The sequence below is a fragment of the Triticum aestivum genome, chromosome 6A (assembly GCF_018294505.1).
Source record: "Triticum aestivum cultivar Chinese Spring chromosome 6A, IWGSC CS RefSeq v2.1, whole genome shotgun sequence".
In the NCBI taxonomy this organism is placed as follows: domain Eukaryota; kingdom Viridiplantae; phylum Streptophyta; class Magnoliopsida; order Poales; family Poaceae; genus Triticum; species Triticum aestivum.
This window is the reverse complement of record NC_057809.1, coordinates 50,596,214-50,668,302: the sequence shown is the minus strand read 5'-3', so window position 1 is coordinate 50,668,302 and position 72,089 is coordinate 50,596,214. Positions and strand designations below refer to the sequence as shown.

At 45.4% G+C, this 72,089-nt stretch overlaps 2 protein-coding genes and 1 pseudogene across 2 annotated transcripts; 2 read left to right on the top strand and 1 right to left on the bottom strand.

The window, feature by feature from the left end:
* Positions 1–30,268: 30,268 nt before the first annotated feature.
* Positions 30,269–33,569, bottom strand: LOC123129420 (putative F-box/LRR-repeat protein At5g02700). Its single transcript, XM_044549595.1, has 2 exons — positions 32,715–33,569; positions 30,269–30,340 (listed from the first exon to the last, which is right to left on the bottom strand). Exons 1-2 carry the CDS (start codon positions 33,567–33,569, stop codon positions 30,269–30,271), a joined length of 927 nt encoding a protein of 308 aa, XP_044405530.1.
* Positions 33,570–37,928: 4,359 nt separating this feature from the next.
* Positions 37,929–39,310, top strand: LOC123131943 (uncharacterized protein At4g14100). The gene is made up of 2 exons (XM_044551672.1): positions 37,929–38,541; positions 38,944–39,310. Exons 1-2 carry the CDS (start codon positions 38,031–38,033, stop codon positions 39,123–39,125), a joined length of 693 nt encoding a protein of 230 aa, XP_044407607.1. The 5' UTR covers positions 37,929–38,030; the 3' UTR covers positions 39,126–39,310.
* A 10,180-nt stretch (positions 39,311–49,490) lies between these two features.
* LOC123129419 (uncharacterized) lies at positions 49,491–57,820 on the top strand (annotated as a pseudogene).
* The last annotated feature ends 14,269 nt before the right edge of the window (positions 57,821–72,089 follow it).

Sequence of the window (72,089 nt, the reverse complement as noted above, 5' to 3'; positions counted from 1 at the left end):
ACCTGCCATACCTCCGCATCCGTAGCTCCGATTTGGACATATAGTATATCAAAATGTTCGCCTCGACGAGTACATCATTTAATTCCATTGCATCATTTTCATTTGAGTTCATCTTGATGCCCGAAATGCTGCTAGAAGGAGGCTTCGTGAGTTAATTGTTAGATCTGCTAGTTCATCTTAGACTTTTGTCATTTTTGCCATGATTGTTGTGTGCATGATATGCCTGTGAGTCCTTCATATGTTTTGTTAAGCATTTTGTCTTCTTTCCAGAGGTGCAACCCATGCATTTTTAGGATGTGTGTGGTGACTTGTGCAAGCTTGCAAAGTGAGGCACCCGGTAAATCTGTTTTCAGGGACTTAGTTGTTTTCCCAAAGTCTGGGATTATTTAGTTCATGATGCCTTATGTTCAGCTTGTTTCCTAGTGATCCGTGCCTCTTTTGAGGATGATCAGTAAAGGAGTTTTGTTAATCTTGTTAAGATCTATCCATCCATTTCTTTACTTGCAATTATGGAGCAACATAGCTTGAGTCAATCGAGCTCTACTTTTGCTTTGTGGTGAATCTGGGCAGATCGTCAACGTGTTTGCGATTTTGCCGATGCTATTGTAGTTGATCCGTGCATGCTATGCCATTGTTCTTGCCATTTCTAGCTAGCATTTTGTGCCTTCTTAATGGATGTATGCTTGCCTTGCCATGACTTGCACCGTAGTGAGTGCATCGAGCTCGTTTACATGCCTTCGTGAGTTAAATTTCAGCATGTCTCAGTTTTCACTAAGTCTGAAAACTGATTGTGTTGGAGCTATGTTCGTGTGCTTGTTAGTATATTTTGTGATCCCTTTTGGCCCCAGGTCACTTTGGGACTTTTGTTAAGCTTGTTGAGTAGCTCCATGCCATATTCTTAGTTGTCATAATCAGGTCTTGTATCATGTTGTTTTGCTGCTCCGAAGAGGGCTTCGTGATCTGAAATTTCAGACTAGTGTTAATTTCACTAAGTCTGAAATCTGTTTTGCATTTGCGTTTTTGCCATGCTTGTTTGAACCTCATAATGGATGATTTGGCCGTGGCTCAGTGCTAGTCTTTTGTTAAGCATCTTGTGTGCATCCCTGCCATGTCTTTTGTTGTCATGTTTGGTGGCTGTAGCATGTTCATTTCATTGCATTTAGATGCCTACTTGCTGTAAATCGTAGACCGGTGTCATATCTTGAAACGCTTGTCATTTCTAAACCGTAACTCCGATTCCAATGATCTTTATATCATTTTCAAGCGATTCATCCCCTCTATCCAGTGGCACACTTGGTTTTCCATGTTGAGGCCAGGTTCATGCATTTCCTGTCATATCTTGCATTTTGCATCCCGCATCGCACCCCGCATAGCATATCATCATTGCATCTTATTGTTTGAGTTTGCACGTGGTTGATTGTATCCTTATTGCTTGTTTGTCTTGTTTGGGTAGATCCGGGAGACAAGTTCGCTAACGAGGAGCCCGCTGAGTTTGCTTTTGAGGATCCAGTCAACTCTGACAGCTTTGCAGGCAAGATGATTATACCCTCGAAATCACTACTATCTTTGATATGCTAGTTTGCTCGCTCTTGCTATGCCAATGCTACGATGCCTACCTTTTGCTTGTCAGCCTCCCAATTGCCATGTTGAACCTCTAACCCACCTTGTCCTACCAAACCTTTGATTGGCTATGTTACTGCGTTGCTCAGCCCCTCTTATAGCGTTGCTAGTTGCAGGTGAAGATTGGAGCCGTTCCTTGTTGGAACATTTACTTACTTGTTGGGATATCATTATATTGCTATGTTATCTTATTTCATCTATACACTTGGTAAAGGGTGGAAGGCTCGGCCTCTCGTCTAGTGTTTTGTTCCACTCTTGCCGCCCTAGTTTCCGTCATATCGGTGTTATGTTCCCGGATTTTGCGTCCCTCATGCGGTTGGGCTATAATGGGAACCCCTTGATAGTTCGCCTTGATTAAAGCTTTGCCAGCAATGCCCAACATTGGTTTTACTATTTGCCACCTAGCCTATTTTTCCCTTGGGTTTCCGGAGCCCGAGGGTCATCTTTATTTTAGCCCCCATGGGCCAGTGCTCCTCTGAGTGTTCGTTCGAACTAGAGTCCTGTGCAGCGCCCCCTCGGGGAAACTCGAGGTTTGGTTTTAGTTGTATGGAGCGCTCATCTGAGTGTGCCCTGAGAAAGAGATATGTGCAGCTCCTATCGGGATTTGTCGGCACATTCGGGCGGTGTTGCTGGTTTAGTTTTAACCTGTCGAATCGTCTTGTTGTACCGAGATACCGAGTCTGATCGGTGTGTTTTGGGTGGAGGTCTATTCCTTTGTTGACCGTGAGAGCTTGTCATGGGCTAAGTTGGGACTCCCCTGCAGGGATTGAACTTTCAAAAGTTGTGCCCGCGGTTATGGGCAGATGGGAATTTCTTAATGTCCGGTTGTAGATAACTTGAACTAAACTTAATTAAAATGAATCAACCGTGTGTGTTACCGTGATGGCCCCTTCTCGGCGGAGTCCGGGAAGTGGACACGGTGTTGGAGTTATGCTTGCGTAGTTTGTTTCCTTTAGATTCTTGCTCGCGCTTTGCCTCCTCTTCCCGCTCTCTTTTGCGTATAAGTTAGCCACCATATATGCTAGTCGCTTGCTGCTGCTCCACATATACTTGCCTTATCCTTCCTATAAGCTTAAATAGTTTTAATCGCGAGGGTGCGAGATTGCTGAGTCCCTGTGGCTCACAGATACTATAACTCCAGATGCAGGTCCAGGTGTTTTCGCTCCAGGTGACGAGTACGAGCTCAAGTGGGAGTTCGACGAGGACTCTCAGCATTACTACGTGTCTTTTCCTGATGATCAGTAGAGGTGCCTAGTTGGGGTTCGATTCAGGGTCTTGTCGCATGTTGGGTTCTTTTCTATTTTGGCGCCGTAGTCGGGCCATGAGTGTTTGATTGATGGATGTTATTTATGTACTTTGATGTGACGTGGCGAGTGTAAGCCAACTATGTATCTCCCCCTTTTATTATATTTACATGGGATGTTTGTGATGATTGCCTAACTTGCGACATTGCTTTCAATGCGGGTCTCTAAGTCGTGCCTCGACACGTGGGAGCTATAGCCGCACCGAGGGCGTTACAAGTTGGTAATCAGAGCCTTCCCTGACCTTAGGAGCCCCATTGCTTTATCATTTTTAGCAGCCGAGTTGTGTCTAGAAAAATGTTTTCAGTCATTTAGGAAGTATATATCGGAGAGCTTAGGAATTCTTTTTACTTCCCAGTCTCCTCATCGCTCTGGTAAGGCATCCTGACGTTGAGTTTTGACTCTTCTCTTCTCAAATTTCACAAAAAAAAATTAGGATCACGCGAGTATCTTGGAATCGTTCCGATGGTTTATGATGAGAATACTGTCTTGGTGCCTTCTGTCAGGGGTTTAGTGGAAGTGTCCCGGGGAGTTGAGCTCTGAGGTGTTGTCATCATAATTTTATCGTTGCAATTCTGGAATACTTGAGATATGTTCGCCGACATCGAAAATCTCTTTTATGTAGTTCGTTGGTGAGATAACCTCGACGCCACCCAGTACTGGGGCGGGAGTTCGGGAGTATCGCCATAACTTGTATAACGGATACTTTTCGAAGGTTGAGGTAGATGGTTTCTGAAGGTTTCATGGTTATGTGTTGAAGGATGGATACAGCTGGATGTAGGTATTGCTAGTTTGGGTGAGATATTATGCTTCCCCTGTATCCCCAACACCTGATTGCATAACCGGAAAATTTCGGGAGTTTCATAGGTGGGAATTCTCGTAGCTCTAGTTCTTCTTCCACGGATATTGGTTTGAGATTGGGATTTCTTACCGATTATTCGTTCTTGATCCGTACCTTGTTGATTTAATTCTTCCACCTTCATTCTACGTGGCTTTGCAATTTAGGAATATGTGACCACTTCAAGAGAAATGCATTCGTTCATTTTGTTCGGATGTGAAGACTTTATGTTGCAATTTTTCATTCCGTTGGATTCAGCTTCAATATTTATCTGTCTATGTGCTAATGGTGGTCAACCTCTTCAGGATGGCTCCTCCAACGCGCACGACTCCGAATCCTGATCCGCCACCACCTCCTCCTCCTCCAGAAGCATGGCAAGCTGTGATGGCCGCTACTAATGCAAACACACAGTTGATCATGCAAATCCTCCAAGAGCACAATCAAGGCAGACAAGGGAATCAAGGCAACAATTAGCACCACTTTGCTACACTGAACCAGTTCCTCGCTAATGGTCCAAAGACGTTCAGCAGTTGTGTTGAGGCTTCCGATGCTGACGATTGGCTTGTGGATCTGGGCAAGCATTTTGAATGCAGCAACGTCAGGCCTGAAGATTTCGTCAAGTTCGCTTCTTTCCAGCTCAAAGATCAGGCAACAGAATGGTTCCAACAGTACAAGGATTCCAGAGGTGGACGTCTGATCACTTGGGATGATTTCCGTCAAGATTTCCGAGCTCATCACATTCCTCAAAGTGTGGTTGAGAGTAAGCGTCAGGAATTCCGCAATCTGAAGCAAGGCTCTTTGTCTGTCTATGACTACAACAAGTTGTTCCAGAAGCTCGCCCGCTTTGCCAAGCAGGACGTACCTGATGAGAAGAGCATGATATATCAGTTCAGGGGTGGTCTCCGAGAAGATATTCAGCTCGCTCTTGCCCTCTTTGAGCCGTTGAGATACGATGAGTTCTACAACATGGCACTGAAGCAAGAGGCTGCTCAGTTGAGGTGTGATGCTTCCAGGAAGCGAGCCAGAGATGTTACTCCTTTTTCCTCTACTCAAGTGGCCAAGCAGCAGAAGTATTGGCTTCCTCCTCCTCCGTTCCGTCAGCTGTATCAGCAGAAGAGCAAAGGTGGTAGTGGTTCTTCCCACCCACCCAACCCTGGCTTTCAGAACAAGTCTTCGTCTCAACCTCCAAGATCGAGTGCTCCGTACCACTGTCCGCTTTCAGAGGTCACGTGCAACAAGTGCCAAGAAAAGGGTCACTATGCCAACAAGTGTTTCAACCAGAGGCGTCTTCCTCCTCCTCCTCCTATGATATCGGCAAGTACAGCAGTGGTCAAGCATAATCCCAAGCATGCCAAGGTCAATTTGATGAATGCATCTCAGGCATAGGATCCTTCAGATGTCATCATGGGTAATCTTCCTGTTAATGATGTTCCCGCTAAAGTACTTTTTGACACTGGTGCATCGCATTGCTTCATTTCTAAACCTTTTGCATCAAAGTATGAGTGCGATTATCAGTATCTGCAAAGTTCTTTGCAAATTGTGTCACCGGGCAAGCAAATGATAGCTAACACCTATGTTCCGGATGTTACTATCACTTTGGGTGACTACAAGTTTCTAGCTTCTCCTATTGTTCTGGGTGACTCGGATATTGATCTTATTCTCGAAATGGATTGGCTTTCTAAGCACAAGGCACATCTTGATTGTGCAGCCAGACAGATTCAATTGACTCATTCGTCTGAGGATGTAATTGTCTTTGCCGCTCGTGATGATACCATCCGTCTGTTTTCTCTCAATGAGAAGGGTGAACTGGATGCTATCTCGCAAATTCCAGTCGTTTGCGAATATCAAGACGTCTTTCCAGAAGAGCTCCCAGGAATGCCTCCGTGCCGGCCAGTTGAATTTGTTATTGATCTAGAGCCCGGCACGGAACCTGTGTGTAAACGTCCTTACAAGCTCGGACCTGAAGAGTTGAAGGATCTGAAGAAACAACTCGATGAGCAAGAGAGAATGGGTCTCATCCGGCCTAGTTCTTCTCTGTGGGGTTGTGGTGTTCTTTTTGTGAAGAAGAAGGATGGATCGGACCGAATTTGTGTTGATTACCGTCCATTGAACAAGAAGACCATCAAGAACAAATACCCACTTCCCAACATCAATGAGCTGTTCGAACAACTCAAAGGTGCCCAAGTATTCTCCAAGCTTGATCTCCGTATGGGTTATCATTAGATTCGAATCCGTGAACAAGATATTCCCAAGACGGCTTTCAGGACAAGTTTTGGTTCATATGAATACACTGTCATGTCTTTTGGCCTCGTCAACGCTCCTCCGATGTTCTCTCGCATGATGAACTTCATCTTCAACGCCTACACCAATGACTTCGTCTTGGTCTATCTCGACGACATTCTGGTTTTCTCCAAGAACAAGGAAGATCATGCCAAGCACTTGCGTTTGGTGCTTGATAAGCTCAGGGAACATCAATTCTACGCCAAGTTCTCCAAGTGTGAATTTTGGCTCGATGAGGTTCTTTATCTTGGTCATATCATCTCTGCCAAGGGCATTGCCGTGAGTCCTGAGAAGGTGTCGGCAATTGTGAATTGGGAACCTCCTCATAACGTGAAGCAACTCCGCAGTTTCCTCGGTCTCGCAAGCTATTGCCGAAGATTCACTGAAAACTTTTCTAAGATCGCAAAGCCTCTCTCAAATCTTCTTCAGAAGCACGTCAAGTACGTTTGGTCTCCGGAGTGTGATATTGCTTTCAACACTTTGAAAGAGAAGTTGATCACTGCTCCAGTATTGACTCCGCCTGATGAATCCAAACCGTACGAGGTCTTTTGTGATGCCTCTCTCCAAGGTCTCGGCGCGGTTTTAATGCAAGAGAAGAAAGTTGTTGCTTATACCTCCCGCCAGTTGAAGCCTAATGAGAAGAACTACCCCACTCATGATCTCGAGTTGGCGGCAGTTGTGCATGCTTTGTTGACTTGGAGACATCTTCTATTGGGAAGAAAAGTGGACATTTTCACTAATCACAAGAGTCTCAAGTACACCTTCACTTAGCCTAATCTCAACCTCAGGCAAACTCGATGGGTCGAAATGATTCAAGAGTATAATCCGAGTATCGAGTATACTCCAGGAAAGGCCAATGTGATCGCTGACGCTTTGAGCAGGAAAGCATATTGCAACAGTCTGATTCTTAAGCCTTATCAACCCGAGCTTTGTGAAGCTTTCTGTAAACTGAATCTGCAGGTTGTTCCTCAAGGTTTCCTCGCCAACCTTCAAGTCTCTCCTACCTTAGAAGACCAGATTCGCCAAGCCCAGCTTCTTGATGCTATGGTGAAGAAGGTGAAGATTGGGATTGCCAAGAGTCAGTCCAAGTACAAGTTCTACCGCCTTGATGACAAGGACACTCTCTTCTTCGAGGATCGAATTGTTGTACCCAAGGGTGAACTTCGTAAAGTGATCATGAACGAGGCTCACAATTCTCTCCTCTCCATCCACCCTGGGAGTACGAAGATGTATCAGGACCTCAAGCAAGCTTATTGGTGGACTCGAATGAAGCCCGAGATCGCTCAATTCGTGAACGAGTGTGATGTCTGCAGAAGAGTGAAGGCAGAACACCAAAGGCCAGCAAGTCTCCTCCAACCTCTTGCCATTCCAGAATGGAAGTTTGATCACATTGAAATGGACTTCGTGACTGGGTTTCCAAAGTCCAAGCGTGGCAATGATGCTATATTCGTCATCATCGACAAGCTCACCAAAGTGGCTCACTTTCTGCCTATCAAAGAGTCGATCACTGCAGCTCAATTGGCGGAACTCTATACCTCTCGTATTGTCTCTCTGCACGGTATTCCTCAAGTGATATCTTCAGACCATGGAAGCATCTTTACCTCCAAGTTTTGGGATTCGTTTCAGAAGGCCATGGGCACCAACATCCGCTTCAGCACTGCTTTCCATCCTCAAACAAGCGGTCAAGTCGAGCATGTCAACCAGATTCTTGAAGATATGCTCAGGGCTTGTGTGATCTCCTTCGGCATGAAATGGGAGGATTGTCTTCCTTATGCTGAATTCTCCTATAACAACAGTTTTCAAGCAAGTTCGAGCAAGGCCCCATTTGAAATTCTGTATGGCAGGAAGTGTCGTACCCCTCTCAACTGGTCTGAAACCGGTGAACGTTAGCTGCTGGGTAATGACTTAATCACAGAGGCAGAAGAAATGTGCAAAGTCATTCATGATAACCTCAAAATAGCCCAATCCCGCTAGAAGAGCTACTATGATAGTAAGCACCGTGATTTGGCTTTCGAGATTGGAGATCATGTTTACCTCCATGTCTCTCCTATGAAGGGTACTCATCGCTTCGGTATCAAAGGGAAGCTTGCCCCTAGATACGTGGGACCTTTCAAGATTGTCAGCAAGAGAGGCGACCTCGCCTATCAACTCGAGCTTCCTTCAAACTTTGCAAATGTTCATGATGTGTTCCATATCAGCTTCGAAAGTGCTTCAAGACTCCTGACCGCACAGTCAACTTCGAGGACATTGAGCTCCAAGAAGATCTCTCTTACCGTGAGCACCCAGTTGCTATTCTTGAAAAGACGGAACACAAGACTCGCAACAAGTCAACCAAATTTCTCAAAGTCAAGTGGTCTCACCATTCTGACCGTGAAGCTACCTGGGAACGCAAGGATCACCTCCATTCTGAGTACCCGGCATTCTTTCAGTCCTAGATCTCGGGACGAGATCTTTTCGTAGTGGTGGAGTGTTGTAACGCCCCAGATATAACTTTCCCAATTTGTACTCCAACTCGTGCCATTTCCGGCGTTAAGTTATGTTTATTTCTCGGGTTCGGGTCTTTGTCTCCGTGTGTTGTTTTCGTTTTCATGCATCTCATATCATGTCATCATGTGCATTGCATTCGCATACGTGTTCATCTCATGCATTCGAGCATTTTCCCCGTTGTCTGTTTTGCATTCCGGCGCTTCGTTCTCCTCCGGTGGTCATTTCTAGCTTTCTTTCGTGTGTGGGGATTAAACATTTCTGGATTGGACCGAGACTTGCCAAGCGGCCTTGGTTTACTATCGGTAGACCGCCTGTAAAGTTTCGTATCAATTGGACTTCATTTGATACTCCAGCGGTTAACCGAGGGACCGAAAAGGCCTCGTGTGTGTTGCAGCCCAACACCCCTTCAATCTGGCCCAAAACCCACCAAACTCAGCTCCATCATCTAGAGCGTTCGATCACGATCGCGTGGCCGAAAACCGCACCTCATTTGGACTCTCCTAGCTCCACTTATGCCTATAAATAGCCGCCCCCCCCCCCGTTTTCGGATCTCGGATCTCTCCCCGTCCAACCCTAAAAAAAACTTCTCCGCGCCGACGAACATGTCCGGAGCCTAGCCGGACACGTCCGCCGCGCCCCCTCGCCCACTCCCCAATCGCCACATGGCAGAACCACCTCGCCGCCGCCGCCGGGCCCGAGGCCCACGCCCGGCCCCCGACGCCGCCTCGCCGGGCCGGACCGAGCGCCCGCGCCGCCGTCCTCTTCCCCGCGTCCGGCCGCCGCCCCCGCCGCCCTGCTCCACCGGCGCCACCGCGAGCCGCCCCGCCGCCGTCGACTCCGGGCCGGCCGCCCCAAGCCCGACGCCGCCGCCTCAACGCCGCCGCCCTCGCCGCCCCGGACCACCGCCTCCTCCGGCGCCGACCTCGCCGCCCGTCGACGCCGGCAAGTTCCCCGGCGAGCTCCAACTCCGGCGACCTCGAAGTCCGCGCCATGAACAGTGCTCTCAGATCTGGATCTGAGATATTTTGAATCTCGGTTGACTTTTATCCCCGAAACCCTAGTTTTTCGAGCATACTTTGACCTGCCATATCTCCGCATCTGTAGCTCCGATTTGGACATATAGTATATCAAAATGTTCGTCTCGACGAGTACATCATTTAATTCCATTGCATCATTTTCATTTGAGTTCATCTTGATGCCAGAAATGCTGCTAGAAGGAGGCTTCGTGAGTTAATTGTCAGATCTGCTAGTTCATCTTAGACTTTTGTCATTTTTGCCATGATTGTTGTGTGCATGATATGCCTGTGAGTCCTTCATATGTTTTGTTAAGCATTTTGTCTTCTTTCCAGAGGTGCAACCCATGCATTTTTAGGATGTGTGTGGTGACTTGTGCAAGCTTGCAAAGTGAGGCACCCGGTAAATCTGTTTTCAGGGACTTAGTTGTTTTCCCAAAGTCTGGGATTATTTAGTTCATGATGCCTTATGTTCAGCTTGTTTCCTAGTGATCCGTGCCTCTTTTGAGGATGATCAGTAAAGGAGTTTTGTTAATCTTGTTAAGATCTATCCATCCATTTCTTTACTTGCAATTATGGAGCAACATAGCTTGAGTCAATCGAGCTCTACTTTTGCTTTGTGGTGAATCTGGGCAGATCGTCAACGTGTTTGCGATTTTGCCGATGCTATTGTAGTTGATCCGTGCATGCTATGCCATTGTTCTTGCCATTTCTAGCTAGCATTTTGTGCCTTCTTAATGGATGTATGCTTGCCTTGCCATGACTTGCACCGTAGTGAGTGCATCGAGCTCGTTTACATGCCTTCGTGAGTTAAATTTCAGCATGTCTCAGTTTTCACTAAGTCTGAAAACTGATTGTGTTGGAGCTATGTTCGTGTGCTTGTTAGTATATTTTGTGATCCCTTTTGGCCCCAGGTCACTTTGGGACTTTTGTTAAGCTTGTTGAGTAGCTCCATGCCATATTCTTAGTTGTCATAATCAGGTCTTGTATCATGTTGTTTTGCTGCTCTGAAGAGGGCTTCGTGATCTGAAATTTCAGACTAGTGTTAATTTCACTAAGTCTGAAATCTGTTTTGCATTTGCGTTTTTGCCATGCTTGTTTGAACCTCATAATGGATGATTTGGCCGTGGCTCAGTGCTAGTCTTTTGTTAAGCATCTTGTGTGCATCCCTGCCATGTCTTTTGTTGTCATGTTTGGTGGCTGTAGCATGTTCATTTCATTGCATTTAGATGCCTACTTGCTGTAAATCGTAGACCGGTGTCATATCTTAAAACGCTTGTCATTTCTAAACTGTAACTCCGATTCCAATGATCTTTATGTCGTTTTCAAGCGATTTCATCCCCTCTATCCAGTGGCAAACTTGGTTTTCCAAGTTGAGTCCAGGTTCATGCATTTCCTGTCATATCTTGCATTTTGCATCCCGCATCGCACCCCGCATAGCATATCATCATTGCATCTTATTGTTTGAGTTTGCACGTGGTTGATTGTATCCTTGTTGCTTGTTTGTCTTGTTTGGATAGAGCCGGGAGACGAGTTCGCTAACGAGGAGCCCGCTGAGTTTGCTTTTGAGGATCCAGTCAACTCTGACAGCTTTGCATGCAAGATGATCATACCCTCGAAATCACTACTATCTTTGCTATGCTAGTTTGCTCGCTCTTGCTATGCCAATGCTACGATGCCTACCTTTTGCTTGTCAGCCTCCCAATTGCCATGTTGAACCTCTAACCCACCTTGTCCTAGCAAACCTTTGATTGGCTATGTTACCGCTTTGCTCAGCCCCTCTTGTAGCGTTGCTAGTTGCAGGTGAAGATTGGAGCCGTTCCTTGTTGGAACATTTACTTACTTGTTGGGATATCATTATATTGCTATGTTATCTTATTTCATCTATACACTTGGTAAAGGGTGGAAGGCTCGGCCTCTCGCCTAGTGTTTTGTTCCACTCTTGCCGCCCTAGTTTCCGTCATATCGGTGTTATGTTCTCGGATTTTGCGTCCCTCACGCGGTTGGGCTATAATGGGAACCCCTTGATAGTTTGCCTTGATTAAAGCTTTGCCAGCAATGCCCAACATTGGTTTTACTATTTGCCACCTAGCCTCTTTTTCCCTTGGGTTTCCGGAGCCCGAGGGTCATCTTTATTTTAGCCCCCACGGGCCAGTGCTCCTTTGAGTGTTGGTCCGAACTAGAGTCCTGTGCAGCGCCCCCTCGGGGAAACTCGAGGTTTGGGTTTAGTTGTATGGAGCGCTCATCTGAGTGTGCCCTGAGAAAGAGATATGTGCAGCTCCTATCGGGATTTGTCGGCACATTCGGGCGGTGTTGCTGGTTTAGTTTTAACCCGTCGAATCGTCTTGTTGTACCGGGATACCGAGTCTGATCGGTGTGTCTTGGGTGGAGGTCTATTCCTTCGTTGACCGCGAGAGCTTGTCATGGTCTAAGTTGGGACTCCCCTGCAGGGATTGAACTTTCGAAATCCGTGCCGCGGTTATGGGCAGATGGGAATTTGTTGATGTCCAGTTGTAGATAACTTGAACTAAACTTAATTAAAATGAATCAACCGTGTGTGTTACCGTGATGGCCCCTTCTCGGCGGAGTCCGGGAAGTGGACACGGTGTTGGAGTTATGCTTGCGTAGTTTGTTTCCTTTAGATTCTCGCTCGCGCTTTGCCTCCTCTTCCCGCTCTCTTTTGCGTATAAGTTAGCCACCATATATGCTAGTCGCTTGTTGCAGCTCCACATATACTTGCCTTATCCTTCCTATAAGCTTAAATAGTTTTGATTGCGAGGGTGCGAGATTGCTGAGTCCCTGTGGCTCACAGATACTATAACTCCAGATGCAGGTCCAGGTGTTTCCGCTCCAGGTGACGAGTATGAGCTCAAGTGGGAGTTCGACGAGGACTCTCAGTGTTACTACGTGTCTTTTCTTGATGATCAGTAGTGGTCCCTAGTTGGGGTTCGATTCAGGGTCTTGTCGCATGTTGGGTTCTTTTCTATTTTGGCGCCGTAGTCGGGCCATGAGTGTTTGATTGATGGATGTTATTTATGTACTTTGATGTGACGTGGCGAGTGTAAGCCAACTATGTATCTCCCCCTTTTATTATATTTACATGGGATGTTTGTGATGATTGCCTAACTTGCGACATTGCTTTCAATGCGGTTATGTCTCTAAGTCGTGCCTCGACACGTGGGAGCTATAGCCGCATCGAGGGCGTTACACTGTCACTCTAGCAACCCATCATCTACTTATTACTTCCCAATGCCTCCCTCTAGGCCCAAACAATGGTGAAGTGTCATATAGTCGACGTTCACATGACACCACTAGAGGGATGACAACATAAATCTCATCAAAATATTGAACGAATACCAAATTCACATGACTACTAATAGCAAGACTTCTCCCATGTCCTCAAGAACAAACGTAACTACTCACAAAGCATATTCATGTTCATAATCAGAGGGGTATTAATATGCATAATGGATCTGAACATATGATCTTCCACCAAGTAAACCAATTAGCATCAACTACAAGGAGTAATCAAGACTACTAACATCCCACAGGTACCAATGTGAGGTTTGGATACAAAGATTGGATACAAGAGATGAAGTAGGGTTTGAGATGAGATGGTGCTGGTGAAGATGTTGATGGAGATTGACACCCTCCCGATGAGAGGATCGTTGGTGATGATTTCCCCCTCCCAGAGGGAAGTTTCCCCGGCAGAACAGCTCTGCCGGAGCCCTAGATTGGTTCCGCCAAGGTTCGGCCTCGTGGCGGCGGATTTTCGTCCCATAAGCTTGCTTATGATTTTTCTCGGACGAAAGACCTCATATAGCAGAAGATGGGCATCTGAGGGCCACCAGGGGGCACACCCAGGGGAGTAGGGCGCGCCCCCCACCCTTGTGGCTAGTGGGTGGCCCCCCTCTGGTACTTCTTCCGCTCAGTATTTTTTATATATTCTGGAAATAACTTTCGTGAAGTTTCAGGACTTTTGGAGTTGTGCAGAATAGGTCTCTAATATTTGCTCCTTTTCCAGCCCAGAATCTCAGCTGCCGGCATTCCCCCTCTTCACATAAACCTTATAAAATAAGAGAGAATAGGCATAAGTATTGTGACATAATGTGTAATAACAGCCCATAATACAACAAATATCGATATAAAAGCATGATGCAAAATGGACGTATCACTATGTTGTAGATCAATAGCTCGCGATGTAGCTCCCCGTTTATTTTTTGATATGTTCCTAGAGAAAAACTATGTTGAAAGATGAAAGTAGCAATGATGCGGACTAGGTCCGTGATCTGAGGATTATCCTCATTACTACACAGAAGAATTATGTCCTTGATGCACCGCTAGGTGACAGACTGTAACGCCCCGGACACACCGGCCGGTGGTCGTTACTCCTGGCGGGATCTAGACTGGCCCCACCGATCAATACTAGTCTTTTCTGCGCACTTTGTCCTCACTCGTGCGCACCCAATACTAGTCTTTTCTGCGCATTTTGTCCTCGCTCGTGTGCACCTGGGAGCAACTTCCCGGTCGGTCACCCATCATGAAACTACTCCAAGCTGAGCACGCTTAACTTTGGAGTTCTGTCAGAATGGGCTCCCGGAAAAGACGGAATTCCTTATTGATATGAGTAGTCTATCATCCCTAATAAGCCAGGGTATCACATACACCCCCACTTAGAGGAACCGACATCCTCGTCAGGTCACATGAACGTTCCCTCTTGGCACATACGTTCGTGCTTCCAGTCCGGTACATGTGCCATGCCGTGTGCTACGACGGGTCATAAACGTCATGAACAACATGACCGCACACCTGTCCGCAAACATCCGTGTAACCGCGAGGGTCGGCTTTGATACCAACTTGTAACGCCCCGGACACACCCGCTGGTGGTCGTTACTCCTGGCGAGATCTAGACTGGCCCCACAGATCAATAATAGTCTTTTCCGCGCACTTTGTCCTCACTCGTGCGCACCCGGGAGCAACTTCCCGGTCGGTCACCCATCCTGAAACTACTCCAAGCTGAGCACGCTTAACTTTGGAGTTCTGTCAGAATGGGCTCCCAGAAAAGAAGGAATTCCTTATTGATATGTAGTCTATCATCCCTAATAAGCCAGGCTATCACACAGACCTATTGCAGGAGTAGATACAGACGTTATGAACGTTCGGCAAAGCTCGGTATGATGACTACTTGATAGTTTAGTCATGGAACATATAAAATGTTTTATGGCTTAGAACCGGGACTTCAAAATGTTTTGAAATGTCACGGAACATATAAGATGTTCTAAGAGTTGAAATTGGTATTTCATACGTGTCGAGAGGTAGGAGACCTCTGACAATACTTTGCCTACAAAGATGGAGGAGAATAGCTCAACCAGTGAGCATGTGCTTAGATTGTCTGGGTACTGCAATTGCTTGAATCAAGTGGGAGTTAATCTTCCAGATAAGATAGTAATTTACAAAGTTCTCTAGTCACTATCACCAAGTTACTAGAACTTAGTGATGAACTATAATATGCAAGGGATAACAGAAACGATTCCCAAGCTCTTTGTGATGCAGAAATCGACGAAGGTAGAAATCAAGAAAAGCATCAAGTGTTGATGGTTGACAAGACCACTAGTTTCAATAAAAGGGCAAAGGGAAGAAGGGGAACTTCAAGAAGAACGGCAAGCAAGTTGCTGCTCAAGTGAAGAAGCCCAAGTCTAGACCTAAGCCTGAGACTAAGTGCTTCTACTGCAAAGGGACTGGTCACTGGAAGCAAAACTGCCCCAAGTATTTGGCGGATAAGAAGGATGGCAAAGTGAACAAAGGTATATTTGATATACATGTTATTGATGTGTACTTTACTAGTGTTTATAGCAACCCCTCAGTATTTGATACTAGTTCAGTTGCTAAGATTAGTAACTCGAAACGGGAGTTGCAGAATGAACAGAGACTAGTTAAGGGTGAAGTGACGATGTGTGTTGGAAGTGGTTCCAAGATTGATATGATCATCATCGCACACTCCCTATACTTTCGGGATTAGTGTTGAACCTAAATAAATGTTATTTGGTGTTTGCGTTAAGCATGAATATGATTTGATCATGTTTATTGCAATACGGTTATTCATTTAAAGTCAGAGAATAATTGTTGTTCTATCTGCATGAATAAAACCTTCAATGGTCATACACCCAAGATGAATGGTTTATTGAATCTCGATCGTAGTGATACACATATTCATAATATTGAAGCCAAAAGATGCAAAGTTAATAATGATAGTGCAAATTATTTGTGGCACTGTCGTTTAGATCATATTGGTGTAAAGCGCATGAAGAAAATCCATGCTGATGGGCTTTTGGAATCACTTGATTATGAATCGGTTGGTGCTTGCGAACCATGCCTCATGGGCAAGATGACTAAGACTACGTTCTCCGGAACAATGGAGCAAGCAACAGACTTGTTGGAAATTATACATACTGATGTATGCAGTCTGATGAGTGTTGAGGCTCGCAGCTGGTATCGTTATTTTCTGACCTTCACAGATGATTTGAGTAAGATATGGGTATATCTTCTTAATGAAACATAAATCTGAAACATTTGAAAAGTTCAAATAATTTCAGAGTGAAGTGGAAAATCATCATAACAAGAAAATAAAGTTTCTACAATCTGATCGTGGAGGCGAATATTTGAGTTACGAGTTTGGTCTTCATTTGAAACAATGTGGAATAGTTTCGCAACTCACGCCACCTGGAGCACCACAGCGTAATGGTGTGTCCGAACATCGTAACTGTACTATATTAGATATGGTGCAATCTATGACATCTCTTACCGATTTACCACTATCATTTTGGGGGTTATGCATTAGAGACAGCTGCATTCACGTTAATTAGGGAACCATCTAAATCCGTTGATACGACGCCATATGAACTGTGGTTTGGCAAGAAACCAAAGTTGTCATTTCTTAAAGTTTGGGGTTGCGATGCTTATGTGAAAAAGTTTCATCCTGATAAGCTCAAACCCAGATCGGAGAAATGTGTCTTCATAGGATACCCAAAGGAGACAGTTGGGTACACCTTCTATCATAGATCTGAAGGCAAGACATTCGTTGCTAAGAATGGATCCTTTCTAGAGAAGGAGTTTCCCTCGAAAGAAGTGAGTGGGAGGAAAGTAGAACTTGATGAGGTAACTGTACCTGCTCCCTTATTGGAAAGTAGTTCATCATAGAAATTTGTTCCTATGACTCCTACACCAATTAGTGAGGAAGCTAATGATGATGATCATGTAACTTCATATCAAGTTACTACCGAACCTCGTAGGTCAACCAGAGTGAGATCCGCACCAGAGTAGTACGGTAATCATGTTTTGGATGTCATGCTACTTGACCATGACGAACCTACGAACTATGAGGAAGCGATGATGAGCCCAGATTCCACGAAATGGCTTGAGGCCATGAAATCTGAGATGGGATCCATGTATGAGAACAAAGTATGGACTTTGATTGACTTTCCCAATGATCGGTGAGTCATTAAGAATAAATGGATCTTCAAGAGGAAGACAGACGCTGATATTAGTGTTACTATCTACAAAGCTCGAATTGTCGCAAAATGTTTCCGACAAGTTCAAGGTGTTGACTACGATGAGATTTTCTCACTCGTATCACTACTTAAAAGTCTGTCCGAATCATGTTAGCAGTTGCCGCATTTTATGAAATCTGGCAAATGGATGTCAAAATTGCATTCCTTAATGGATTTCTTAAAGAAGAGTTGTATATGATGCAACAAGAAGGTTTTGTCAGTCCTAAAGGTGCTAACAAAGTGTGCAAGCTCCAGCGATCCATCTATGGACTGGTGCAAGCATCTCAGAGTTGGAATATATACTTTGATAAAGTGATCAAAGCATATGGTTTTATATAGACTTGCGGTGAAGCCTGTATTTACAAGAAAGTGAGTGGGAGCACTACAACATTTCTGTTAAGCATATGTGAATGGCATATTGTTGATATGAAATAATGTAGAATTTTCTGGAAAGCATAAAGGAGTATCTGAAAAGAGTTTTTCAAAGAAAGACCTCGATGAAGCTACTTACACATTGAGCATCAAGATCTATAGAGATAGATCAAGACGCTTGATAAGATTTTTCAATGAGTACATACCTTGACAAGTTTTATTTGAAGTAGTTCAAAATGGAACAGTCAAAGAAGGAGTTCTTGCCTGTGTTGCAAGGTGTGAAGTTGAGTAAAGACTCAAAACCCGACCACATCAGAAAATAGAAAGAGAATGAAAAGTCATTCCCTATGCCTCAGTCATAGGTTCTATAAAGTATGCTATGCTGTTTACCAGTCCTATTGTATACCTTAGCATAATTCTTGCAAGGGAGTACAATAACGATCTAGGAGTAGATCATTGGACTGCGGTCAAAATTTATCCTTAGAGGACTAAGGAAATATTTTTCGGTTATGGAGGTGATAAAAGAGTTCGTCATAAAGAGTTACGTCGATGCAAGCTTTTCACATCGATCTAGATGACTCTAAGTCTCGATCTGGATACATATTGAAAGTGGGAGCAATTAGCTAGAGTAGCTCCGTGCAGAGCATTGTAGACATAAAAATTTGCGAAATACATACGGATCTGAATCTTGCAGATCCATAGACTAAACTTCTCTCACAAGCAAAACATGATCACTCTTTGGGTGTTAATCACATAGCGATGTGAACTAGATTATTGACTCTAGTAAACCCTTTGGGTATTAGTCACATGGAGATGTGAACTAATCACATAAAGATGTGAACTAGATTATTGACTCTAGTGCAAGTGAGAGACTGAAGGAAATATGCCCTAGAGGCAATAATAAAGTTATTATTTATTTCCTTATATCATGATAAATGTTTATTATTCATGCTAGAATTGTATTAACCGAAAACATAATACATGTGTGAATACATAGACAAATAGAGTGTCACTAGTATGCCTCTACTTGACTAGCTCGTTGATCAAAGATGGTTATGTTTCCTAACCATAGAAATGAGTTGTCATTTGATAAATGGGATCACATCATTAGGAGAATGATGTGATTGACTTGACCCATTCCGTTAGCTTAACACTTGATCGTTTTAGTTTACTGCTATTGCTTTCTTCATGACTTATACATGTTCCTATGACTATGAGATTATGCAACTCCCGATTACCGGAGGAACACTTTGTGTGCTACCAAACGTCACAACATAACTGGGTGATTATAAAGGTGCTCTACAGGTGTCTCTGATGGTACTTGTTGAGTTGGCATAGATCGAGATTAGGATTTGTCACTCCGATTGTCGGAGAGGTATCTCTGGGCCCTCTCGGTAATGCACATCACTATAAGCCTTGCAAGCAATGTAACTAATGAGTTAGTTGCGGGATGATGGATTACAGAACGAGTAAAGATACTTGCCGGTAATGATATTGAACTAGGTATTGAGATATGCTACCTCTTGAGCATGCATTGGTTTTCCCTTGAAGAGGAAAGGGTGATGCAGCAAAGCAGCGTAAGTATTTCCCTCAGTTTTTGAGAACCAAGGTATCAATCCAGTAGGAGACCATGCGCGAGTCACCTTGTACCTACACAAACAAATAAGAACCTCGCAACCAACACGATAAAGGGGTTGTCAATCCCTTCATGGGCACTTGCAAGAGTGAGATCTGATAGAGATAATGATAATAAGATAAATATTTTTGATATTTTTATGATATAGATTGAAAGTAAAGATTGCAAAATAAAATAGATTGGAAACTTGTATGATGGAGAATAGACCCGGGGGCCATAGGCTTCACTAGTGGCTTCTCTCAAGATAGCATAAGTATTATGGTGGGTGAACAAATTACTGTCGAGCAATTGATAGAAAAGCGAATAATTATGAGAATATCTAGGTATGATCTGTTGGGGAACGTAGCAGAAATTCAAAAAATTTCCTACGTAACACCAAGATCTATCTATGGAGAGACCAGCAACGAGTAGAAGGGAGAGTGCATCTACATACCCTTGTAGATCGCTAAGCGGAAGCGTTCAAGTGAACGGGGTTGATGGAGTCGTACTCGTCGTGATTCAGATCACCGATGATCCTAGTGCCGAACGGACGGCACCTCCGCGTTCAACACACGTACAGCCCGGTGACATCTCCCATGCCTTGATCCAGCAAGGAGAGAGGGAGAGGTTGAGGAAGACTCCATCCAACAGCAGCACAACGGCGTGGTGGTGGTGGAGGAGCGTGGCAATCCTGCAGGGCTTCGCCAAGCACCTACGGGAGAAGAGGAGGTGACACGGGAGGGAGGGAGGCGCCAAAGGCTCAGGTATGGATGCCCTCCCTTCCCTCCACTATATATAGAGGCAGGGGAGAGGGGGAAGGCGCAGCCTTGCCCCCTACTCCAAGAAAGGGGTGCGGCCAAGAGGGGGGGAGGAGTCCATCCTCCCCAAGGCACCTCGGAGGTGCCTTCCCCCTCGAGGACTCTTCCCTCTAGGGTTCCCTAGGCGCATGGGCCTCTTGGGGCTGGTGCCCTTGGCCCATGTAGGCCAAGGCGCACCCCCTACAGCCCATGTGGCCCCCCGGGGCAGGTGGCCCCACCCGGTGGGCCCCCGGGACCCTTCCGGTGGTCCCGGTACAATATCGATGACCCCGAAACTTGTCCCGATGGCCGAAACAGGACTTCCTATATATAAATCTTTACCTCCGGACCATTCCGGAACTCCTCGTGACGTCCCGGATCTCATCCGGGACTCCGAACAACATTCGGTTACCACATACAAGCTTCCTTTATAACCCTAGCGTCATCGAACCTTAAGTGTGTAGACCCTACGGGTTCGGGAGACATGCAGACATGACCGAGACGTTCTCCGGTCAATAACCAACAGCGGGATCTGGATACCCATGTTGGCTCCCACATGTTCCACGATGATCTCATCGGATGAACCACGATGTCAAGGACTCAATCGATCCCGTATACAATTCCCTTTGTCTAGCGGTATTTTACTTGCCCGAGATTCGATCGTCGGTATCCAATACCTTGTTCAATCTTGTTACCGGCAAGTCACTTTACTCGTTCCGTAACACATCATCCCGTGATCAACTCCTTGGTCACATTGCGCATATGATGATGTCCTACCGAGTGGGCCCAGAGATACCTCTCCGTTTACACGGAGTGACAAATCCCAGTCTCGATCCGCATAAAACAATAGATACTTTCGGAGATACCTGTAGTGCACCTTTATAGTCACCCAGTTACGTTGTGACGTTTGATACACCCAAAGCACTCCTACGGTATCCAGGAGTTACACGATCTCATGGTCAAAGGAAGAGATACTTGACATTGGCAAAGCTCTAGCAAATGAACTACACGATCTTTTGTGCTAGTCTTAGGATTGGGTCTTGTCCATCACATCATTCTCCTAATGATGTGATCCCGTTATCAACGACATCCAATGTCCATAGCCAGGAAACCATGACTATCTGTTGATCACAACGAGCTAGTCAACTAGAGGCTCACTAGGGACATATTGTGGTCTATGTATTCACACGTGTATTACGATTTCCGGATAATACAGTTATAGCATGAATAAAAGACTATTATCATGAACAAAGAAATATAATAATAACACTTTTATTATTGCCTCTAGGGCATATTTCCAACAGTCTCCCACTTGCACTAGAGTCAATAATCTAGTTCACATCGCCATGTGATTAACACTCACAGGTCACATCGCCATGTGACTAATACCCAAGAGGTTACTAGAGTCAGTAGTCTAGTTCACATCACTATGTGATTAACACTCAATGAGTTTTATGTTTGATCATGTTGCTTGTGAGAGAGGTTTTAGTCAACGGGTCTGAACCTTTCAGATCCGTGTGTGCTTTACAAATCTCTATGTCATCTCCTAGATGCAGCTACCACGCTCTATTTGGAGCTATTCCAAACAACTGTTCTACTTGGAGCTATTCTAAATTATTGCTCCATTATATGTATCCGGTCTCTCTACTCAGAGCTATCCGGATAGGTGTCAAGCTTGCATTGTCGTAACCTTTACGACGAACTCTTTTACCACCTCCATAATCGAGAAAATTCCTTAGTCCACTAGTTACTAAGGATAACTTTGACCGCTGTCCTGTGAGCCATTCTTGGATCACTCTTGTACCCCTTGACTGACTCATGGCAAGGCACACTTCAGGTGCGGTACACAACATAGCATACTGAAGAGCCTACGTCTTAAGCATAGGGGACGACCTTCGTCCTTTCTCTCTATTCTGCCGTGGTCGAGCTTTAAGTCTTAACTTCGTACCTTACAACTCAGGCAAGAACTCCTTCTTTGACTGGTCCATCTTGAACACCTTCAAGATCATGTCAAGGTATGTGCTCATTTGAAAGTATTATTAAGCATTTTGATCTATCCTTATATATCTTGATGCTCAATGTTCAAGTAGCTTAATCCAGGCTTTCCATTGAAAAACACTTTCAAAATAACCCTATATGCTTTCCAGAAATTCTACGTCATTTCTGATCAACAATATGTCAACAACATATACTCATCAGAAATTCTATAGTGCTCCCACTCACTTCTTTGGAAATACAAGTTTCTCATAAACTTTGTACAAACCCAAAATCTTTGATCATCATCAAAGCATACATTCCAACTCCGAGATGCTTACTCCAGTCCTTAGAAGGATCGCTGGAGCTAGCATACCTTTTAGCATCCTTAGGATCGACAAAACTTTTCTGATTGTATTGCATACAACCTTTCCTTACGAAAACTGGTAAGGAAACTTGTCTTGACATCCATCTGCCAGATTTCATAAATGCAGCTAATGCTAACATGAATCCGACAGACTTTAAGCATCGCTACGAATGAGAAAATCTCATTGTAGTCAACTCCTTGAACTTGTGAAAAACTCTTCACCACAAGTCAAGCTTCACAGACGGTGAAATTACCGTCCATGTCCATCTTCTTCTTAAAATCCATTTATCTCAATGGCTTGCCGATCATTGGGCAAGTCCACCAAAGTCCATGCTTTGTTCTGATATATGGATCCTATCTCGGATTTCATGGCTCCTAACCATTTGTCGGAATTTGGGCCCACCATCGCTTCTCCATAGCTCGTAGGTTCATTGTTGTCTAGCAATATGACCTTCAAGACAGGATCACCTTACCACTCCGAAGTAGTACGTGTCCTTGTCGTCCTACGAGGTTTGGTAGTGACTTGATCCGAAGTTTCATGATCAATATCATAAGCTTCCACTTCAATTGGTGTAGGTGCTACAGGAACAACTTCCTGTGCCCTGCCAGACACTAGTTGAAGAGACGGTTCAATAACCTCATCAAGTCTCCACCATCCTCCCACTCAACTTTCCGAGACAAACTTTTCTCGAGAAAGGACCTGATTCAAGAAACAATCCATATTGCTTTCGGATCTGAATTAGGAGGTATACCCAACTGTTTTGGGTGTCCTATGAAGATGCATTTTATCCGCTTTGGGTTCGAGCTTAATCCTGAAACTTTTTCACATAAGCGTCGCAGCCCCAAACCTTTAAGAAACGACAACTTAGGTTTCTCTAAACCATAATTCATACGGTGTCATCTCAACGGAATTACGTGGTGCCCTATTTAAAGTGAATGTGGTTGTCTCTAATGCCTAACCCATGAATGATAGTGGTAATTCGATAAGAGACATCATGGTACGCACCATATCCAATAGGGTGCAACTATGATGTTCGGACACACCATCACATTATGGTGTTCCAGGCGGTATTAATTGTGAAACAATTTCCACAATGTCTTAATTGTGTGCCAAAACTCGTAACTCAGATATTTATCTCTATGATCATATCATAGACATTTTATCCTCTTGTCACAATGATCTTCTACTTCACTCTGAAATTACTTGAACCATTCAATAATTCAGACTTGTGTTTCATCAAGTAAATATTCTCAACATCTACTCGAATCATCTGTGAAGTAAGATCATCACGATATTCACTGCATGCCTCAGCACTCATTGGATTGGACACATCAAAATGTGTTACTTCCAACAAGTTGCTATCTTGTTCCATCTTACTGAAACCGAGGCTCTTCAGTCATCTTGCCCATGTGGTATGATTTGCATATCTCAAGTGATTCAAAATCAAGTGAGTTCAAATGGTCCATTTGCATGGAGTTTCTTCATGCATATATACCAATAGACATGGTTCGCATGTCTCAAACTTTTCAAAACGAGTGAGTCCAAAGATCCATCAACATGGAGCTTCTTCATGCGTTTTATACCATCATGACTTACATGGCAGTGCCACAAGTAAGTGGTACTATCATTACTATCTTATATCTTTTGGCATGAAAATGTGTATCACTACGATCGAGATTCAATAAACCATTCATTTTAGGTGTAAGACCATTGAAGGTATTATTCAAATAAACAGAGTAACCATTATTCTCCTTAAATGAATAACCGTATTGCGATAGACATAATCCAATCATGTCTATGCTCAACGCAAACACCAATCTCGGTGGTAGAGGGAGCGTGCGATGCTTGATCATGTCAAACTTGGAAACACTTCCAACACATATCGTCAGCTCACCTTTAGCTAGCCTCCGTTTATTCCGTAGCTTTTATTTCGAGTTACTAACACTTAGCAACCGAACCGGTATCTAATACCCTGGTGCTACTAGGAGTACTAGTAAAGTACACATTAACATAATGTACATCCAATATACTTCTATCGACCTTGCCAGCCTTCTCATCTACCAAGTATCTAGGGTAATTCTGCTCTAGTGACTGTTCCCCTTATTACAGAAGCACTTAGTCTCGGGTTTGGGTTCAACCTTGGGTTTCTTCACTGGAGCAGCAGCTGATTTGCCGTTTCATGAAGTATCCCTTCTTGCCCTTGCCCTTCTTGAAACTAGTGGTTTCACCAACCATCAACAATTGATGCTCCTTCTTGATTTCTACTTTCGTGGTGTCAAACATCGTGAATACCTCAAGGATCATCTTATTTATCCCTGATATGTTATAGTTCATCATGAAGCTCTAGCAGCTCGGTGGCAATGACTTTGGGGAAACATCACTATCTCATCTGGAAGATTAACTCCCACTTGATTCAAGTGATTGCTGCACTCAGACAATCTGAGCACAAGCTCAACGATTGAGCTTTTCTCCCTTAGTTTGCAGGCTAAGAAAATCGCCGGAGGTCTCATACCTCTTGACGTGGGCACTAGCCTGAAATCCCAATTTCAGCCCTCGAAACATCTCATATGTTCCGTGACGTTTCGAAAACGTCTTTCGTGCCTCAACTCTAAACCGTTTAACTGAACTATCACGTAGTTATCAAGACGTGTATGTCCGATGTTCACAACATCCACAAACGACGTTTGGGGTTCAGCATACTGAGCGGTGCATTAAGGACATAAGCTTTCTACTGATCGCATAATCGCTACTATCAACTTTCAACTATAATTTTCTCTAGGAACATATCTAAACAGTAGAACTATAGCGCGAGCTACGACATAATTTGCAAAAGGTCTTTTGACTATGTTCAGGATAATTAAGTTCATCTTATGAACTCCCACTCAGATAGACATCCCTCTAGTCATCTAAGTGATTACATGATCCGAGTCAACTAGCCCGTGTCCGATCATCACGTGAGACGGACTAGTTAACGTCGGTGAACATCTTCATGTTGATCGTATCTACTATACGACTCATGCTCGACCTTTCGGTCTCCGTGTTCCGAGGCCATGTCTGCACATGCTAGGCTCGTCAAGTTAACCCTAAGTGTTTTCGCTGTGTAAAACTGTCTTACACCCGTTGTATGTGAACGTAAGAATCCATCACACCCGATCATCACGTGGTGCTTAGAAGCGACGAACTGTAGCAACGGTGCACAGTTAGGGGAGAACACTTCTTGAAATTTTGTAAGGGATCATCTTATTTACTACCGTCGTCCTAAGTAAACAAGATGCATAAACATGATAAACATCACATGCAATCAAATAGAGTAGTGACATGATATGGCCAATATCATATAGCTCCTTTGATCTTCATCTTCGGGGCTCCATGATCATCTTGTCACCGGCATGACACCATGATCTCCATCATCATGATCTCCATCATCGTGTCTTCATGAAGTTGTCACGCCAACGACTACTTCTACTTCTATGACTAACGCGTTTAGCAATAAAGTAAAGTAGTTTACATGGCGTTCTTCAATGACACGCAGGTCATACAAAAAATAAAGACAACTCCTATGGCTCCTGCCGGTTGTCATACTCATCGACATGCAAGTCGTGAATCCTATTACAAGAACATGATCAATCTCATACATCACATATCATTCATCACATTCTTCTGGCCATATCACATCACATAGCATACCCTGCAAAAACAAGTTAGACGTCCTCTAATTGTTGTTTGCATGTTTTACGTGGCTGCTATGGGTTTCTAGCAAGAACGATTCTTACCTACGCAAGACCACAATGTGATATGCCAATTGCTATTTACCCTTCATAAGGACCCTTTTCATCGAATCCGTTCCGACTAAAGTGGGAGAGACTGGCACCCGCTAGCCACCTTATGCACCAAGTGCATGTCAATCGGTGGAACCTGTCTCACGTAAGAGTACGTGTAAGGTCGGTCCGGGCCGCTTCATCCCACAATACCGTCGAAACAAGATTGGACTAGTAACGGTAAGCATATTGAACAACATCAACGCCCACAACTACTTTGTGTTCTACTCGTGCAAAGAATCTACGCAATAGACCTAGCTCATGATGCCACTGTTGGGGAACGTAGCAGAAATTCAAAAATTTTCCTACGTAACACCAAGATCTATCTATGGAGAGACCAGCAACGAGTAGAAGGGAGAGTGCATCTACATACCCTTGTAGATCGCTAAGTGGAAGCGTTCAAGTGAACGGGGTTGATGGAGTCGTACTCGTCGTGATTCAGATCACCGATGATCCTAGTGCCGAACGGACGGCACCTCCGCGTTCAACACACGTACATCCCGGTGACGTCTCCCATGCCTTGATCCAGCAAGGAGAGAGGGAGAGGTTGAGGAAGACTCCATCCAACAGCAGCACAACGGCGTGGTGGTGGTGGAGGAGCGTGGCAATCCTGCAGGGCTTCGCCAAGCACCTACGGGAGAAGAGGAGGTGACACGGGAGGGAGGGAGGCGCCAAAGGCTCAGGTATGGATGCCCTCCCTTCCCTCCACTATATATAGAGGCAGGGGAGAGGGGGAAGGCGCAGCCTTGCCCCCTACTCCAAGAAAGGGGTGCGGCCAAGAGGGGGGGAGGAGTCCATCCTCCCCAAGGCACCTCGGAGGTGCCTTCCCCCTCGAGGACTCTTCCCTCTAGGGTTCCCTAGGCGCATGGGCCTCTTGGGGCTGGTGCCCTTGGCCCATGTAGGCCAAGGCGCACCCCCTACAGCCCATGTGGCCCCCCGGGGCAGGTGGCCCCACCCGGTGGGCCCCCGGGACCCTTCCGGTGGTCCCGGTACAATACCGATGACCCCGAAACTTGTCCCGATGGCCGAAACAGGACTTCCTATATATAAATCTTTACCTCCGGACCATTCCGGAACTCCTCGTGACGTCCCGGATCTCATCCGGGACTCCGAACAACATTCGGTTACCACATACAAGCTTCCTTTATAACCCTAGCGTCATCGAACCTTAAGTGTGTAGACCCTACGGGTTCGGGAGACATGCAGACATGACCGAGACGTTCTCCGGTCAATAACCAACAGCGGGATCTGGATACCCATGTTGGCTCCCACATGTTCCACGATGATCTCATCGGATGAACCACGATGTCAAGGACTCAATCGATCCCGTATACAATTCCCTTTGTCTAGCGGTATTTTACTTGCCCGAGATTCGATCGTCGGTATCCAATACCTTGTTCAATCTCGTTACCGGCAAGTCACTTTACTCGTTCCGTAACACATCATCCCGTGATCAACTCCTTGGTCACATTGCGCATATGATGATGTCCTACCGAGTGGGCCCAGAGATACCTCTCCGTTTACACGGAGTGACAAATCCCAGTCTCGATCCGCATAAAACAATAGATACTTTCGGAGATACCTGTAGTGCACCTTTATAGTCACCCAGTTACGTTGTGACGTTTGATACACCCAAAGCACTCCTACGGTATCCAGGAGTTACACGATCTCATGGTCAAAGGAAGAGATACTTGACATTGGCAAAGCTCTAGCAAATGAACTACACGATCTTTTGTGCTAGTCTTAGGATTGGGTCTTGTCCATCACATCATTCTCCTAATGATGTGATCCCGTTATCAATGACATCCAATGTCCATAGCCAGGAAACCATGACTATCTGTTGATCACAACGAGCTAGTCAACTAGAGGCTCACTAGGGACATATTGTGGTCTATGTATTCACACGTGTATTACGATTTCCGGATAATACAGTTATAGCATGAATAAAAGACTATTATCATGAACAAAGAAATATAATAATAACACTTTTATTATTGCCTCTAGGGCATATTTCCAACATGATCATGTATATAGGCATCACGCCTGTGACAAGTAGACCGACTCCTGCCTGCATCTACTACTATTACTCCACACATCGACCGTTATCCAGCATGCATCTAGAGTATTAAGTTCATAAGAACAGAGTAACGCTTTAAGCAAGATGACATGATGTAGAGGGATAAACTCATGCAATATGATATAAACCCCATCTTTTTATCCTCGATGGCAACAATACAATACGTGTCGTTTCCCTTTCTGTCACTGGGATCGAGCACCGCAAGATTGAACCCAAAGCTAAGCACTTCTCCCATTGCAAGAAAGATCAATCTAGTAGGCCAAACCAAACTGATAATTCGAAGAGACATGCAAAGATAACCAATCATACATAAAAGAATTTAGAGAAGATTCAAATATTGTTCATAGATAAACTTGATCATAAACCCACAATTCATCGTATCTCGACAAACACACCGCAAAAAGAGTTACATCGAATAGATCTCCAAGAAGATCGAGGAGAACTTTGTATTGAGATCCAAAGAGAGAGAAGAAGCCATCTAGCTACTAGCTATGGACCCGAAGGTCTGAGGTAAACTACTCACACATCATCGGAGGGGCCATGGAGTTGATGTAGAGGCCCTCCGTGATCAATGCCCCCTCCGGCGGAGCTCCGGAAAGGGCCCCAAGATGGGATCTCTTGGGTACAGAAGGTTGCGGCGGTGGAAATAGGTTTTCGTGGTGCTCCTAGATGTTTTCGGGGTACGTAGGTATATATAGGAGGAAGAAGTAGGTCGGTGGAGCCACGAGGGGCCCACGAGGATGGAGGGCGCGCCCAGGGGTAGGCGCGCCCCCTACCTCGTGGCCTCCTCGCTGATTGCTTGACGTCCACTCCAGGTCCTCTGGATCACGTTTGTTCCAAAAATCATGCTCCCGAAGGTTTCATTCCGTTTGGACTCCATTTGATATTCCTTTTCTACGAAACACTGAAATAGGAAAAAAAACAATAATTTGGGTTGGGCCTCCGGTTAATAGGTTAGTCTCAAAAATAATATAAAAGTGTAAACTAAAGCCCATTAACATCCAAAACAGATAATATAATAGCATGGAGCAATCAAAAATTATAGATACATTGGAGACGTATCAAGATACCGACGATCGAATCTCGGGCAAGTAACATACCGATGACAAAGGGAACAACGTATGTTGTTATGCGGTTTGACCGATAAAGATCTTCGTAGAATATGTAGGAACCAATATGAGCATCCAGGTTCCGCTATTGGTTATTGACCGAAGACGAGTCTCGGTCATGTCCACATAGTTCTCGAACCCGTAGGGTCCGCACGCTTAAAGTTCGGTGACGATCGGTATTATGAGTTTATGTGTTTTGATGTACCGAAGGTAGTTTGGAGTCCTGGATGAGATCGGGGACATGACGAGGAGTCTCGAAATGGCCGAGACGTAAAGATCGATATATTGGATGACTATATTCGGACATCGGAAAGGTTTCGAGTGATTCGGGTATTTTCTAGAGTACCGAGGAGTTACGGGAATACGAGGAAGAAGTAATGGGCCTCAAGGGCCAAGTGGTGGAAGTGAGGAGGCAAGGCGCGCGACCCCCCTAGCCCAAACCGAATTGGACTAGGGGGTCGGCCCCCTTTCCCCCTTTTCCTCCCTCTCCTTCATTCTCCTCTTCCCCCTTCCTTTCCTCCTCCTAGTAGGAGTAGGACGAGTAGGAAAGGGGAGTCATACTCCTACTAGGAGGAGGAATCCTCCTCCTGGCGCACCCTACAGGGGCCGGCCGGACTCCCCCCTTGCTCCTTTATATACGGGGGCAGGGGGCATCCTAGGACACACAAGTTGATCATTGATCTCTCTTAGCCGTGTGCGGTGCCCCCCTCCACCATAATCCACCTCGGTCATATCGTTGCAGTGCTTAGGCGAAGCCCTGCGTTGGTAGCATCATCATCACCATCATCACGCAGTCATGCTGACGGAACTCTCCCTCGAAGCTCTGCTGGATCGGAGTTCGTGGGACGTCACTGAGCTGAACGTGTGCTGAACTCGAAGGTGTCGTACGTTCGATACTTGGATCGGTCGGATCGTGAAGTCGTACGACTACATCAACCGCGTTCTCATAACGCTTCCGCTTACAGTCTACGAGGGTACGTAGACAATACTCTCCCCTCTCGTTGCTATGCATCACCATGATCTTGCGTGTGCGTAATTTTTTTTTGGAATTACTATGTTCCCCAACATTTGGCACCTTTTGGATGAACTCTGCATGTTTTAATTGAATTGGTCGATGATATGAACTATATGCATGTTTATGGTTAATTTGTTATGTATGTTAATCATTCGAATGATTGATGAAATATCACTCAATAGTTTGAAATATATGTGACAAAGGCTATAAGAATTGGTCAATTTTTTAAGGAGTTAATTATAAGAAGGCATATAAGAAGTTAAAATGTAAGGAATCGGCTAGAGATTCCCTTAGATCACCTTGCCAGAAAACATGACAAAGAAAAAGTCAGTCCACTAACACAAACTTTCATGCTTAATTCAGAATTCATGTGTGGATTTGATTTGAAGCACCACAACTAACAAATTCGACTCCAAACATAACATCACACGTGCATATAGAACTAAATGCAGGAGTTCTTTTTTACTGTGTTTAATTTGTCTAGTCAAAGCATCTACAGCCGGACTTGGCAAATAAGGGTTGGGTTGTTCGCCCATTAATGCGGTACGTGAGCTGGGTTCGGAACTTCGTGAGACAGTTGGGTCTATATCCGGTGTGGGCGTTAGAGCATTGAGAGGACCTTTCCCTAATACGGGAGGACCGGGAAGGATGCATCTCTGGTGTACTAGTTATCATGCCTACGGTAAACGTTGGGTAGCCAAGTACGCAGAGGATAACTGTTGAAAGCATATAAGTAGTAAGCCCATCCCAAGATGAGTGCTCTCTCCTCTGACTTCTCTAGAGCCTCCGGTGTCACAACTGAGACAACGACGGGTTCTCCACCCATATGGGGATGGAACAACAAAAGTATGGAAATATGATAAGGTAGTAACGAGACGAGCCATTTGGATAGGTGTGAAGTGGAAGTAATCTGACCCCTCAAACACCTGAGGACGCACCCGGGTGCGTCCATGGACAGTGACCAGTCAGACCTCAAATATTTGACTCTACAGCTAGGCACATCAAATTAGAAACTCAAATCCATATTGTCACATGTAGCGTGAAACCTAATCTAGGCGGAACTCGCCCGGTTCCGCTGTGACCATGTTCGGTGGCCGATTGCACTCCCCAGAGTGTTAGTTCGGTCGCCGGCAAGGTAGAGTAGGGCATGGGACAGAGCTGGCTCATGGGACTCAAGGCGTCGTCGTCTCCCATGCCCTACTCTTTCTCGTTGGAGCCCGGAACCCGAATGGTGTCGGTGAACGTCAGATCGATGATGGATCCGTCCTAGGACAAGCTGACGACATCCACCACAATGCGGTTGCGGCGCTTGGACTGGTGCACCATACGGGGCGCTGGAGAATGCGACTCCGCCTCGCCGATGTCCACCACCGCGAGGGCTTCCGCCGCCACCCGCGCCAACTGAGGGGTTGTGCGCCCACCAACGCGTTCGGACGCCGGACGGACCGCACCACCTCCGGTGAGGCAGCGATGGCACACCTAGATGCCACAAAATGATCATTTCCTATTTGCTCATAGGCTCAAAACGTATATCAAATTGATCTAAAGTTAGCATTTTAATAAAAAGGTAGGATGTGTCGATTTGGACAAAGCAAAAGTAAGGGCTGTTTTTTTGTCGAAGTCCCAATAATAAAAGGCATTTAATCAGATTTCTCATAAATTTACATTGATAATTTGATGCACACAACCATCAGCAATGCCATTCATCACTAACAAATTCAACAGCCTATCCGTTGTTTAAAATGGAGTAAAACCAGGTAAATAGGAAAATACAGGACTAAGGATCATCCGATCCTATTTCGTGATAAAACTAGTTGCAAAGTAAGTATTTCTGTGTGCGAGAAACATTTTCTTCGTACTCTTTGAATCCTTGAACGCCTCAGCACCAGCTGTTGACATCATGTCATGCCGTGAGTTTCTCTCCAATAATGTTACTCCTGCAAGATATATTAGTTGGAATTGTGCCTATCCTACTTGCTATATTCTAAGACATATTCCTTGACCATTGGAACCAACCATGCATTTGATGCATAGCTACTAATTTACGGTAAATTATTTTACCAGCGACAAAATGTCATCAATTTCATCGAAACTGCTGTCTGACGTTCATGATCTCATTCCTCTTTTTTGTTAGGGCGTAGGATACTCCATACACACTGACAAATATCCAGCAGCAATCTGGTTTTTATAAGCAACAAAGTTGTTTAGAATTACAGTACTACTCCCTCCGTTCCAAAATAGATGACTCAACTTTGTACTAACTTTAATACAAAGTTAGTATAAAGTTGGGTCATCTATTTTGAAACGGAGGGAGGGAGTACTTATCTACTGGTAATGTTGAAAACAGGTTCAGGAGCAGTATTATTTTAACGCCCTTAGCCTGTTAGGCAAATTACTTGCAAATCCCTGAAGAAAACTAACAATGAACATCAAAAATATTATCTCCATGTATGAATGCTGACAGAAAGATTCGGAGATGCCGCTGAACCTACCTGGTAGAGTAGGAGCTTGGAGACGACGGCAAAGAAAGGTCCCAATATCTGCAGATTAGGCGCCCTAATTACCCTGATAGTCACACTATCTTTTCTCTCACAATAAGGTACTAGTAACCTCACAAGGCGAGGAGCATCCTCGATGATCAGTTCCGCGGTTTCACCATAGCTATGACGGAAGATGATGGTCCTGATGGTCGGCGAGCGAAGACGGATGCAACCCACAGCACGAACGTTGGTCATGTATAAACTCTCCAGGGCATGGCAACCGGAGAGCAGTCTGGGGAAGAGGTCCGCTGAGATGGAAACGCAAAATAGGGAGAGCTTCTTGAGGAAGGGGAAATTGATCATGGCCGGCTTGAAATCACAATGGGTGATCTTGGCGACAAGGATGTTGGATGCAGAGCGGAGAAGCGATGTCAGCAGCTGGGGTTTGGCGTAGGCGATGTCGAGCTCCTGGAGGTTGGCGAGGGCGCGGGAGCGGAGCCAGCTCTCCGCCTGGGCGCAGAGGTCGTCGTCGCCGTGGCAGTGGAAGGAGAATCTGCGTGCGGGGCCATGGTGCTGGGAGATTATCTGGGAGACGGCGGAGGGTGGGACGCCCGGGGGTCGGGTGCTGACCTCGAGGTTGAGAGGCGCGGAGCGCCAGAGGTGGCGCCATCGGCGGGAGAGGACCGGCGTGCGGCCGCCGTCCTTGGTGGGGAGGAGGGAGATGATGGTGCCGAGGACGGCGTCGGGGAGCCGGCTGATGAAATCGTCGGCGGTGTCGTCGCAGTCGCCGCTCCGTGCCCGCTTCCCTGCGGTCCCATGGGATTCGGCCGCCGCCGCAGCCTCCTTATTATTCTCCATGGCCGGACGGAAAGATCTGGCGTCAATACCTCGCCGGCGGCTCCTTGCCGAAAAGACGCGGCTGGGAAAGGGAGAGGGAATGGAGCGCGACGGAGAGACTGCGGATCTTGGGGAGTGCTGCCTCCTATTTAACTGAAAAGAAATGGATGAACTGAACCATCATCGAAACTAACTGGCATCTTCTACGCAGTTTGCCATCAGAGACTGTAGGAATGATTTACCCCTGATCACCTTGCCAAGAAACAAGAGAGAAAAAAAAGCCAGTCTAGTAACAGCGTCGCAGCAGTCTCCTCGAAAATCTCTTTTCAGGTAATGTGCATTTAGGGGCTCTCATAATACTATTCCCAAATGTAAGTGTCACACGTCAGGTGCGTGGCACTCCGACTCTAACGTTTTTCGATGACAATTTAATTACGCAAGCATACGGTAAGTTTCTATAAAAAATAAACTGAAGCACAAAAATTGTCATGCTTCCAACCAAATGAAGCACGAAAGTTGTCATGCTTCCAATTAAAATGACATCCTTATGTAACTAAATTTGCCATAAAAATTGTTCAGAGTTGTCATGTGCTCGCACCTGACATATGACACTTATCAGGATCCTACATTTATTGGAAGAGAAAAGTGTGCCGTCGTAGTTTCTTTATAAATCTCTTCCTATAATATACCCTGACACATATCAGGGTCCTACTTTATCTTCCCTGCTTTCTTTCTCGCGGCGCGACGGAGCGGGCAGTGGTCGAGAGGCCAGCGGCGGTGAGGCAGCGGTGGTGCGGCACGAGGGCGAGGACGGGCGGGCGCGATCGCACGATATGGTCATTGGCGGAGGGCGCACTGACATGGCACGGGTTGAAAAATTATTGAAACAGTTGCAACTTTCCTTCACGATATGGTCATTGGCGGAGGGCGCACTGACATGGCACGGGTTGAAAAATTATTGAAACAGTTGCAACTTTCCTTCACGATATGGTCATTGGCGGAGGGCGCACTGACATGGCACGGGTTGAAAAATTATTGAAACAGTTGCAACTTTCTTTCTTTTTGAGGAGAGATGGGGTGCTTTTCGGGAGAGATCCAAAAAAAAGTGGATGCTGGGGCAGGTTTTTTTGTCCTCAATGCCCCCTGTTTCTGCATTTTTTTTTGGGGGGGGGGGGGGGGGGGGGGGAAACTGGTGGAGATGCTCTAAAGAAATTTATATGGTTAATTCAAAATTCACCTGCTACTGTAGTACGTTGGCAGCTGCCATCTCCGGGCTGGGTTAAACTAAACGTGGATGGATCCTACATCCCGGGACAAAGCAGTGGCGGTGCAGGCATGGTCTTACGAGATGAATCTGGAGGTATCATTTTTTCGTCTTGCCGCTTTCTTCGATCTTGCTCGTCTGCGCTGGAGGCGGAACTAGCGGCATGCATGGAAGGTGTGAACCTCGCATTGGACTGGACGGACAAGCCGGTGATCATCGAGTCAGACAGTCTGCAAGCTGTCCATTTCCTTCAGGATGATGGGCCTAATCGATCCTCAATGGCAACGTTGGTGGGGGAGACGAAGCGTCGTCTGCATGAAGGACATGGGCATCGCATAGTTCTTGTTCAAAGAGGAGCAAATGGTACAGCTCACTATATGGCTCAGTATGGCCGCACTTCTGAACGAACTGCTATATGGCTGAGCAATGGCCCTGAGGATCTGTGTAACCTCTGTCAAAACGAGTGTATCTCTTTGATTTGATCAATATAATCTCGTTTGACCCGCAAAAAAAATTCAAAATTCACGCGTGGATTTTTTGAGAGAAATAGTAGGACTCTATTGTGTATTTTTATTAAAATTTTGATAAATAAATCATTGTTCGATACAAAAAAACATGAAAATAAGAAGTACACCCTTTGTAAAGAAATATGAGAGTTTTTAGACGAATACCCATTTAGGAGCCCAGACTCATCTGGACTCGGTCAAGATATTTTTTACAAAAAATACAAGAAGTTCCATTTTTGTTTCGCATGGTAGATAATTTGGTGTGTGATCCGCCCTTCAGATTTTAGATCATTTGGACATATGAATAGCTCTCAGAAAAAAAAGACAAATCGGGTCAGACTAGTACATGAACAGTAAACTCTTTACATACCTCAAATTTGCCTTTTTTACCGAGAGCTACTCAGATGTCCAAATAATCTAAAATTTGGAGCGCACTTCACACACCAAATTATCTACCATGCAAAAAAATCGATTTTTTTTAATTTTTTCTAGTATTACTTTAGAATTGTTTTTCTTCATCAGGGGTGCAAATGAGTCTGGGCACCGAATCAATGTTTCTGTGGTTAGATCACTACATTAATGATCTAAGTGCTCTTATATTTCTTTATGGAGGGGGTATAATATAATGCTCGACAACAAGAGAGAAAGCTCTGTCTGAAAGCTATGACCCAAGCTGGGAAGTTGTTGTATTCCTGTCTCTTAGCTCTGGAAATGGTCCACTGAAGCTCCTCTTTAAAAAGGTTCCTGCAAGTGTAAAGATTGGGAGGAATGCCTTTAAATATAAAATCATTCTTGGTAATCCAGATGGGCCAGCCAACAAGGATGATAATCTCAAAAGAGAAAGGGACATGTAACAATTGTTGGAGGTTATCAGTCTGCATCTTTTTTTTGTCTGTTTGGGTCGGCCCGGCGAACACCCATGTCCGTTTTCGTATTTGGGTCGGCGTATGCGCCCAACACTGACCCAACCTAATTCTTAGTTCGCGCTAAGAAAATAGAACACAAATATTTCAAAAATAGAAAAAGATTAATTAAACATTAATGCCGGCCACAAAGGCTGGCGAGAGTCCATGCGTCCACATTACATTAACTAAAACATTAATTAAAACTAAACTACGAGGCGGCGCGCTGCCCTAGTCCCCCTCGTCGACGTCGGGGCCGGTGAAGTCGATCAGCGTCGGCGCTGGGCCGGCCCATGGGAACGTCATATTCCAAAACATGGCGATGTCGGCCGCTGGGGGTTGTGCCGCCGCCGGCTGGGCACGTCGCGCTCCAGCCGCTCGAGGTACTCGCCCTCGCGGCGCTCCTCGACCAGCCTTCGCTGGCTCCTAGGTAGACTGGTGGCGGAGGGATGCCTGGGATCCTCACCGACGATGAGAAGTGAACATCGGGATACACCCCGTCTTCCTGACTTCAGTTATCTCTAACCCTTCCCCGCATTGTACATATTCACCCCCTCTGTCCATCTCGATCCTTACAAACATTCCAGCTCCATGCCTCATCCACCACCCACCCACATTTGGGCACCAGAAATATAGGTAAGTGACAGCTTCGGTGCATAACACCGGTCCCTCAGCCGGAACAGCTCCAAGAATGATGCCCCCAATAAGGTACCAAGACACAAGTGACGCCATCGTATGGTCCCGAGGGTTTCTATAGCTAGGGTTTCCTGTGGAGCAATAGGGTTGGGAGAAGATAACCACATTAATGATGCCTTCATTAAGGCAACGTCGCTTGAGGCGCCATTGTCATCAGCTCGTACTGCTTCCGAGCTTTGCTTTCGTCGTTCGTCTCGCCTCCCAAGCCCGTATGCCAGCTAGTTCACCCGAACCACCATACATGCTACCCTCCTCGCTGTAGAGAGGGCCATGCTAGGATCGTAGGCCGAGGGCTCCGCGCCCGCTAGATCTGGAACTCCGGATGAAGGGCAATGTGCAACCTAGCGTGACCGCTAGTCGGGCAGCCACCGGGAAGGACGTCATAGCTGTGATGCCGCCATGCCGAGCAACTGGAGCAGGCGCGTGTCATCAGAAGACGCCGCCTGGGCCAAGCTAAGGACCTTGTGCCCGACAAATCTGAAATCAAGAGCGGAGCGGTGTCTTGGCGAGGTCACCAGTCTGGCTAGGACTGGAAGGTCGTCGATGCCCGGGGTGCCGTCATGCCAAGAAACCTAAGCAAGGGTGCACGACCAGTCGGAATCAGGATCAGACACCACGGAGAGCAGCAAGGACACCTAGATCGGATGTCACCAGAAGTAGCAGGGATGCCGTGACAGGACGCAACAACCCACGTGCCTCAGCGTGTCTGGGAACTGCAACTACCAGGGAGAGCTCCGGCGTCGGGTACCGCCGCTACAACAGCCAAGAACCACCAAGGAAAAGGCGCGACGCACGGTGAGAGCTATCCTTGGCCCCACCGTTCATGACATGAGTTTAGCCCAACATCCTCCGACGCCGGCTAGGAAATCTGAATGAGTGGAGGGGCAGCTAGGTTTTTTCGTGTCACCCGTGAGATCGCCATGATATTTCATTCCATCTTATTGTGAGGCCAAACACAAGATGTATATTTGGGTGGAATTGTATTGCTGACAAAGGGCCCCACTCCATGGACCTACCTTTCCTCACTTCCCTCTCACATTTGCTGTATTGCAACTTCGTCTGGTCGGTAGGCATAGGCCGACGGATAATCCCGGATAAGCCGCAAGCAACACCAATGGCGCCGCCGCTTTTGCTCCTCCTGCTGCTGCCGCTCCTCGCCGTGGCTGCCGAGGCCGTCCCTCCCACGCCGACGCCGCGGTCCAACCCCGCGGCAGCAGCAGGCGGCGGTGCTCCCCCGGTGCCGACGCCGACGCCGTGGCCGGAGCAGTTCCACGCGGTGATGTTCACGAACCTGACCGAGAGCGGCGGCCGGCTGCAGCTCATCGACCTCTACTACGACTGGCCCCGCGGCCGCAACCTGAACCTCATCCGCAACCAGCTCTCCGGCGACCCGACCTACGACGTGGAGTGGACCAACGGCACCTCCTACATCTTCGACTCCGCCTCCTGCCGCACCATACGCTTCCCCGTCGGCGTCCTGCCCCCGTACTGGCTCCACGGCGCCGTCTACCTCGGCCGCGAGACCACCGATGGCTTCGACTGCCACCTCTGGACCAAGGTCGATTTCGTGTGGTACTACGAGGACGTCCTCACCCACCGCCCCGTCCGCTGGAACTTCTTCAATGGTACGCCCCCCCACAGATCCATCCATCCATCCATCCATCCTTGATGCGGCGTTGCGATTTCGCAACTGATTTATTGAATCTTGTGCAACCGTGACAAAATGGTGAATTCTTTCTGTTTCATGGCGAGAGAACGCGACGATGATACGTTTTGCTCCACGAAATTCAGTCCATATCTGAAATGGATTCAGTCTGAACTCCAAAAGAATTCCCTAGTTTCTTGATGTGGCAGCACAGTGCACGCTTTGTTTATTTGGTTTCAGTTGGGTCAAGAACCCAAGAATCTGGTTGCTTCTCCATGGGGAATCGACCGTCAAATTTCGATGTTCTGAACAACCTCTTCAACTCCTGTTGAGCAATTCAATTTCAGTTCCTTGATGCTGTGCTACTCCTTTCCTTTCCCAGGGATGCAGCAGCATGTGATGAGCTTCGAGGTGGGCGGGGTGCTAGAGGACTCCCACTGGCAGGCACCCTCGCACTGCTTCGCTGACGATGCCGCCGCCACCGCCACCGGAGCCGATGCGACGAGCAGCCTCCTCAGGCTCGCACGGACGACCGCAGCGGCTGTAACATCTTCTGCGGCTTAAAAAGTAGAGTTGGATTCCCACTGGTGGTCTTTCCATTTCATTATGCTACTCTTGTGTTGCGTAACAAATCAAGCGTGGAGAGCCTCCGTTTTGAACTTCTGTTTGTCTAGCCATGAACATCTGTTTTACTCTTGTGTTGCGTAACAAATCAAGCAGATGTTGAGGAAATTATATTACACGTGATAGTTTCTGGTTTGTTCAAAAGCAGAGGTGCTTACACAGTTACACCTACTCCCTTCCTTCGGAATTACTTGTCGCTGTTATGGATGTATTTAGATGTATTTTAGTTCTAGATATATCCATTTCTACGACGAATAGTTTGAAACGGAGGAAGTACGTACATACATAGTCACCTTACCCTACATACATAAATATATAGTACAGTTTTTGTCGATCGGCAACGGGAGGTTGGCAAAGCTATCAGTCTTTGAGCGAAGCAAATGATGTGTGTACATGTGTGCAGTACCCGCGAAAGCAAATGTAATACGGTACAGTACTATTTTTTGCCTGTCTTGTTCAGATTTTTTTTTTGAAATGCCTGTTCTGAACCCGATTTTTAAAATTAATAATAAATAATAATTCTGTAATTCCCAAACTAGTAATGATGAGTTGGAATTTTGAAAAATAGGAAGGACACAATGATTAGTAGCATCCAGGCCTGGTCGCTGTTGCGAACCACGTCCACACCTGGACGCTATTGTTAGCAGCGTCCCGTGTTTGGTTGAACCTGGCCTCCGTCCGACCTAAGGGCAACTCCGACGAGACGATCCAAACCGACGTGGATTTTCTCCGTTCTTTCTTCATTTGGATTGGTTAGGCGGACGCCGGTGTTCGTTTTTGTCCTGATTCGTAGGTGTGTCCAACACGGACGAAAGCATTTCAAATTTGCACTGGATTTTGGAAACTTAAAAAATAGAACAGCCAGCAGAAGTCCTATTTATATTAATTAAATCTAAAAAAGTTAAATAAAAACTATAAAATCTATCACCGACGGGCAGTATATATAGGCGGCGGTGGCGTTGTCCTCCTTCTTTGTCAGGTCGACATAGACTGGCGCCACCATGCACGGGAACACCTGCTGGAAGGCTTCCAGCTGCTGCTCCGCCTGCTGCTCGGCCTCTTTGTCAATTGCACCCATCTACACGGATGCAGGGACGAAGCTAGAAAAAAAAGTTTAATGGGGTCTTTTCTATTACAGTGGGATCATGTTGTATAGATATATAGTGATTACTACTTAGTTAGTGAAGGTTTTGCTAATTTCATTGGGGTCAATTGACCCCAGTGCTAATAAGGTAGCTCCGTCCCTGCACGGAGGTGCATGACACATACGTCGGCAATGTGCTCCTACACGGATGTACTTCTGGGATCTCTGTCAGCTGCGCATGGACTGAGCCCGGCACCAACCCGTGTGGTAGGTTCACATTGGGATATGACGCTCGCCCGCCATGCTCCCAAAAGTACTGGCAGCGGAGCACCGACATGTAGAAGAGAAAGCTTGGCCGCTGACTCAAGGTTGATTTATCTTTTCTCATAAACTAGCGAATTACCAACTATATTATTAAAGAGTAACAACCAAGCCACATATACATTGTACGCTTGCAACCATTGAATAAATTGTTCAGAATACCAAACAAAGAAGATTCAACGAGGTTGTGGAACAACTCACATGCACCATCCATAGGTCGAGGGGATGGTCCTAATGATGAGCGATTGATCCTAATGAGGAGCAGTCGGTGAGATGATCTTGCTCTTGTGATGATTAATGATGTCCACGCTCGAGCTTGCTTACAACCCTGCGAGGTAAGGAGAGACTGCCACATGCCTATTAGGTTTAATAAGTCATGAAACCTCTATCTATACGAGGAAAACAACTCGGTTAAGCTTAGACAAAGCACCAATCGAACAACATGATTGGACGCCGTCCATACTGGCATCCACACCTGGACGCTGTTAGCAACAGAGTCCACCCTGGACGCTGTTATTTCTGGCGTGCTTCCTATTTCTACAATTTCCATCGGCCCTTTACCAGTTTCGGAATTACAGAATTATCATTTACTATTAATAAAAAACTGGTAGAGTTTGCCTTTGCAAAAATAATAAAAAACAAAAGGCAAGTCATGGGCCATGGGCTCTCGAACCATCAGAACGAAATGGGCCAGCGACACATCTTGCGTGCTGGTTCGCGTCCACTGCCATTCGCCCGGGTAAATAGCTCCCATGCGACGTCGTTGGTGTGAATTGTCTCTCATGCGACGTCGTTGGTTGTAATAGCTCTCATGCGACATCTGCGTTGGAAAAAATAGCTCCCATGTGACACACCATTTGCGCGGCTAGTTGGCTGTTAGTTAGGCTGAGGTTTGGTTAGGACACAGGGGGTTATGTGCTCTGACTGGTGGGGTCCACCTATGGCCACGTAGTCAAGAGTCAACCGTCCACGACTCGACCGGTGACTGTGTGACCGTGCTTGACTCGCCCGTGCTGGACTGGGCGAGCGGCGCCGCCGTAAGCATCTTCTCCGGCAGCGGTTTCTTCTCCGCGGTGGTGGAGCGCATTTCTCGGCAGCGGCAGAGCTATTGCGAGGTGAGCCCGAAACCCTAGTCCCACTCCCAGAATTTTGGGGGATCTGTGGCCTCATGCTGCCCTCTGTTTCTTGGCGATTTACAATCGGGCTCCATTGGATCCGGGGGTTGTTTCTTCTCTGTGGCTCGGTGGTGGAGCACCTTTCTATGCAGCGGCTATTGCGAGTGAGTATTTTCCAAACACTACTCCCATTCCACTGAATTTTGGATAAATCTGTGGCCTCATGCTACCCCTGTTTTTTGGCGTTTTAGAATCTCGATTGGATAGGAGATGGAGCGAGGGCTGGATGAGATGGAGCGAGGAGACATTGCTTCAAATCGGTAATGCCACCCTCTTTTCTTGGCGATTTAGAATCGAACTCGATTTGGTAGTGACTGCCGCCGCTGCCTGCCATTGAAAAAACAGGGGAGGTTCAGGTTCTGCCACCACATTCGCAATTATAGTGGAATTTTTTCCCTGTAAAGCCAAGCTCAGTGATGGCAGTGTCCAAGACATTGATAGAGATACCACCGTGAGGTTGGATGTCGAATTTGCAGATGTTGATCCCTAGGAATTGGAGAGCATGAAGGAGAAGGCTGTGGGCAATTTGGTGGAGAGAATTGGGGAGAGTATTGTTTGGGGTCCAGAACAAGAGGTATCTCTGCAACGTTTCGATAACTATAATGGTGAATATGTGAGAATTGAAGATGGAGAATCCATGGTTGCTGAAATTGATCAGCAAGAAGGGTGGGCAAGCAAACAAGTAACATTTTATGCAGAGCTAATTGATCTGCAAACTCATTCCAGAGTTGGTTATGTGCCATCAAAGATGGCTGCACAGATGGAAGATGATGAGTGGGTTTCACAAAAGAAGATGTTGGCATTGTTGACTGAACCGACTGTAGTAGCTGAAGATACAGGGATTGATGCAGATGGAGAGGAGGGAACCCATGGTGCTAGGAAGATTGTTGTTGACTGGAATGTAGTAGAGTTGAATGAAAAAACAGATTTGGTCATTACACCAATATCTGACATTGATATGGCCGAAATGTTTGGCATTCAAGTTGATGACAAAGATAAGGAGAAGGATGACAGTTCTTTGCCTGCTGAAGGTAACACAGGCCCTAGAAATGCAAATGAGGATGAAGAACAGCTGATGAGAGAGGCTGCAGATGATGTGGATGATGCAGATGATAATGAGCTGGTTTGTTTGTATGACAAAGAGAACCCAGTTATTGAGGTGGGAAAGTTGTGGCCAAGCATGAAGGAGTTTAGGATGTCTTTCAGGACCTATGCAGTGAAAAAAGAGTTTGATGCCAAGACTATGTGGACTGATCGAAAGAAATTTTATGCTCGGTGCAAAGGTTATGATGGTGGTGGCAATCCTTGCAAATGGTACTTGTCTGCCAGACTACAACCTGATGGAAGTACAGTAAGGGTAAATCAAATACCACACCAGCATACATGTATGACCACTTCACAGAGAGTTTCAAAGATGACATCACAGCTTTGGGTTACAGAGAAGATTACTCCTATTTTAGCCAAGACTCCAAACACTACTGCAAAGAGGCTTAAAGTTGACTTGGAGAAGCTGTACCCCATCCAGCTGCAATATACCACAGTGTGGAAAGCAAAACAAAGGGCCATGAAATCATTGTATGGTGACTGGGCAAATACATTTAGGATGTTGTATAGTTTTAAAGCAGAGGTGGAGAAGAGGTCACCTGGGAGTGTGGTGGAGATAGATACAGAGGTAACAGAGGATGGCAAGGTTTTATTCAGCAAGTTTTTTATGTGTTTGAAGCCTTGCATAGATGGATTCAAAGCAGGTTGTCGTCCATATTTGAGCATAGACTCATCTTTTTTGACTGGAAAGTGGAATGGTCAGTTGGCTGCATGCAATGCTCTAGATGGACACAACTGGATGTTCCCAATTGCAATAGGAATGTTTCAATCAGAGACAGAGGCATCATGGATATGGTTCATGATGCAACTGAAAAGATGCATAGGGCCAGTTTCTCCTTTGGCCATCCACACAGATGCATGTAAAGGGTTGGAAAATGCAGTAAAAAATGTTTTCCCCCATGCTGAGCAGAGGGAGTGCTTTGGACATATGTGGATGAATCTGATAAAAAAATTCAGAGGAGATGAATTTGGGCGCATGTGGCCAGCAGCAAGATCCTACACCAGACAGACACATTCCTATCACCTTGGTAAGATATTGGCATCATGTAGTGATAATGAATTTGCTTCATGGTTGAACACCCACCATTCTCTGTTGTGGTATAGATCAGGTTTTAATACTGCCATAAAATGTGATCATATCAATAACAACTTGGCAGAAAGTTTTAACAACAAAGTGAAGGATTTGAAAGACTTGCCTGTGCATGACATGGTGGACCAAATAAGGATCATGATCATGCGTTTGTGGGAGTTGAGAGGAAAAATTGCTAATATTTTGGAAGGGGACAAGCTTCCAGCAGTGGTACAACAGGTGGTCAACAGGAGTAGAAATCTTTCACATCTATCTGTTGAGAAATCTTCCTTGTGGGGTGCTGAAGTTAGAGATACAAAGAGTGGCAAGAGGCATGTGGTAAATACTGAGTTGCATGAGTGCACTTGCCAAGAGTGGCAACACACTGGAAAACCATGTGAGCATTCCATACTTTTTTGGCATCTAAACCCAGGTTAAATATGCACCCATATTTGCATGAGTATTATTCAGTACAAAAATTCAAAGCTGCATATGCAAGTCCAATTCCTGCACTGACTGACCAATCTCAGTGGCCTGAGGTGGAAATAGAATTTACCTTGTGTCCCCCTGTCACTAGAAGAAAGGTTGGGAGGCCTAAACAGAGCAGATTCAAAGCTTGGTTTGAGAAAGGTGGTTGTAGTAAGAAGGGGAAAAGGAAAAGGAAAAGAATGATAAGCCCAAAAGGGCTCAAAAAGGTAACAAAAATAGGTGCAAGTTGTGTGAGGTACTTGGGCACAGAATTGGTTCATCCAAGTGCATCTACACTCCTCATAGGCCAAAGTATGTTTATGTTACTGTTTTTGCAAGTTTTTGATTTTGCTACTTGTTCTAGTATCTAACCAAGTCAAATGCTTTTTTAGGAGGAAGCGTGCAGAAAAAGCCCCACCTCTTGTTGTTGAACAATGCTGGCCAGTGAAAAAAGTAAGACTCAATGGCTTTAGAAGGAAGAGCACTAAGCAAATAATGTTTGGTGACAAAGATATGGAGCTAACTGAAACTGTTACTGCTGAACATGAGCTAAGTGTTTCTGTTTTGGACGATGTGATGCATATTGAATCTGTTTTGCAGGCGCTAGGGCAATCTGAAACTGTTGCAGATGAAGCAACTGTTGTGCTGCCATGCGAATCTGCTTTGACAACTGTGTTGCCATGTTTGGAGGTTGTGCTGCCAAGTGTTGAGTTGTAAACTGAAGTAGTTGAACAATGTGTGCCATCTACTCAATCTGCAGAAGTGCAAACTGAAGAAGTGGGACATGGTCAGGTGCAAAAGTTGAGGGGGCCTAGTGGAGTTGGCAAGAAAACCAAGGGGCCAAAAAGCAAGAGCATCAGCATCAACAAACTATGTACCGTGGAACCAAACGGTGGAAAAAAGGAGAAGAAATCGAGTGGTAGAAAGAAGCAAAATAAATAGAGTCGAAATCATTCAAATTTGATGTGAAAACTTAAGTTTGTTGTCATTTGATGTGAAAACTTATGTTCTTCCATGTGAAAACTTATGTGCTATGATGTTGATTTGACTTGAAATAAAATTCAAATTTGAACCGACATTCAAATTTGAACCTATCTCCAATATTTTTTGAGTTCATTTGTTTGTTATGTGATGTTGCATCGTTTTATGTACTACTATGCACTTTAGTTCATAAATCCAACCCTTTTTGTGAAGTCCAACTCATAGTCACTGAAAATGTTGTCCAAACAGGCTCCAAAGTAAGGGAAAACGGCCCCATTTCTAAGCAAGTTTTTTTCAACCTTCTCAAAATCACCCAAAAAAGATTTTCTTAGCCTATATTATACCTATATAGGATCAATACGAAGTCTCACCTTTTTTTGAATAAGTATTCATATTATTTAATTTATTTTTGAAAAAACACCCTTTAATACAAAGTCAGCAATAAAACAAGTTTAAAAATTTAAAATGCAAAAATAATTTCAGATCCTCCTTAGTCACTCTAAAATGAAGCTAAGGTGATGCTTTTGATTTTTTTGCATTTTCAAAACCTCAAATCCTCTTCTCACTCCTTTGAACTCTGTGCAACCTCAGTCGAGATAGTCCAATTTGTGAAGGTTTTTTCATGCAAAGATCATTAGATCAAGTTTATCATTTTATATCATAACTATGTAACATAAAAAGGCTATATGTGCAGGTTTTTCATTTTTTAGATTTTTTTTGAATTAGTTAACACATTTGAATGTTCGGTCAAACCTTTCAAAACCCCGTTGACTGCCTCCAAAACCCATGTAACCCTAGCGCCAAACGTCCACCGTCGATCTAACCCTAACACCAAACTGCGGCCGTCGGATAGGCCTTCTAGAAGGATTCCGCAGGGGCGATCCGTGGGAGCCCTGATTCTCCAATCTAATTGGCCACCGTTTTTTATCTCTGACAAACAGATAACGTTGAGCAGGGGAGCATCTAAGTGACCGTTGGGCCGAGCGGATCGGACACGGTAGATCCTGGCGTGCGTGCGCACAGCCGTCGAGAGGGGGGGATGGGTTGCATGCGAGAGGGTCAATGACATGTGGGCCATCCCTGTCCCATGCATGCCATGCAACGTCGCAGCCTAGCTATTTTGTGCTCGTGTGACACAGCCTAGCCATTTGCATGCGGGCTTGCATGCACGCATCGACGCAGTAAAGCACGGCAGGGGCGCAGCGTATAGGTACGTCGCATCTAAGCTATTTTAACAAATGCATGCTTGAACGAGACGGACGCGTTGGTGGTGCAGCTCCTTTTTCAGTGTCATGCGCGGATAAACGGGCATGTGCCTCTTTGGATGCTCTGCCCGCCATTTTTTGAATTAATGCCCGCAATTACTTATGCCAGTGCGAACGGAGAAGAGAAAACAATCAAGAAGGCACCGTGCACACATTGACCACGGCTGCAACGCGGCTATAAAAGGGCACCATTTCCTCATCCTCTCACACTCATCTCTCAAGCCTCCTCCCCTTCTTCTTTTCGAGCCAAATCCACCACTCGAGCCACCATGCAGTTCAACGGCCCTACCTACCGTCGCCCTCGCGCCATGCCGGAGAGGCAGTACCCGGACGGAGTCGTCGTCGAGAATAGCCTGAGGGTGTGGGCCATCTCAAGGTGGAGGGTCCCTAGAGAGTTGGCTCACTTCTTCCTCCAAGCCGGCTACCGCCACCTCCCTTCGGGCACTCCGCCCATGTTCCACCTCCACAAGCAGTACGATGGCAACGCCAACGGCTTCGTCATCGGCCTCTACGTCACCTTCACCAACCCCTAGGACGCTCACCACCTCCTCAGCGAGGTGTTCTGGTGTGGATGCGAGTTTATCGCGTTCACGACCTACAACATCTTCACCAACTTCCACCACATCTTCCCTCACCCCAACGGCATGCACACCCTCCCCTACTAGATGCCGGAGAATGATGAGTGAGGGGCGCCGGCTAAGGAGGAGGGGCCAAAGGAGGAGGGGCCAAGGAGTTGTTCAAGTGCGAGTCTTCTATCTATCTAGTTTGTGTTTGTGTTGGTTCGGGCGTGTGTGCCCGTGTCTTCTATCTATCTAGTTTTAATTATTTTCCTTTCATGTTTTATGAACTATATGTAGTGAGGGGATGCCCCTCTATATGTTCTATCTATCTATGCTACTAGGGTACCCGATGCCCCTCTATCTATCTATATGTTTTTTCGGTCCTAAAGTTTCTCCATTGCATTTTATTTATGTGGCCATGTGTACTAAAAAATGCACTAAAACATGATCCAATCATATAAGTTGTTGTTAGCACGTGTCTAGTTAATTATCTTCCTTTTATGTTTTATGCACTATATGTTGTAAGGGGATGCCCCTCTATGTTGTAAGGAGATGCTACTAGGGGCACACTAGATGTCTTCTTTTTTTGAGAGGGGCACAACCTTTTTCGTTTGAAACACACGAGTAAAAACTTTGAAAACACCATAGCACAAGTCAAAAAAAATTAAAAATGGTGCTTGGTTGAATAAACTAGAACCAAATAATTGCAACTTTTTTGGTTCACAAAGACTACAAGTTAGACTGCTAACTAGAACCAACCTTTTGTTTTAGCCGAAACAACACGGGACCCTACCATCGGACACGATAGCTTATGCATAAAAATAGCTCAAATAATTATCAGATGAGTTATCTCAAAAAAGGTGACTGCAGAAAACTTAAAATTTGTGAAATAACCTAAAGCCGAAAAGATATATCGATGTCAATGACCGTGTGCACTTTTTTTTGCACTAGCTACACTTCTTTTATCAATGGGCCTGGATATGTTCTATTCGGCCCTGCCTAACTTCTATATGGGCCTGGCCTTTTTGGGCAACTGTGGACGAACCTTTTTTTTTCTTTTCTCCCTCTATCACTGAAACTGAAACTGATGACGAACTGAAGAACTAAAAAAACGGAGCCAAAACAGAGTGGAGAGGACATGCTGAATTCGTACAACGCAACACTTTTATTCAAATATACATATCATCACGATTACAAATGATGTCCAATCTATTCACTTACGACTAATTATCATCACATAAACAAATGCGAGAGCAATTACACAAACATAAAAAAGTCCGGCCATCAGCCCCATCAAATTTCCCTACTTCTGCAATTCGATGAGTTTCTTCATCTGCTTGTTCAGCTTCTTCAGCTCTGCCATCACTATTGCATCCCCCATGGTAGCCCCAATGAAATGGGCAGATCCAGGGGCCCCAGATCCAGACGCGCCCGATCCAAACTTACCCAATTTCTCCGCCTCCAACGGTAAATCGAGCTCCCCTGATGCACCCTCCAGTTGAATCCGCTCTATGTACTCATCTAGCCACTCAAAATGGGTGCATTGCTTCAATCTCTGAAATTGGAAAGATGAACCCTAAATCCCAAATCCGATGAAAAATGGGGAAAAATTGGGCAAATATGAAATTGGGAGACAAAAACCAAAATTGGCATATTGAGAAGTAAAATCTCACATTTCCCTGCTCTGGTTTGCTCTCGCATTTCACGAATTCCCGCCCAAGGTTGCCATTCTTGTCGGTCGTTGTGACTAGCCACTTCAGGGGTGCGATACGTGGGCATGCAGGGCACCTTGTCATGGGCACTGCGCCATAGCGCGGCCATGAGCGTTGGGAGGCTGAAGCGGAGCTCGACATTGCTAGGTCGCGGCCCGGAACGGCGTTGCTGCGCGTCGTCGCCGGAGAAGAAGAACAACAACGGTCGGGGAGGAGGGGAGGGGGGAGGATGGGCTCGGGTGCTGCACGGCTCGGGGCACGGCTCGGTGTCCTCTTGTACCAATGCTGACCTGGATAAGTTAGTGGGTCCCATGCTGTGGGTCTCGTTCACCTGACCAATGCTGAGTTGGATAAGTTAGTGGGTCCCATGCTGTGGGTCCCGCTCACCTGATTCGAGTTTTAAACATGTGTCTTTGGATTAGGCAGCAGTGTCGCATGGGAGCTATTTTTTCCAACGCAGAAGTCGCATGAGAGCTATTACAACCAACGACGTCGCATGAGAGACAATTCACACCAACGATGACGCATGGGAGCTATTTACCCCATTCGCCCATTCCCCACGCGAGATGCACAGCCGCCGCCGCGTCCACTCGCCGGCGTCCGGGCCGCTGGACGACGGCGACCTGCTCTCCGAGATCCTGCTCCGCCTCTCCCCGCAGCTCTCCTCCCTCCCGCGTGCGTCCCTCGTCTGCAAGCACTGGCGCAGCATCGTCTCTGACCCCGGCTTCTTCCGCCGCTTCCGCCTCCGCCACCGCCGCAACCCTCATCTCCTCGGTTTCTCCGACAAGTACGATGATCTGTCCTTCCTGCCAACTCTGGATGCCCCCAATTGCGTCCCTCCCGGGCGCTTCTCCTTGCCGTTCGACGACGTTGATGATTAACGCCTTTCCCTTGGGTGCCGCCATGGCCTCCTGCTCTTCTGGCCTATGAAGCATTTCCAGGTCGTGGTCTGGGACCCCGTCACCGGAGACCAGCACCGCATTGCCGTTCCCCCGGGGTTCGACGGGACACACGGGGCGGTGCTTTGCGCCACCAGAGACAAACACTTCCAGGTGGTCTTGGTGGTGAGACATTCGGATGACGAGCAACATACACGTGCGGTTGCCTGTGTTTACTCGTCAAAGACCGGCTTATGGGGAGATCGTATCTCGACACTGCTTCCATACCAACCTGATGTGAGCGGTTCTCCCAACACCATGCTTTATGAGCTTGATGCTGTGCTGGTTGGAGACTCACTTCACTGGATGCTTTCTGGGAATTTTGGTGGAATTCTCAAGTTTGATTTGGAGAAGCAGAGCCTAGCTGTGATACGAGTGCCGCTAGTGGATATGTATGGCCAGGGCAACTACTTCCAGGTTATGAGGGCCGAGGGCGGCGGGCTGGGTTTCCTCTTCATGTCAGTGTTAGACTACGCTACTCAGTTATGGAAGAGGAAGACAGATTGTGATGGTGTTGCTTCATGGGAGCTTGGAAGAACTATTCAACTGGACAAGCTACTTTCTCTGAAGTCGGAGGATAAAAACCCCATAGCCCTGTCGATACTAGGGTTTGCTGAGAAGAATAATGCCGTGTTCATTTGGACAGTTAATGGCATCTTCATGATCCACCTTGACTCATTGAATTCAAGAAGCTTGCCGAAACCACCGCAAGATGTTCTCACTATCATCCATTCGAAAGTGTCTACACTGCAGGTAATACCATGGATTACATTGTCGATACAAAAAAAACAAATTATTATTCAACAATTGGCTGATGAAATTATGCTCTCGTCATTCCGTGTTAAGCCAACAATTTGAATTACTATCATATAATTTGTTTCTTTTGTTGCTTCATGGCCTCTTCAATGTACATCGATGATGTTCTGCAGTGTCTTGTTCTGATGTGTGTGTGGTCTCTTCTATGTAATGATTATGATTGACTAACAAAAATATATTCTGGTATTTCATTTTCTTTATGTTCTGTAGCCAGGCACTAGGCTGCAATTGGTTAGCTTCTTCTAGTTATTTTTGTGGTTTAAGTCAGAACTAGAAAACTGTCATCATTGTCTTATTATATGAATATCCATACGATAAAACAATGCTTACCTGTGTATGTGTTCCAGAAATATATACAGTGATTACAAGATTGTCAAATCCCTTTATAGAATTTATTGTTTCCTGCCTGTTGAAGGATGATATAATTCTCAAATGGTAATGTTAGTGCATATCTGACGTGCCATTTTTTTCCTGAAGAGGAGATACACAACAGCTGGAAGTCGACTACATGAAAACTGGCTTAAACCCTTTGAAGATTAGGCTTAGTTATATTTATTTTGTTCTGTACCTTACCTCTGCTGATATTTCTAACAAAGTTCAAATAAAAAATAACCACTTTGTTTGAAATTATGAGTAATTATTCATTTATCATCTGTAGGATTGCTCTCCATGTGGCAAGTCTATTTGTACCAGTAAACACTAATAAGCGGAGTTCATTTTCATCTTTTCGTGCTAAAATTATTTAAATATGATTTAAATCATGATCCAACATGTTACCAAGATTTATTAGTATGAGATTTATTTTCCGATATGGCGTAGAATGAGCTTCAGGATAGCTCTAGATAACTTGTCCATTCTGACCAGTTAACAGTATGTTTATCCATGTTCTTCATTTTTACGATATTAATGAGTATACGCTGTTATGGGAATATTCAGTAAACTAGCACAATGCCCATGCATTGCTATGAAGCCACCAAAAAAGTATGAGGAATTAAGCCATTTGTTTAGGATATCGTTGAAAGACGTTGGTGTCATGTGGCTGTTGGGCCGTTCATGGTTAAAATCATAGCGAAAATACAATATTACAAAGAGAGTTTTGCATGTGGCAAGCCTTGGATAACATTAAGAAAAGTAGGTCCTTTGCTAGATTTAAAGTGATACAACATTTCGAACTGTGAAACAAAAGAGGATAGAAATTAGTAAGGAGAGTGCACGAGGTCGTGGATCCGGTAGCAAACTAGCAATAGAGGTCTATCGTCCTGTTGGAATTACAATTTACAGTTTGTTCACTCTCTCTTATGCTATGGTGAAGAACTAGAAGTATTGGTTGGGAATAGCAACTAAAACCAAGAGCACGGTTTTGAGTTGGAGTCTTATTCCAGTATTTGTTATTTGTACCTTTTACAAGTGTTGGTCTCACATGAAAGTAGTAGTGTATTTGTTTATTTGTGTTAGGTCCCACATGTGAGTAAAAGTGCATTTTTTCTTGGAAGGCCGCTTGTCCTGCATGGGGGGGGGGGGGGTAGCTAGCAGTGCATTTGTTTATTTCTGGAGTTTGCTGGTCCTGCATGTGGGTAGAAGTGCATTTGCTTATTTGTGAAGTTTGCTGGTCCTAGATGTGAACTCACTGCCAACTTCAACCTTTGTAAGTAGAAGAGATAGAGGAAGAATAAAATATTTGACATAGGTGCGTTAATGTTTATCTGTTAGAGAAAGTAGAGTATTACTGTATCAAAATTGAGTTGCTTTTCTTGAATTTACAACAATGGATTTTCTAATACCTAGTTGACACGTGCTCGTTTCTATTTATCTTTTGTTGGAATGCCGTGGCTTCGTGTGCTTAGGGTTTTGAGCCTAAACTCACGTTTCTGCTTTAGGCCCCTTCCAATGCTCCACCTTGTACAGGTGCTAAGCCTTCCACGTAGGCCAAAAAAATCTGATGTGGCATGTTATTTAAGAGGAGAGAGATGAGTGTGGTGACCCTAGGAAGAAACAATGCTAAGCGCGTGAACCTAGGCAAAACATTTAAAGGAAGGAAGCCCACCAATACATGAAGAGCTTTAGTTGCTAAATCATTAAATGAAGCAAGCTTAGCAACCATAAGCTAAGCACCTATGCATTGGGGAGTATAGTTGCTAAGCTATTTAATGTGTTTAGCACCTCATCTAAGCACCCATGCATTGGCAGCAGCCTTATTGATCGCTGATATTGGTTATAGAGTAGGGCTCCCATTAAATGTGAAAGCTTCATATGTATCATATGGATATGGTGCAGTAACAATCTTATATTCTTGATATGGAAATCAGGGGGACTTACTTGAGGATCAAGCTTTGAGCTCTTTCACCTTATCCTTGTGGCGGCGATGTTCTCTGCCCACATGACACGTTGTTTGACTTTTTATGTTTGTAGGAACACGTGTTGACGTTGGACACGGTGGGGCTGAGCTTTTGGTTGATATGTAAGATGATTGTCTGGTTGGACATGCTATTTGACCTGTTGGTTGAGCAATTAAGCTTATCTCCAACTGATGTTCTACCTCCTCTACTGGATATGCTCCTTTGATTCCCTCCCTTCCGTCCAGCTTCCTTGCTTTCAGTTTACCTACTCCTTAGTACTCCCAAGTTTATTTTGGTAACGTGGGTTCTTCTCCCTCTAGCCCCTCCGATGACTAATGGCTTAGGGCCTTCCTCTTTCTATATCGTGCTTATGTTTGTGCCTGCTTGGAAATGAGAATGTTGTCATATTAAGTAGTAGCAAATGAAGCACTAACCCTTATTGTGCTTTAGGGTTATATTTTTGTTTTTGTTTTACTTGTTGTGGCTGCCTTCTACATTTTTTTCCTGTGGTTATGGGTCTATCAAGTCCTAGTGTGATTTGCATGTTGTCCTGTCTGCACAAGTAAATAAGTGATAGTGAACAATACCCGCATATCTGGTTTCAGATTTCCTTTATTTATATGGTCGTATAGGTATGCCATTTTACATTGCTGCTTATTTTGGGTCATTATGATACCTAGTGAACTAATGATTGTTCATTGCTGGAAGGCGGTTACTGTAGGTGGTTTTGTTAAATCTTATACTGCTAATCATCGCTTTACTTCGAGTTATTGTAGTAGCATAGTTTTGGGCAATTTTCATAGTTTCAGGCGGTTTTATTAAACATTTTCTCAGCACGTCACTCATTGCCCGCTAAACTTGCATATATTTGTAATTGACCACTAGCCACTTAAATAATTTGGTCAGTCCGACATACATTGGCCGTGCTTTATCTGGAGTTAAGTTCTTCAATTTTGGCCATCATGGATGTTTAATAGCACTTCATAATCATGACTAGATTCGTCACATAAAACTGCTTCATCCCTAATAAGATCTTTTTAGTTTCACTAGCATAATCTTTGGTGTAGTGTTGAAATTATTGCTTGATGCTCTGAAGAGTACAAAGAAAATGGCAGTCATTTTGGATCTAAGGAAATTTCAGTTAATAAGACGAGACGCATGATCCCTTGCTCCGATTTGTTAGTGTCTAGCTGGGTCTTGCATTTCTAAAAAGTATGCCTTTAGCTAGAAACCTGCCCCTTCTTTTCTACTCCCTCTATAAACTAATATAAAAGCGTTTAGATCACTAAAATAGTGATCTAAACGCTCTTATATTAGTTTACGGAGGGAGTACTCCATAAGACCATGAGCCTCTCATATGCCCATTGTTCTTTTAGCTTCTACTTAGATCAAATGTAGCAAAAAACTGCTTAATTTGAGGTTGAATGTGTGATACTACGCTACAAATTACGTAGTGTTTTCTTTTTCTTATGTTGTTTCTTCCTAATAACTCTGAGATGATTTAACTTCCACAATGGTGAAGCTAATGTTTTTCATTCGAGTCATACAGAAGTCATGGAATAATTCCCAATGGATTCTCCTGAATGACTAGTAGAAAATTGTTTGGCTGATGGTATTGCTTGCTCCACAGGCCTCTTTACATTATTCTGGCGACTGAAATGCAGAAAGGGCTTGTCTGGTGTAGGACTGTAGGTATTTGCATTTTGTGTGTTCAACCAAGGAGATTGACCATCTATGTAGCATATGCGCTGATCAGCTGTGAAATGGACTTGTAAGAATTAATCTCTTAATTTGGTAACTCCTGTCTATTATCTGATTCTTGTGGACATTCGTCAACCGGCATGAATGGTGAAAGGTACATTGACTTGCTTCGGTTAATGAGTACTTGACTTGTGTTTCATTCAATTTGTTCTGCTTTATTTTTCACGCAAGCATGTTGTGGCAGGCTCCCTTGCGAATTGATCTTGCTTGCATTTTGTTAGAATAAATCCGAGGCGCTCCATCGATGTACCAAGGATCAAGCAATCACACGAGCACGACACCGAGATTTGTTAACGAGGTTCACCGATATGGCTACATCCCTGGGGCTTGACTATGGACGCTCCTCCCCATAACACCGTCACAATACCGCACACCGGCCACCCGGGCGCCGGCACACGCCGCCGGATTCCCCTTGCGTGCCTGTGCTATTATGTTGGCATAGATTACATCGTGTGTCTATCTTCCCTATATATGAGAGGCCTAGGATACAAGTGTTCTATTAGGACACAACTCTTACCCTGTCTACACACAGTCCAAATCAAGTCCAACTGTAACCTACCTTGTACAATAATATTCGACATAATTCTAACAAACTCCACCTTGACGAATATTCTCCACCACCTTGAATTCGTCCGTGCGTCGAACCTCCATGTACATTGGACTTGAGATACACCATGAGCACCGCTGCTACTCCCAGACTCCATGTGACTCCACCTGCAACTGTAGTCCCTTCTCGTCTTCATCACAGTCAACACTCGAGCAAAAATTAAGTTCCTCGTTACTCTACTTTGTGCTCCCAACTTCCGGAGTATCCGCTCAACGTCATCACACACTGATCATTAATCTGCGTGAAAATGAACAACTCACATATTGGGTGTCACATATAAGAGTTACCTGAACTCAACATCACCGCTCTTTCATGACCGTTTGTTTGAAACTTGAAGGAATTTCACCGTCGCCCTGTGTCACTTTGAGTCAAATTCACAATTGTCTCACCCTTTTCCCGGGATAGTCTCTGACATGTCCCACAGCTATAGCACTCCACCTCCTTCTGTACTTGTCACCCGCACTTTGCCATGTGCACCGAACACCACAGAATATACGGCCATGTACTCTCTCCGCTTTTGACAATTTCAGACTTTCCGTCACTTTCACAGATTCTCCATGGTCAACTCCTATCCATCTTCCGGCACCGATAGACCCAGTCACCAACTTGAATCTGGTACTCGTCAACACTGCTTCAGCACCCCTGCACAATTTGTGTGACCACATGTCTGACCACCAGTGCCTTGGCCTGTCGCTGTGTCCCGTGCTTACCGTACGCCTCGCCGCTATCATCGCGTCGAGCCTCTGCTGTCCTGGTCGAGTCTCCCGGGTAGCTAGCCCACACTGCCTCAACACCCACTACAGAGAACCACCGATCATCACCGACCGATGCCGAGTATCACATCTCCATCAGACCATTGGCCCCCAGTCCGATCCACGTGTCTCTCGCTATCCCACTGAAATTGGCTTCGATTCTCCGATATCTTACACCGTAGCCCCTCCATCAGCACAGAGTGAAGTCTTCCGTTAGACTCCAGCTCCACCTTCAACATGACTCCATGTAGCTAGCCGTGCTACCCCGCGCCCTGCCGACTTCAAGATCTCATGTGTACACTGCCTTGAATCAACCCTGCGCCTTAGTCTTGTCGAAGCCGCACAAGCCCTCAAGCCTGCACCACGTGTTTCCACGCCCCAGAAGTCGATCACTATCAGCATCACGCTCCTATGTCGTAGTCGCTGAAATCACCGTCGTCTTCTGCTTTGACCGACATCCATGTCAGTCCATCAGACTGTCCAGTCCGACCCAGCCGAAATAATCCGACTGCAACCATGCTCTACCCTGCATCGTGTCCGCCCACACTCCGTGCCTTGCTTGACGCCCTGTAGAACATGATCCTCTTTGTGCAACACATTCCAGGCTTCCAAATCATCTTTGACGAATTCCCATCCATCACACAATACTTCCATCTGAACTTGCTTAAATTCCTGCAATGACCTCAAGCATCCTTGTTGCACCAATAAATCTCGCATCCTTATCTACCATACCCTGAAGCTTTCGGTCCCGACGAACTTCTGCGCTTCAAACCTACTCCCTCTGTTCCGAATTGTATGTCGTTAAACGATTCGACGAACAAATTTTCGTAGGCTACGATTTTCCCTGAGTTTCCCATTCTACCCCTCCGACCGACACGTTCCCCTCTTTCTCGCCCGACGCCACCGACCACTCTCTCCCCACTCACCCCCGCTCTCTCTCCCTCGCGCGCGACGCCCCCGCTCGCCTCTCTCTCGCGCGCGACGCCGGCCACCAGGCGCCTCTCTCTCGCGCGCGCGATGCCGCTCTCTCCCCGTTGATGCTCCCTCTCTCTCCCTCTCGCCGGCATCTTGCTCCGCATCGCCGCTCACCGCTCCCCACCACACAAAGCTGCCATTTTTATTTGTCGGTGACGGCTGCTGGGCGAGGAGGAGCTGGATCCACATGCGCTGGTCCTCGATCTGCTTGTGGATAGGCGTGAGGAGTCGCTGAAGCGGAGCCCAAGCGGCACCGGCGCGGGCGTGAAGACGACGACGGGAGGATCTGGAGCCCGAGCGGGAGGATCTGGAGCCGCATCTCAAGTACTCCGGCGACACAACGGCGCTTGATGTGGAGCCCCACCGGCGCCGCTGCCGGTGGTGGGGCACCAGTTCTGCGCGCCCTACGTGGTGCCGTTGACGGTGACCAAGAAGGCGCTCAGCCTCTCCGACGGCGACTTCGCCATCACCGATGCCAACGGCGCCGTCGTGCTCAAGGTCAAGGGCGCCATCTTCAGCATCCGGAGCTGCCGCACCATCCACGACGGCGCTGGGATGCCCCTCCTAACCATGCAAGAAAAGGTCCCTTCTCCACTACAGCTTTGCTCCTTTGTCTGTCTGTCCATCTCCCCTGGCCTGGCGCTGCTGAAATTTCCTCGATCCATAGACATGTCTGCAAGTTCTTTGTGGAATAGGATCGTTGACCCGTAGACAAGGGTGAGCTGAGTCGTCGCAAATTGCAATAGTCTTGCATTTTTTTAGCTGGGGGAGGAATAATCTTGATTCTTCAAGTTGAGCTGGGCGAGGAATAATCTTCATGCTCACAAGTCACTGATTTGTAGTGATTTAGAGAAGTTGCAGTAAATCTGAATTACTCCAGTGTGCAGATTTGCAGTAAACTTTATTACTCCAGTGTGGATTTGCACTGATTTGGAGTAGCTTTGATGCAGTAGGCTTTTCAGTTTTTAGTAACATCTGTGTTTTAGGCCCTCTGTTACGAATTGTTGTGAGGATATGAGTATGCAGTAGTGTGCAGATTTGCACTGATGAGAAATGCAGTGACCAACACAAATTTTGGAGTAGCTTGTTTGATCTACAGTTGGGAAGGAGATTAATAGAGGTACTGTCAGTAGTTTGTGTTAATCTTGGGCTGCTGCTGTCAGTATCTTGTGTTAATTTTGGTGCAGTAGCTGCTGCTACTGCTTGTTTGATCTACAGTTGGAGTACTCCTGTAACAACTTGTTTGATCTAGGAGGAGTAGTTTTCTGACTTCTTAGAATTATCTCTCTTGCAACAACTTGTTTATCCTTTCACTCATATCCTCACAACAACGTTTTCACCTGTATATTGGGTGGTTGCAGCCATCAATGACCCTGCTAACCGAAAGAACTGCAGCAGACCCTGCTAACCGAAAGAACTGCAGCCATTAATTAAGATAATCTGAAACCTTTTCTTTTAATTAACTTAAAACTTCCAGTAAAATTAAGATAAACTAAAACCATTTCTTTCAATTAACGTAAAATTATCTGAACCATTTGTCCTCTCTTACTCTCTTCTTTTTCAGTAAAGTGTAGGAGTAAAATAAAATGAAACCTTTTCCTTTAACTAACTTAAAATCTTTTTGCATCAAGGTTGACCCCGTCTCCTCTTTGATGGAACATATTCTTCTTCTTCTTCCCTTTGAACAAGACCTTTGAACTTGATAACCGGCCGGCCGGAGTAGATTGGTTGAATTTGGGTGTGTGGTAGCTGCAGCTTGTTTTCCTCTCACCGTGGGGCTGGGTAAACTGCAGTTATTAGTTAAACTTCCCTGATTTGTTTTCTTCTCGATTTGGCCAGATGGATCAAATGTACTGAAACTTTGCTTATTCTCATGAAGCAGCTGTAGCTTCTTTTAAAAGTTGTCGTCTATAGCTTGTGTTAATTTGTCTACTGAAACTTGGGCTACTGAAGCTTGTTAACTTGCATAATATTGTGAACTTAATTGTTGCTTGCATATTAATGACAGTAAAATCATGATATGAGTAGTTTCTGTAAAATCATGACATGCCATACAAGCTACTCAAACTCAGGAGTAGTTTCAGTAAAATCTATTCTATGGACTTGCTGTTTAGTTTTATTTAAAATTAGCAGTAGGAGTAGCTCTTGGAGTAGGAGTAGGAGTAGTTCTTGGAGTATGAGTAGGAGTAGGAGTAGTTCTTGGTTAATTAAACCTTTTCATTTAATTAAAACTAAACTGAACTACTCTTCTCCTCTCCTCTCGTCTCTTTCATTTGTCTTCTCTTTCTCTTTTGCCCTCTTACAATAGTGCAACAATATGAGACCTAAATCAAATGAAACCAAATGAAACTTTCACTAATGGAGTACTCCTATTTCTCTCTTCTTTTCTCTTCTTTCTTTCTTCTTGGAGTGCTTGATTATCTTCCAGTTCTCTCTCTCTCTCTCTCTCTCTCTGTGTGTGTGTGTGTGTGTGTGTGTTGCCCTCTCTTCTTGCTTTCTCTCTCTTCCAGTGCCCTCTCCTCTTCTCTCTTAATTAAACAAAAATGATCACACAAATGATGCACTCCTCACAAAATTAAATTAAACTTTTCAAACAAAAATGATCATATATATGGAGTAAAATCCAGTCCATAGAAGCCTTTTGCAAACATATGGAGTAATTTCACAAGGGGTTTACATATACTGCACACAAACAAGGAGTTACACACATACTCCACACAAATAATCACAAGCATCTTAACAAGCAACTCCTCCAGCATCTCAACAAGCATCTCGACAAGCAACTCAACAAGCATCTCCTCAAGCATCTGAACTAGCATCTCGACAAGCAACTCCTCAAGCATCTCAACAAGCATCTCCTCAAGCATCTCAACAAGAAACTTCTCAAGCATCTCCTCAAGCATCTCGACAAGCAACTCCTCAAGCATCTAAACTAGCATCTCGACAAGCAACTCCTCAAGCATCTCAACAAGCATCTCGACAAGCAACTCCTCAAGAATCTCAACAAGCATCTCAACAAGAAACTTCTCAAGCATCTCCTCAAGCATCTCGACAAGCAACTCCTCAAGCATCTAAACTAGCATCTCGACAAGCAACTCCTCAAGCATCTCAACAAGCATCTCGACGAGCAACTCCTCAAGCATCTCGACAAGCATCTCCTCAAGCATCTCAACAAGTATCTCGACAAGCAACTCCTCAAGCATCTCCTCAAGCATCTCAACAAGCAACTCGACAAGCATCTCGACAAGCAACTCCTCAAGCATCTCAACAAGCATCTCGACGAGCATCTCAACAAGCATCTCGACAAGCAACTTAACAAGCATCTCCTCAAGCATCTGAACTAGCATCTCGACAAGCAACTCAACAAGCAACTCTCTCCATTATCCCAAGATTGTGCAGGGCATTTGCATATACCTCTTGAGGGCATGTAAGTCTTGGAGGTAGCATCCCAAAGTTCTCTAGCCTTTCCTTGTTTGCATGGGGTATTTTATACCCATTGCCCCCTGCATGGTTCAAGATTTCAATCATGCAAGCTTGTAGAGATAGGAAAACTCTGTTCAGCTTGTAAACATCATAGTTTTCAAATTCATCTAGCACACCCTTGATAAGATCCTGAAGCGTTCTAGGGCTTAAACAATCTGTTAGAGATTGCAACGAGCTGAAGAACCCAAGGTCAAGGCCATTCAGATCAGGGCTATTGGCAGGTTGTTGGATTAGTCTGATATCGAGTCCAGTTCTTTCCACGGCTGCTAAAAATTCTGGGTCATTAGGCAAGATATGAGGCTTAGCGTTGTCTTGCTGTATATAGATGGTTTGCCCAGCATCATTCTCAGGCCAAGATGCTTGTATTGCTGGCAGCAGGTTCTCTATCATGAACTCTCTCATTACTTGCCTGTTTACTTTTATTGACTTTGTCTCCAATGTTCCTCTGGGCCTGTTGTCGCTTCTCCTTTGAGCCGGAACTTCTTTCACAAACGGCCAAATTCCAAGTTGTCCAGAGAAGGTCACATTTCCTTCATTATCCCACCTCGGCCTAGCAATCGCTGTCAAGAACATAACCTTTCCAATACAACTGCCGTTTTGCAGAGTTCTTGTAGGCTCTTCCTCCCCATACAACAGATAATAGTTCCTTTTTCTCTTGGTCATATAGAACCATTTCTCATCGATATGAATAATGTTGTGCATGGTCTTGAATTTTGGCCTTTCAGTTTGTGTTGTTGTCTCATCGAGCATTGACAAGCAAAATTTCATTCTATCCTTCTTGTTCTTTTCATTTAGAGCTGGCTTCAAATAATTTGTATGCCTCTTTATCAACTTGAGCATGAACTTCCGGTGGAGTGTCGTAGGGCTGCACCCGAGTTGCCAGGCAAGTGACCTGATAGTAGACCTCCTGTTTAGTGGGATGGTAGGGATTTGCTCTAGATTGATGTCTTTCGGCTTTCTTCCACAATTTCCTTTCCTCTGACCTGAAACATCTACGTCTAGACCTTCAGCAATTTGCTCCATCGCTTTCTTCCAAATCCTTTGTATATTCCAGACACCCACTCCAAAGAAATCAGCAATATTTTTCTTGTCATCTCTCTTAAACTTTCCCCCTCTACTCATGCACAATGTATGCATTGCAACATAAGCAGCAATTTAACTTGAGTACATTTAACTTGGAGTCCTCCGGTACTCCAAGATTTGCTACTCAAACAAATTTGGAGTACTTGCACTTGCACACAACACTACTCAGCAATTTTCAATTAATTTTCTTGGATTACTCCATCTTGCTCTGTTAGGTTATCTTGTTTTTCTGTTAATTATTCGATCTTGGATACTTGGAGTACTGATGATGATTGCTGCTGTTATGTTAGGACTTGCAAGCAGTAGTTTTAGTAGTTTAGTGTAGGACTTGCAACAAGAGGAGAGCTACTGTAGTATACTCCTCTTGTGATCTCCATATTCTTGCTCTCTTCTCTCTCTTCCCTCTTCTACAGTAATATGAGCCCTACAGTAATATGACTTGTGACCTTGAATTTTTTCCATCAGATTGTTTTAAAGAAGGGCTATTGAAAAAAGATGTGTGAGGGCATCAGTCACTCTCATGCCGGCATGCCGCACTTTCAGCTAGCAGGTTGGTATCTCAACATTTCTCCATTCAAGTCATTTCCCATAGTGTTTTTTTTGAAGCACTAACTGCAAATTTGCATACTAATAATGACCGGAGTATTTTATTTACATCAAATTATGTCAAACAGTTTAGATTGTTCAGTCATACCATAGTGTTTAAAAGTTTGGACATTCTGAAGATTCAAATAAAAATAGCCATGTGCACAGTTTACTTGATCATGTCAAGTTACAGGTGAAAGAGACCCTCTTATGGGAATAATGGAGTACAGAAATGATAGTGAGTAGGAGGCCATGCTCTATGTTTTACCACTACCCTTCTTGGTATTCATGCTCCTGATATTCATACTCCTATTCCTACTCAATTTTACCTGAAATGAGAGTAGCAATTATTTTTGCCCATTAATTCATACTCCTACTGATTTGGAGTACTGATGAAACTAAGAAGTCCAAACCTGTGCTAAATTGACAGTACATGCTCATTTTTTGTATTGACAGTACAAGTCCAAACTTGTATTGACAGTACATGTTCTACTCAGTGTTCATCTTTCAGTGTTCAATATCACTGTTCAGTTTCAGTGTTAAATTTCAGTATTACTCCAAGATTGTACTACATGCAATTATTCAATTTATTTAAGACAGATGATTACATCAAGTTTATGATCATCAAATTGTTTACTCGGATGCAGAGGGAGTAATGGGCGAGGAGATGAACCTAGGAGAGCAAAATTGAGAACTCCAGCTAAAGCAGCTCCTGCCCAGCGGCGAGGACTTCAGCGGCAGCAGCACCTGTGCATGGGGAGGAACAGCCCCTGGGCGCACGTAGGCAGCAGCTCGCCTCCACTAGCGGGCGGCAGCAGAGCACCAGCTCGCCTCCACCAGCGGCCGGCAGTAGATCAGCACCTCGTCTCCACCAGCGGCCGGCAGCAGAGCACCACCTGGGCGCGCGGGGGCCGGGAGGAGCCCCTGGCGTGGGAGAGGAGCGCGGGGGTGGAGGGCAGGTGGCGGAGCCGCGGAGGCGGAGGTGGAGTGCCGGGGCGGAGGTGGAGGGCGGGTGGCAGAGCCGCGGAGGCGGAGGTGGAGTGCCGGGGCGGAGGCGGAGGTGGAAGACGCTGAGGAAGATGATGGACAGATTCAAAGTTTGAACTGGGGGCATAAAGGTCCATTTGCCCATTTTCACCTGGTCGGAACATATTCCCCAGCGACATACATTTTGGAACAGAGGGAGTAGTACCCTATTGGTTCTACGGTCATTGTATGCCCGACCCATGAAAGATAACCAAGTTGCAGTAACTCCCGTGATGCCTTTGATCAACAATGCTCCATGTACTGCTCCACTTCAAGCACAACTCCCGATGCTTTTTTTTATATTGCTACCATAGCCTATGCTACTTCCGATGGGTTCTCCCTTTGATGAATTTTTGTTTCGCTGACTGATTTGCCTCTTGCCTGAACGCACCACACCACGACAGGTCTGCACCTGACGTTTCTTTTTTCTTCAAAAGCAAATCTCCAAGAGTCACGTAATCACGATCCCTTCTGGCCTCTGCCCGCGACGCACTGGGTCAGGCCTAGATATCTGTAGACTGCAGCCGGCCGTTGGGCCACACGGGCCTCCGCCTGAGCGCCTTGCACTTGCGCCTCTGTCGTGAGCCGCCCCGCTCGCTCAGCGGTCGCACGCGCCTAGACGCGTAGCACCCTGCCGTGTAGCGCCTTCCTGCCGAACTCCGCACCGTCGCCGCCGCCAGATCCGATCTCGTCGAGACACTTCGCTCCTGCCGCTGCCTGCTGATCCGATTGCTTCCATGAACTCGTGGACTTATCTCGATGGCTCGATCTTCAGTGTTGACCAGCCGATCCATGTCGAACTTTTCTCCTCTAAATCAACAACCGCAACCTTAAATTGAACCTTGCTCATGGTACCACTTGTTAGAATAAATCCGAGGCGCTCCGTCGATGTACCGAGGACCAAGCAATCAAACGAGCACGACATCGAGATTTGTTAACGAGGTTCACCGATATGGTTACATCCCCGGGGCTTTACTACGGGCGCTCCTCCCCGTGACACCGTCACAATACCGCACACCGGCCACCCGGGCGCCGGCACACGCCGCCGGCTTCTCCTTGCGTGCCTGTGCTATTATGTTGGCATAGATTACATCGTGTGTCTACCTCCACTATATATGAGGGGCCTAGGATACAAGTGTCCTATTAGGACACAACTCCTACCCTGTCTACACACAGTCCAAATCAAGTCCAACTGTAACCCACCTTATACAATAATATTCGACATAATTCTAACAAATTTCAGTGTGTACGCATGCGTGCAAGCGTTTGGTTATCTTACATACTCCCTCCGTTTCAAAATAGATGACCCAACTTTATACTTAGTACAAAGTTGAGTTATCTATTTTGGAACGGAAGGAGTATATAGTATCAGGCAGGTGGATGTTCTACCTCCGATATCTGCTCATGTTCCATGATGTCCCATTCTGTGTGTGTTTTTGTTTAATTTCTACTCCCTCGTTTCTAAATATTTGTCTTTTTAGAGACTTTAAATGGACTATTACATACGGATGTATATAGACATATTTTAGAGTGTAGATTCACTCATTTTGCTTCGTATGTAGTTACTTGTTGAAATCTCTAGAAAGACAAATATTTAGGAACGGAGGGAGTATCTAGTTTGAAGTTGAGCATTTATAATCTTAGGTCTGGCTAATGAATGTTTGGAGAAGCTCATGTTCGTTGAATTCCACCTGCTTATCTGGCACCACTAGTATTTGCTAACGCATAAAGAGGTCAATCGGTGCTACTTGGCTCTCGTTGAGATGCTGTGGAGGCTAGGATGAATTTTTAAATTTTGGGTTTTTATGAGTTTAGTCATAAAATGTCTGTTTGCTGTGATCAGGACAGGGATAGGTAAATCAAAGCCAGAGCAATATTTGCATTTACGTCCTTAGAGATTCCATTGTACCATTGTAGTACCATTGTAGTAATATATACTTCCTCGGTTCCCTAATATAAGTCCTTAGAGATTCCACTATAGAGACTATATTCGGATGTATATAGACGCCTTTTATAGTATAGATTCACTCATTTTGCTCCATATGTAGTCTAATAAAATTTCTAAAATGACTTATATTTAGGAATGAAGGGAGTATGTTTTTACTGCATATCAGAAAGCCTATTATGTGATAAGCCTTTGTTACTTCATTACCATCAAGTAACAGTTATGTCTGGTTTTACCGAACACCAAAGCTAGGTGGTTCATCACTAGTAGAAAACAGGGCTTTGGTCCAAGCCGGGTCAGCCCATTAGTCCCGGTTCAGTCCAGAACCGGGACCAATGTGGGCATAGGTCCCGGTTCATGAGCCCAGGGGACGGTCGGGCCACGTGGGCTATTGGTCCCGGTTCATCTGGACCTTTTGGTCCCGATTGGTGGGATGAACCGGGACCAATAGGCCTCGCTCCTGGCCCACCACCATTGGTCCCGGTTGGTGGCTTGAACCGGGACCAAAGGCTCCCCTTTAGTCCCGGCTCATGTCACCAATCGGGACCAATGAGGTGCCTATATATACCCCTCGCTCGCGAGTAGAGCACCCCAGTGCTCTGTTTTTCTCTAGCCGAGGGGGAGAGGGCTTTGTGGTGCTCTAGTTCACCTCCTATGCACATGTGTTCGATGAAATGCCCGAGCCACACTACTTAAGCTTTCTCCTCTCGAAGCTCGACCTCCAAGCTCCATTTTCCTCGAGATTTGTCTAGATTTAGCGGTCCGTCACGCCCCGTCCCCGTCTTCACCGCCGTCGATCACCCGCGCCGATCTCATCACCGACACCACCGTGGTGAGCCTCTTGTTCTTATCTTCTTTCTGAAAGGAAAAATATTCTTACTTGTATGTTTAGGTAGATACTTGTATCATTTTCTTACTTTTATTATTCCATCTTATATAGTGTGATGGTTTTGGTATCCGCCCCCGTCGGCCCTCGTCCTGTCTATGATTCGGATGTGATATGTATATTATCTTTATAACTATTGGTTCATTTATTGTTTATGAAAATTATGCCGACCAACCTGACATAGATTTTATTTATCTAGGATGTATGTGAATCGGAAATGCCAACTGACCCCATTGTCGAGAGGTTAAATTTAGTTGAAGAAGAAAACAATTTGTTGAAGGAAAAAATAAAAAAAATTGAGGAGGAGAAGATGATATTGGAGTTGCATGTTGCGGATGTCATCGATGATCACAAGATCAAGATGGATGCAATGCGCTTGAAGATTAAAAAGATTAGAAAATATGCCATTCATACCGAGGCTTGGTATCATTATGCCGTTGGATCGATTGTTACCTTGGTTGCGATTATGATCGCATTTGTTTTCGCATTGAAATGTTTTATATAGTTTCAATGTATGGTTTAATTAATTAGATGCTTTGGAGAGCTATATGTTGTTAGATGAGAACTATGTATGCACTTTGGTTTTAATGTGATGATGAACTTCTTTAATTTGGACACTTAATTATATATAGTGCACGCAGATGAACCGGCAATGGATGTACGGTGACAGACACACCCGCGAGTACATTAAGGGCGTGCATGAGTTTCTCGATGCGGCTGAGGCAAACAAGCAGAATGGTTTTATGTGTTGTCCATGCACTGAATATGGGAATACGAGGTCTTACTCTAACCGGAAAATCCTTCACTCCCACCTGCTTTACAAGGATTTCATGCCACACTATAATGTTTGGACGAGGCACGGAGAAATAGGGGTTATGATGGAAGACGACGAAGAAGAAGACTACGATGACAACTATGTGCCCCCTGAATACGGTGATGCTGCAACGGGGGGAGCTGGTGAAGATCAAGAGGAACCAGACGATGTGCCCAATGATGCTGCAATGGGTGAAGCTGCTGAAGATCAAGAGGAACCAGACGATGTGCCCGATGATGATGATCTCCGCCGGGTCATTGTCGATGCAAGGACGCAATGCGAAAGTCAAAAGGAGAAGCTGAAGTTCGATCGCATGTTAGAGGATCACAAAAAAGGGTTATACCCCAATTGCGAAGATGGCAACACAAAGCTCGGTACCGTACTGGAATTGCTGCAGTGGAAGGCAGAGAATGCTGTGGCTGACAAAGGATTTGAGAAGCTACTGAAAATATTGAAGAAGAAGCTTCCAAAGGATAACGAATTGCCTGACAGTACATATGCAGCAAAGAAGGTCGTATGCCCTCTAGGATTGGAGGTGGAGAAGATACATGCATGCCATAATGACTGCATCCTCTACCGCGGTGCATACAAGGATCTGAACGCATGCCCGGTATGCGGTGCATTGCGGTATAAGATCAGACGAGATGACCTTGGTGATGTTGACGGCGAGCCCCCCAGGAAGAGGGTTCCTGCGAAGGTGATGTGGTATGCTCCTATAATACCACGGTTGAAACGTCTGTTCAGAAACGAAGAGCATGCCAAGTTGATGCGATGGCACAGTGAGAACCAAAAAAAAGACGGGAAGTTGAGAGCACCCGCTGATGGGTCGCAGTGGAGAAAAATCGAGAGAAAGTTCTGGGATGAGTTTGCAAAGGACCCAAGGAATGTATGGTTTGCTTTAAGCGCGGATGGCATTAATTCTTTCGGGGAGCAGAGCAGCAATCACAGCACCTGGCCCGTGACTCTATGTATGTATAACCTTCCTCCTTGGATGTGCATGAAGCGGAAGTTCATTATGATGCCAGTTCTCATCCAAGGCCCTAAGCAACCCGACAACGAAATTGATGTGTACCTAACGCCATTAGTTGAAGAACTTTTACAGCTGTGGAATGAAAACGGTGTAAGTACGTGGGATGAGCACAGACAGGAGGAATTTAACCTTAAGGCGTTGTTGTTCGTGACCATCAACGATTGGCCCGCTCTCAGTAACCTTTCAGGACAAACAAACAAAGGATACCACGCATGCACGCACTGTTTAGATGACACTGAAAGTATATACCTGGACAAATGCAGGAAGAATGTGTACCTGGGCCATCGTCGATTTCTTTCGACCAACCATCAATGTCGAAAGAAAGGCAAGCATTTCAAAGGCGAGGCAGATCACCGAAAGAAGCCCGCCATGCGCACCGGTGATCACATGCTTGCTATGGTCAATGATTTACACTACGTAATCTTTGGAAAGGGCCCCCGTGGACTAGCTGTTTCGAATGACGCTGAGGGACACGCACCCATGTGGAAGAAGAAATCTATATTTTGGGACCTACCCTACTGGAAAGACCTAGAAGTCCGCTCCTCAATCGACGTGATGCACGTGACGAAGAACCTTTGCGTGAACCTGCTAGGCATCTTGGGCGTGTATGGGAAGACAAAAGATACACCTGAGGCACGGGAGGACCTGCAACGTTTGCACGAAAAAGACGGCATGCCTCCGAAGCAGTATAAAGGTCCTGCCAGCTACGCTCTTATGAAAGAAGGGAAAGAAATCTTCTTTGAATGCCTGCTCAGTATGAAGGTCACGACTGGCTTCTCGTCGAATATAAAGGGAATAATAAATATGCCAGAGAAAAAGTTTCAGAACCTAAAGTCTCATGACTGCCACGTGATTATGACGCAACTGCTTCCGGTTGCATTGAGGGGGCTTCTACCGGAAAACGTCCGATTAGCCATTGTGAAGCTATGTGCATTCCTCAATGCAATCTCTCAGAAGGTGATCGATCCAGAAATTGTACCAAGGCTAAGGAGTGATGTGGCGCAATGTCTTGTCAGTTTCGAGCTGGTGTTCCCACCATCCTTCTTCAATATCATGACGCACGTCCTAGTTCATCTAGTCGACGAGATTGTCATCCTGGGGCCCGTATTTCTACACAATATGTTCCCCTTTGAGAGGTTCATGGAAGTCCTAAAGAAATATGTTCGTAACCGCGCTAGGCCAGAAGGAAGCATCTCCATGGGCCATCAAACAGAGGATGTTATCGGGTTTTGTGTTGACTTCATTCCTGGCCTTAAGAAGATAGGTCTCCCTAAATCGCGGTATAAGGGGAGACTGACTGGAAAAGGCACTCTTGGAAGAGACTCAATAATATGCAGGGACGGATATTCTTGGTCTCAAGCACACTACACAGTTCTACATAACTCTACCTTGGTGACCCCGTATGTCGATGAACACAAGAACAGTCTGCGCTCCAAACACCCGGAGCAGTGCGACGACTGGATTACATGTGAACACATCAGGACTTTCAGCAGTTGGTTGGAAACACGTCTCAGAGGTGACAACACTGTTTGTGATGAGTTGTACTTGTTGTCCAGGGGACCATCCTTGACTGTATTGACTTACAAAGGATACGAGATAAATAGGAATACGTTTTACACGATCGCCCAAGATCAAAAGAGCACCAACCAAAACAGCGGTGTCCGCTTTGATGCAGCAACCGAGAGCGAAAAGGACACATATTATGGTTACATAGTGGACATATGGGAACTTGACTACGGACCTGATTTTAAGGTCCCTTTGTTTAAGTGCAAATGGGTCAATCTGTTAGGCGGCGGGGTACAGGTAGACCCACAGTACGGAATGACAACAGTGGATCTGAAAAATCTTGGGTACACTAACGAACCATTCGTCCTAGCCAATGATGTGGCACAGGTTATCTATGTGAAGGACATGTCTACCAAACCGAGAAAAAGAAAAGATAAGGAAGCGAATACATCATACGATGAGCCAAAGCGCCACATAGTTCTTTCAGGAAAAAGGGACATCCTGGGAGTGGACGTCAAGACAGACATGTCTGAAGATTATGAAAAGCACTACTAGGAAAAGGGCTATAGATAGGATTGATACCAATGGCGCACCAGGGAAGCAGTGCGCCACTACTATATACTAATGGCGCACCTGTTGGTGATGCGCCATTAGTGTGGAAGACACTAATGGCGCACCAGAAACAGGGTGCGTCACTAGTATTAATTTTTTTTCCATTTTTCCATACATACTAATGGCGCATCAGGTAGACAATGTGCCATTACTAGTTCTAACTAGTAATGGCGCACCTGGCAGAGAGTGCGCCATTACTGTAAATTTTTTCTTATTCTTTTTTTTGCAAAACTACTAATGGCGCATTATTAGACGGTGCGCCATTAGTATATATATTTATATTTTTTACTTTTTTGCAAAACAGTAATATTTTTTGAACTCATGCATGAATATTTTCAAATTTCATGGGCACGTTTTGAATTCATGAATATTTTTGAACTCATGCATGAATATTTTTTCATATTCATAAATGTTTTACCAATTCACAAATGAATGCAACTAAAAATCCAAAAAAAAACAAATTTGATGATATTTTCAAATAACAAATTTGATGATATTTTTTCATATTCATAAATATTTTCAAATAACAAATTTGATGATATTTTTTTAAAAAATATTACTATTTTATAAAAAATTGTTACTGTTTCATATTCATATTCATTTTCTAAAAACTTATTCGATGCAAAAAAATAAAATAATTACTAATGGCGCACCGCTGGATGGTGCGTCATTGATATACAAAAAAAAAGTTACTTATGGCGCACCGCTAGGTGGTGCGCCATTACTATCCAAAAAAAAGTTACTTATGGCGCACCGCTAGGTTGTGCGCCATTGCTATCCCTCCCCCAACTAAAATCCCCAATCCCCATCACGGTAGCCCCTCCACCATCCTTTGCCGCCCCAACAACCACTCCACTACTCCCGGCCACCATCGTCGTCGCCCCACTCCAAAGCAGCGTCGTCGAGCACCCGTTTGACAGGGAGCACCACCGTCGTCGTGGAGCCACTCCACCGGCAGCCACCATCCTCGCGCACTTCCTCCTCGAGCAGGCTCCTCGCGATTTAGGGTTTGCTGGCGCCACCGGCCACCGGCGCGGCCCCTCCTCAACCACCGCCATGGGAGCTCCCACCCATGCCCGCCTCCTCTTCCGTCTTCTCTGGCCGCCGCCTAGCTGCTCTCCACCGGCGCTGCCCCTCGTCGACCACCGCCAACGGCCAACGCAGGAGCCTCACCGCCCCCGGGTCTGCCTCGAGCAGCAGGAGCTCCACCTCTGCCCGCATCCGCCATCCCCATCCACCTCGAGCAGCAGGAGCACACCTTGAGTCTCTGCTCTTCCCCTCCTCCCTGTAACCAGAGGTAAAGAAGCAAACTTACTTGCATATGCTGCTTCTATGTTTCTAATTCTTATGGATAAATCCCAGCATGAAAACATATGTGTAGATTCGTATGTTGTGTGTGTCCTCAACATGCATTATTTCCTGGTTATGTTGATACATAGCAGCTTGTGTGTGAAACATGTACTACTATTACTTCCTGGTTATGTTGATGTGAAGTGTGTGGCAGTTTACCTTTTATACATGCTTGATTGAAATTTGTGATGTGAAATGGATGAAAAAGAAAAAGGCAAATTGGGATATGCACACCACATAGCCATTTTATGCCAGTATATGCAAAGAAGAGGTTGAAAATCATAATAGGCCAGGGGGATGTTTGAACCGTAGAGGTTATGATAAAAATCTTGGGTCTTGGCTAGGTTCTTTGGTTACTAGCAACTAGCATTGTGAGATGTGTTCTTATGCTATCTTGTGATAATTGTAGTAGATTATAGCTTGCTTCAGTTTGTCATCATAAGTTGGTTAATTAGATTTTAGATTTATAAGAAACAGGGTCACTAGGTGCACCCTATAGCTAGCAGCTCTTGATTGAGGAGATTATGTAGCCACCAACATCTGTGACTGAAGTTAGTCCATAGTTCACCTGGTCCTTAGTTGCCCATGAAAATGAAATTTTTTGCTTGCTGTAACAAGGTGATTGGTGAATGTGGATGATTTTTTTATCCTATGAACTCA

Coding starts and splice junctions, on each gene's coding strand:
- LOC123129420 (XM_044549595.1), bottom strand. CDS start 33,569: ATGGAGAATAATAAGGAGGCTGCGGCGGCGGCCGAATCCCATGGGACC. Junction 30,341..32,714: donor TACTCTACCAGGTAGGTTCA/GCGGCATCTCCG, acceptor ACATGCATATAG/TTCATATCATCGACCAATTC.
- LOC123131943 (XM_044551672.1), top strand. CDS start 38,031: ATGGCGCCGCCGCTTTTGCTCCTCCTGCTGCTGCCGCTCCTCGCCGTG. Junction 38,542..38,943: donor CCGCTGGAACTTCTTCAATG/GTACGCCCCCCC, acceptor TTCCTTTCCCAG/GGATGCAGCAGCATGTGATG.